Genomic DNA, 72,089 nt, shown 5'->3' on the forward strand with positions numbered 1-72,089 from the left:
ACGTCATTATATGCAATGTATGGTTTTAATTTATTTCATTTGATATTATAATTGTTATAATTAAATGAAATTAAAAATTAAAATCAATAATAAAGAATTTCATGTAAACTTAGGTTAAAATCATTTTTTAAATAGTTTAAAATATGACACATAATCTTAAGTTCACAATATTTCTAATATGATTAGAAATTAGTTTAATCTTTTTAATCAGTTTAATAGGATTAAATTGGTTTTAATAAAAGATTAAAATTGTAGCAAATGTATCTATAAGGGACCTTTGTCTAAGGCTAATTCTATCTAGCCTGGGGTATTTAAGTTTACAGAAACGAAACATCCCTACCTGGGAACTGATCTGGAAGGTGAATTAAATAGATTTGCTACAAGTATGTAATTGTTGATTAAAGTTTATTAAAAAGTTTAATGAACATTAATCAAAATTGTTTGACTATCCAAAGTAAGTTTACTATTGGGAAAACTTAAACAATCACTTAGTAAAAATAAGTAGTCGTACTTTTTCTAACTTAATTAACCCTAGATAAAATACTTAGTGGGAGGAAAATGGGGTATATGATACGTCATTGTTCCTATCACGTTTCTCTTTTATAGTTCATACCGTGAGACCTATACTCGGCCTCGAGGCACCTTTGCTTGTGTCCCCCACAGGTTGGTATTTGTATAGGTCAATACCAAGATAAATGGAGAGAGTGTTTATAGTAAGTGGGAGCGGGACATGTGTCAACACATCCCATGGTCTCTCTCCTTAGTTTTTAGTAAATTTTCATGTTCAGCCTTGAGGCACCTTTGCTTATGTCCCTCTATGGATAACATTTGTATGACTCTTTACTCAAACTCCATAAATGGATACGGTTGCTTTAGTTTTTGCCCCAATCGGTTTTTCCCAACGGTTGACTCATTGAGGCAGAACTCTAGAATTTAAAATGAGGGGTTACCCTTACAAGAAAATGTTAAGCTAGTTAACAATTTCTAGATTGAACAATGGTGACTAATATTTACAAGAACAAAGAGTTGTTCTATATATTGGTTGAGATTGTCTCATTTTTAGTGAAAAGGTATTTGATCACCATAGGTGGCTTTTACCCTGCCTCACTAAGACATCATTGTAAAATAGATGTCACATAAAGTGTATTAAATTATTTTGCTAAATTTGATTGGTTTTGCATGGATTACTAATCTAAATAAATTGTATGTTTCAGCAATATTATCAATATGACTTCTGCAACTCTTAATATGCTCATTTCCAACAAATTAACTGCCGATAATTACATCACATGGAAAAACACAATCAATACTGATCATCAATGACTTACAATTTGTCCTTGTGGAGGAATGTCCTTCAGTCCCAGCTCAAAATGTCACTCGAAACATTCAGAAGGCATATAAGTGCTGAGTACAGGCAAATGAAAAGACCCGAACTTATATCTTGACAAGATTTTTTGAAGTCTTAGCCAAGAAGCATGAACCCATACTCACTGCCCATAAGATCATAAAGTCCTTATAGGGAATGTTTGGATAACCGTGTGCTCAACTCAAGCATGACACTCTTAAATCCACCTTCAATGCCCGTATACAAAAAGGGACCTCTGTTCGAAAACACATTCTGAACATGATGGTCCACTTTAATGTGGCTGAAATGAACAGGTATGTCATTGATGAGACCAATCAGGTTAGCTTCATTCTGGAAACTTTACCTTAAAGTTTCCTATACTTCCGTAGCAATGCTGTTATGAACAGAATTGACTACAATTTGACCACCTTGCTCAACGAGCTACAGACTTTCCAATCCTTGATGAAAGTCAATGAATAGAAAGGTGAGGCAAATGTTGTCTAATCCTCCAAAAATTTCTTAAAAGTTCGATCTCTATAACTAAGTTTGTGTCTTCTTCTTCCAACACCAAAAAGTGGAAGAAGAATAAAGGTGGAAAGGGGAAAGCTAACCCACCAACTGCTGTCCAAAAGAGTAAGAAGGCCAAGGTTAAAAAGGAAATATGTTTCCATTGCAACAAAGAGGAACATTAGAGAGGGAATTGTCCCAAGAACTTGGCGGAAAAGAAGAAGGCCAAGCAAGGTAAATGTGATTTACTTGTATTGGAGACTTGTTTAGTAGAGAATGATTATTTGAATTGGATAATAGATTTAGGTGCCACTAACCACATTTGTTCTTCATATCAGAGAATTGATTCCTAGTGACAGCTGGCACCTGGTGAGATGACGATGCGTGTAGAAACTGGGCACGTTGTCTTTGCAAGGGCAATGGGAGGACTCCGGCTTACTTTACAGAAAAATCATATTTTGTTGGAAAATGTATATATAGTTCCTAACTTGAAAATGAACTTAATTTCTATAAAGTGTTTAATTGAACAACTCTATTGTGTATATTTTTCTTTGAATAAAGCATTTATTTTTAAGAATGGTATAGAACTTTGTTGCTAAGCTGAAAGATAATCTTTATCTTTTAAGACCGTTAGCAACTAAAGCTCTCATAAATATTGAACTATTTAAAACTACGGTAACTCAGAATAAAAGATATAAAATTTTTCCTAAAGAAAATGCCCATCTTTGGCACCTAAGATTAAGACACATAAATCTCAATAGGATTGATAGACTGGTTAAGAATGGGCTTCTAAGCGAGTTAGAAGAAAATTCTTTAACAGTATGTGAGTCACGTCTTGAAAGAAAAATGACTAAAAGATCTTTTACTTGAAAATATTACAGGGCTAAAGAACCCTTTGAACTTGTATATTCAGATCTCTGTGGTTCGATGAATGTTAAAGCAAGATGAGGGTTTGAATATTTCATTACTTTTACTGATGATTATTCACGATATGGGTATGGTTATTTAATGCAACATAAATCTAAAGCCCTTGAAAAGTTGAAGGAGTACAGGGATGATGTTGAAAATGCATTAAATAAAAAAATTAAAACATTTCAATCTGATCGAGGTGAAGAGTATATGGATCTGAAATTCCAAGATTATTTGATAGAACATGGAATTGTATCCCAACTATCAGCACCTAGTGCAACTTAGTAGAATGGTGTATCAGAAAGGATAAATCGAATCCTGTTGGACATGGTTCGACCTATGATGAGTTATGCTTCCTTACCTGACTCGTTTTGGGGATATGCACTGTAGACTGCAGCTTATAGTTTGAACTGCATTCCATCCAAAAGTGTTACTGCAACACCTTTGGAATTATGGAATAGTCGTAAAAGTAGTCTACGCTATTTCAGGATCTGAGGTTGCCTAACGCATGTGCTTGAAGAAAATCCTAAGAAATGGGAATCTTGTTTAAAAATTGTGTCTATTTGTGGGATACCCCAAAGGAATAATAGGTGGTTACTTCTATGATCCTAAAGATAATAAAGTGTTTGTGTCTACTTTTTAGAAGAGGACCACATAAGGGAGCATAAGCCTCGCAATAAGATAATGTTAAATGAATTTTCCAGTAAAACTACTGAACCTTCAACAAGAGTTGTTGAAGAGCCCAATACCTCAACAAGAGTTGTTGAAGTTGGCTCACTAGTAGGTCACATCCATCTGAAACGTTGAGGAAGCCTCGATGTAGTGAAAGGGTTGCGAACCCGTCTATTCATTACATGGGTTTAATAGAAATCCTAGTTATCGTAGCTAACAATGATGTTGACGATCCTATGTCTTACAAGAAGGAAATGCAAGATATTGACAAAGATGAGTGGATCAAGGCTATAGATCTCGAAATGGAGTCTATGTATTTCGATTCAATTTGGGATCTTGTAGATCAACCTGATGGGGTCAAATCTATAGGTTGAAAATGGATCTACAAGAGAAAACGGGTTGTTGATGGGAAGATGCAAACCTTCAAAGCTAGACTTATGGTAAAGGGTTATACTTAAGCTGTGGGAGTCGAGTATGGGGAGACTTTCTCACCTGTTGCCATGTTGAAATCTATCTATATACTCCTGCCCATTACCTTATATTATAACTATGAGATTTGACAAATGGACGTTAAGACTGCTTTTCTAAATGGCAATCTTGAGAAGACCATTTATATGGAACAACCTGGGGGATTCATAACCCAAGGTCAAGAGCAAAAGATTTATAGGCTTAATTGATCCATTTATAGATTAAAACAAGCTTCTCGATCTTGGAATAAGATTTGATACTATGATAAAATCTTATGGCTTTAATCAGAATGTTGATAAGCCTTGTGTTTACAAGAGAATCATCAACACTTCAGTAGCTTTTCTTGTCTTGTATGTAGACGATATCCTACTCATTGGGAATGATGTAGGTCTACTAACTGAAATTAAAAATTGGTTAGCGATCCAATTTCAAAGGAAAGACTTAGGAGTGGCATAGTTTGTTTTGGGTATTCAGATATTTAGAGATCGAACGAACAAAACGTTGGCCCTGTCTCAGGTGTTGTACATTAACAAGATGTTTGTCAAGTTTTCGATGCAGAACCTCAAGAGAGGATTGCTCCCCTCAAGCATGGAGTTATTTTATCTAAGGAATAGTGTCCTAAGACACCTTAAGAGGTTGAAGAAATGAGAAGAATTTCTTATGAATTGGTTGTTGGTAGCCTGATGTATGCAATATTATGTACTAGACCTGACATCTTCTATTTGGTGGGGATAGTCAATAGATATCAGTCTAATCTAGGATATGATCACTGGAACATTGTTAAGAACATCCTGAAGTATCTTCGAAGAACGAGGGACTACATGCTCGTGTATGGTTATAAGGATTTGATCCTTACAAGATACACGGACTCTGGTTTTCAGACTGATAAGGATTCTAGGAAATTCACTTCAGGATCAGTGTTCACTCTTAATAGAGGGGTAATAGTCTGAAGGAGCACCAAGCAGGGGTGCATTGCTGATCCACTATGGAGACTAAGTATGTAGCAGCTTGTGAAGCTGCTAAGGAAGCTGTGTAGCTCACAAAGTTCTTGACTGATCTAGAAGTGATTTATTTATTTAATTAGATCTGAGGTATTTTATTTGACATTTAGTAGTATTAACCCACAAAACCAATAAACTAACATCCAATGTTATCTTTTATAGCTTAAACATGTATGTAGAGACATACAAGTAGATCATGTTTAAGTGATAATCTAAATGGTCTGTAGTAGATAGCTCACATAGGCAAGAGACTTACATATCACCGGGATGACCATAGGTGACATGACTTGAATCCTAAGTGAGTTATGAACTCCTATATGAAAGCGATCCTTTGATTTGTATGGGTGAGAGTGGCTTGATCGCCGACTCAATAAGCCTACCATTTTGAGGATTCGTCTGATTGGGGAATTGGGAACACAGCTACACAAGATGAAATTTACTCCTTCCCTAATGTTGAGGTAAGTAGATAGATTGCTCCCTTAAGGGATGATTCCAGGACTTGAACAATGTGGCACCACACCCTCTCTTTGCCCTATAAGGATTTGGTTATAGTTGGACTATGACTTATTATTCATTAGAGAGATCAATGGTACTTAAGAAGTTAGATATAACTATGGGACAAAATAGTAATTTTGGCTCAACTATACTTACAAGCAATTTGTGGAGGGTCATCGCACTGTTGACTGGTTATATCCAAGAGACAAAAAAATATATCTATAGTGCGAAGAGTGCAGTTTTCGGTCTTTAGTAGAGTAACTGAAAATTAATGGATGTTGATTAATTTAATTAAAGGAGTTTAATTAATTATACAAGTGCCATTGGAGCTTCAATCTACATGTCCATAAGGTCCCCTTTATAGTTCAATAGGGATTATTGAGAATTAATTTTGGATTAATTTGAATTGTTCAAATTAATTGACGAAATTAATTAATATAGTATGTCATTTAAATTAATTACATGTTATATAATTAATATAATGTATTTGATACATTATAATATAATGTTTATTTTGAGAGGAATTAAATATTTGAATATGATTCAAATACTAACTATATGGATTAGATTCATATAATTAAATTTAATATAAATTTGATTTATATTAAATACCATGATTGATTGAGTGAATTCAAACTATAGGTTATATTATATTTGATACAATATAAAAACTGTAGGTTATTTGTTATATTTGATATAACATATAGTTTAATATATAGTATATGATAAGTTGGTTATCATATATATATAATTTAAATGGAGTTATAACTCCCTCCCCTATTTTTCTCTTTGATCAGACGTGTGGAGTGAGGGGAACTTACAGATCTTCTTCTTTGTTTATGACGTAGAGACTGCTCCCTGGCTTTTTCCAAGAACAACACAGTAATTCATCTCTCAGAAAACTCCTTCCTCTCAATTCTTCTCTCCATCTTCCCAAAATATATAGAGCTCACACCTCCTGTAATTCTCACCTTTAAGGAGAATACAGAGGATTACCTCTTGGTGGTGTCCAAAGTTGGGTTGTCGTTTTTGTTTGTGACCATTTGGAGAGGAAATACGTGAAGACTTCTTTGGCTTAAATGATAAGCTATCTTCTAACCCTAATTTCTCCTTCTAGATGCATGTTCTAAATTCTATTTGAATTGCATAATTTTTCTCTGAATTTTGTATTCTGTGTAAATTGAAAATTAGGAATAATCCGTGCTACAAGTGGACCTCACAGTTCCTTCAATTGAAACAAATACTGCACATGAAAGACAAAAAACGAAATACTTTCCAAATGATAGGTGATAGTTTTTAGTTTTTTTTTTTTCTTCTTTTTTTAATTATGTATAACTTCTTTTAATTTCTACATAGTATGTTTTTCACAATTCTTGCAACATAACTTTGTGAATTTCTAGCCAGATTTTTTTAAAAAATAATATTTAATTTTTTTTTTTAGTATTTACATTTTAGCTAACTTTCTGAAAATGTTTTCAAACACAAAAAAAAAACCTAACAAAGTAAAGAACCAAGCTAAAATTTCAAAAGCAGATGACAGAAAAATAAAATTATTATCAAATAGACTATTAATAATCTATTTGATATTTTTAAAGTTCAAGAATATATTAGACACAAGATTTTAGGAAAAGTTGTGATATGTAACTAAAAAAATTAGTATGAAAAATACTAAAAATGTTGGAGTATTTGTAATTTAACATTTATTTTTCACTCTATAGGATAGAACTTATTCAAAAGTTAATGGACTTATTATTACACATTTCTTACCTTTTATGGAGCTATTAAACACAAAAATAAAAACATTTAAGATGATGGAAATTAATAAATAAATATATTAACTAGTTGGATAAATAATTCTTGATCAACAATTTTATTTCCTAAACTTTTATGGTTGCATCTAAAAGACTTTAAACTTCAAAATGTATTTAAAAAGTTTCTTCAACTTTCAGTTCCATATAATAAGTCTTTTAATTTTGAATATAACCTCAAATCTCGAAATTTATAATACGAAATCATGTTACTTGAGTTACCTTCATGTTGATTTTTTAAAGGAATACACTACGAAGATTTTTCAAGTAGTCACCCAACTTAGTACTACTCTTCCGAACATTAGATGTTTGGTTTAACTTTTTAAGTGTGTAATTTTAAAAATAATTTTTTTTGAAAAAAAAAATTGAAGTGTTTGACACACATTCAAGATAGCTTTTAAAACATTTTTAAAGTGTATTTTAAACCTTTTAAAAAAAGTTTAAATAAAATTATTCTTTAAAAAAATATTTTTTTTTTCTAATCAATTCAAATCAGTCATAAATAATCTACTGTAATATCAGTGGTTATGAGATTTGATTAGATTACACAATATGGGTTGTTTCACTTTTTGAAGAAAGTGATTCTGGAAAATGGGCCTGTTGTGTTTGAGAAAGATGGGCCTGAGAATATGTATGGGCCGAATTACACTAAATCTTCAAGGCCCATAATTGGATCTGAATTCAATGTTTTCCAAGCCCAATTATAAATTGTATCGCTTTTATTTTTTCTTTTTGCCAAATGGCAAAAGCCGCCCTTGAAATATGATGGTGGCTGCAATTATATCTCTAAAATTTTAATTATAAAAATTGGACTCTCGAACTTTTATATGTGTTAAAACTAGATCTCAAACTTACAATAGTTGTAGAAATTAAACCTCAAATGATAAAAAAATGAACCCACAAACTTATATAAATGTTACAATTTCTATAATTATGTAAATTTGAGGATCAAATTTTAACACTTATATAAGTTTCAGAATTCAATTTTTGCAATTATAAACTTGAGGGTATAATTGCAACTATCACAATACTTTATGAGTAGTTTTGTAATTAGCCCCATTCTTTAATATTTATATACAAGTAACCTGTATTTAAATAATTACATCAGTTCAAAAAAATATATATAATTATCCCTCTTTTTTGGTTTTTTCTTTTTTTTCAAGAGGGGGGGTAGCTATTATCCCAGTAGAATCTTCTAACTAAATTTGTGCTTTTAAAAAAATATATAATTTGCCAAATATAATTTATAATAGCCAAAGTCAAATTGATTTGAGATATTTATTATAAATTTAAATCTTTTCAATTTATACCTATTCTTGTAAAAGAAAATTTCAGTACACCTAATTATTAGTTTTTTGTCCTTTTCTATTATAGTTTATTACATTATTATTTTTATTATTATTTTTTGAATGGTTGGAAGTTTTTTATTAAAAATAAATAAATAAATAAGAGAAAAATGTTGACATTGAGAGGCACCCTTGAGATTGTTCGCTCCGCTGGAAGGTTGACCTAACCTTCCTAAACTTTTTCATTTAGAAAAAATAATTATGATTATTATTAAATTGACCTTCTAATGCTAAATTAGTACAATATAGAGAGAGTTTAGGACAAGTAGAGGTGTAGTGATTCCGACCTCTAACATCTTGACACGAGTTAATACCCCTAAACAATTTTAGTTGTATTTACTGTAGCGAATTATTAGACTACAAAAGGGTGTTTGAGGTACTGAATTAATTATTATAGTTAGAGGTCATTATAGTCTATAGATTATAATAGTCTGTGTGTTAAAATAATTTGTATTGGGGGTGCAGACTAGTTTAGTTTGGATAGAAAATAGTAGACACGGTAATAAGTAGATATTTGAAATATTAAAAATGTAGTTAATTGTCGGTTATAGTAATTAAAAACATCAACTATTATAATTGGAAACTAAAATATGGAGTGAATATAATCCATACCACTCACTTGAAGTCGAGGGCCCAAACACCCTCTAAAATAAGATTAAGAGTTATGAAATCTAGGAAGTTGTTAATTTCTGGGACCTATTGTGTAAGAAGTTGATAAAATATAAAATTGATACTTTATAGTAGTGGGACCCACCGATTCCTCGGGAGAAAGAAGGTGTATAGAGTTCACAACTCCTACTTCTTATCTCCTACTTTACAACTCATTGCATATAGCAAAAATAATAGCATAGAAAAAAAAGAAAAAAAAAGAAAAGAAAAGAAAAGAAAAGAAGAAAAATAAGGTTTGATAGATTTCAATTTTGAATTAGAAAAAATTGGGTGTTAGGGCAAATTAATACCAAACTTGTGTAATCTAGTTATATGAACCAAAGTATATATATTATTATTTCAATTATATTTCTATTAGTTAATTTATAAATTTATTATAATATATAATTATTTAAAAATGATTAAACTATTGATAAAAGTTTTTAAACATAATTATGATAAAAAAAATGAATTAGATAAATTTTGGAAATAGATGTGACAAAATATATTAAAATAGAATGATAAATTTGAGATCAATAAACGGTTAGAAAATGTAGCAAATTTTGAGTAAAGCAAAAACTTGTATATGATAGTTTTTGCATGCTAGAACTAGATATAAATTGAAAAGTGAATAATTAGTAGACTAATAAATAATTTGTTTTACCTAACAATCTAAGCGTTTAATATTTTTCTATAATCACATTTGCAAAAACAATCTGAAAATAGGCTTAAATATATGTCAACTTTAAGCTTAGGTCAATGAATATAACATATACACTCTTAATTGAATCATCCACCCAAAATTGTTGCACTAAAAAAATAGATTAATTATACATTATAGTCTTAATATTTGTATATTTTTTTGTCATTTGGATCATGTTATTTAGAAAAGTTTCAATCAAGTCCTTTATATTTTTGCTCTTTTTCTATTTTTATTGGTCAATGTTAAAATTGGTTGACAATGAACTTATATAACAACATTTAGATTTGACAAACATTTGAGAACTAGCACACTTAAATAAAAGATTAATGTTTCTAATTGCTCCTTTCAATATTTTAAGCATGAAAAAAAAATCAACTTATGTGGCATAACCTTCCATTTATCAAACCCTTTATATTTATAAGGGGTTAGAGCAAATATTGAAGTTGTTTAGTGATAATTCACAATATAATAATTTTTTTTAGTACTATAATTGTAGGAGAATTGAACCTTTGACTTCTTAAATTGGAATGTATGTCAATACCATTGAGCTAAGCTCACAATATAAGAAATTAATAAGTCATGAAATTGATGTTTTTTAGTTGTGAAGTCTACAAACTCCTTAGCTCGAACATACCATTTTAATATACTTAGTTTTTTCTACGTTTAGCATATCAAATCATTGTCAAAATATTTCCTAAAATACTTAGGTTCTCTAAAATACCTATATAGACTATAAATGAAAAATAATAACTAATATGATCAATTTTCATGTAACTAAAAAATGTTCAACAAAAACCAACTCGCTAATTATGCGAAACTTTAGAACTTACACATCAATTTTTCTTTTATAGAATGTCTTTAAACAAAATTAACAAATACAAGATAAAATAATACAAAGTTAAAAATCATTGTGAGAAGTGATTAGAAAAATCTACCTAATATTAAACATAGTCATGAAAACATGACAAAACAAGTTTTTGAGCTCTCCATTATGGAATCAAAATTGAGGACATTTCATGACACTTTCTCCTTTCTTGTCCAATAATGTTTGTTAGAATTTCAAATGTGGGATATAGGTAAGCAATGGGATGGCTAATCACATGCCCTATGTCTCATGTCTCTACCAATATATATTATTATTATTACAAAACCAAAATCATTGCACACATTTCCATAGTTTTGATCATGTCTATTATTATTATCCTTATTTATGGGGTGTCAAATAATCCTTTTATTTATCTTTGATTTATGGAAATTTTACCCTAAATTGTATGTTTTGTATTTATAGTTTATTTATTCATCTATTGAGTTAACAATACAATGGAATGGTATATATCAAATCGACCTCAAAACTTTTAGGTTAATTAAAAGTCAGAGCAAATATAACGATTAAAATATAATTTTTGTTCCTGTACTTTGAGTTTCATTTCACGTTAATCACTGTATTTTTAATAAGATAAGTTTTTTTTTTTCTTTACAAACACGTCTCATCTTGTTTTATTTTGTTCATTGCTTTCAAAAATATAAAAATTAACATGTAAACTCAACCTAAAAGTCAAAAAGTTAATCTCACACCTCACATATGAACTCAAAAGAGAAAAAGCTAATTGTAAATAGTATGAGTGTTCGTGAGTTCATTTGGCACTTTTCAGATCTAACTCAATTGTTCAAAGTGTAAATTTCTTAAACCCAAATAACTGATATTAAATAATGCACCTGACCCACCTCAACCATGAAACATTTGGGTTTTGTTGATTTGGGTTGCTCGGTTCATTATTTAAATTTTTGTTCTAAAAATAAGTAAAATGTTAATATGTAAAAAATTTATTTAATTATTTTCATATATTGAATTAAGATTGACAACTCAACTTCGATGTATATATGAAAAAAAAATTTCCGAAGTGTTAAAAAATTGTTTTTAGAAGTTGTTGGAGAATAAATTATCCAATAAATAATTTTAAAAAATAGAATTAGAATTTATATATGCATGTATAATTATATATGAGTAAAAATTTTATTTTTAAAAATTAATAATAAGTTTGAGTTGGTTTGAGTTTCTTTGAGTTATTTTGAGCGAATTCACGAATCAACCTAACCCATTAAATTTTCATCTTTTTTTAACCTAAGCCAAAAATTCAAATGAGCTATAATTCAACCCAAAACATAAAGGTTGGATTGGGTTGATCATATTTTCAGGTCATCATATTTTTTTAAATACCCCTAGTAATAAATAGATTCTAAATAAATTAATTTGCCTAAAAAAGTTTATAAAATCTAATCCAACTAATAACCTATTCAAACATATCTAACTCATTTAATTCAACTATTCTCTCGTATGAGTATAGCTCAATAAGTTTTTCTTTGTTACAATATATGAGATGAAAAGTTGAACCTCCAACCTCAGGTTCTATAGTACATAATAAGTTAAAACATCGTTGAATTAAAAGAAAAAAAATCACTTTTTAGAAATAAGACAATAAATTTGTCGAATAATTATTTTAATAAAAAATACATGTTAGAATAAATACATGCTGAAAACACGAGTGCATGCTAAATACATATATTCTCAAGTGTGGTGAGAAGATTTTGTCGATTGGATCTCTCGACTTGTTGAGGCAAATTATAGTCCTTTTAGTTCTCGTTAAGTTTCCATTTATGCTTAAAAATAAAAAAAATTAAAAAAAAAAGAAAAAAAAGTGTGCATGCCAAGTACATATATATACAATGTAACCAAACTTTTATTGGCATCAAGTTTTGAATCCCTTTACATTACAATTTTTTTTCCTTTTTCATTTGTTGAATATTTTATTAAAAAGGAGAAATAAAAAGAAACTAAAGAGTGGAATCAGCCACTCTTTATATGGCTGGCCTGCAAATGCAACCTTTCATACCCAAACTTTTTTTTTTCTAATTTTTTTTAATTTATTATTATTATTTTTTTTAATTTTTTTTTTTTTGTGGAGAAGTCATGCCTAAACTTAAGATGCACCTTTCTAGTTTTCCAATATACCTATAACCTTTTATTTTTCCCAAGATAATAATGAATAACTTATTCCAATGCTAGTATTTATTTATTAACAAAAAAAAAAAAAAACCACTCTTTCTAATTTTTATGTTATAAATCAATTTATATGATTAAGATCTTAAAATCAATTGTTATTTTAAAGTCGTATGTATAATTTTTATACATATATAAGACTTTTTTCAATGCAATGATTTACTTAATATTAATGGGAAATGAGGAAAATAAAATGGATAGTAACCAATTTACATTAATATGAGTGGTTTTTGTAATTCTTGAGTGTTTATATTATTTTGACGTAATTAATTTAAGAAGAATTATGTGATAATTTGGTAGAATTTTGGAAAAGAGTAATTTTATTTGAGTGGTTTTGAGTTTGATTTTATTATTTAAATTGATATGATTTTAGTTTAGGATTTAAATTGATACAATTACTAAAATTTAAAGTATAAATTAAAATTTTTGTCCTACTATTCATTACCAATATAAGGTTAAATACCAAGTTTGCCCATGTGATATATTTGCTTACAATTATTAATTTGACTATGAATTCCTTTATTTAGTTATCTGAAAAGTAATAGAACATTGAAAACCTTATAGAAACAGGGTTTAATATTTCATTTCATGATTTTAAATGTAATATTTTTATACTATTAAAATTGGCTTGGAATGATTAAAAATATATTTAGAAATGATTTTTAAAAAGCTAAAAGTGGTTTTATCCATCTCACAAAACATGACCTTAATAGATTCTAAGCTTCAAAATGTATCTAACATAATACTTGGTCATCAATTTCATGTTCAATAAATTCATAGTTTTTTAGGCCTTTTTTTTATTTAAAGTTTAATGGTTAATTTCTAGTTGTAAGCTTGACGATAGAAACTTTCTCTTTTTGTCCTAGATTGGCAGGCTTTTTATTTAATTTTAAGTTATTTAATGTAAAAATATATATTTATTGAATATAAAATTAATAATCGAGAAACCTTTCCACTAGTTTAAAATTTTAGAAAGTTATTAGATACAAAATTAGAACCTTAAAACTGAATTTCTTTGAGAGAGAAAATATATGTAATAACAAAACACGACGTAACACTCAACGTACCGACAAAAACAAGTATATAAAAAGAATTTCACCTTCCCACAAGAAAAAATAGTTGAGTCAGTAAATACAAACTTCTTGGTATTTTTCTAGGTTGACAAGTAACAACTCGATATGGAAAAAAAGAAACAAACATCGGATATATATTGGTTCATTCCAAATTCGAAATTACGTGTCCAATCTTTTACAAAAGCAAGTTCAACTATCATTAAGATTACAATGCTTCTTAGACTCAAGAAGCCAAAAAGAAAAAGACTATTTAACCTTTTTATTTTTCTTAGTTAAACTCGTGAACATTACTTCCATCTCCAAATTTATGTATTGTTATCTACTTTTCACCACTAGTTTAAAAAATAAGTCAAAGTTTGAGAACTAAAAAAAATAACTTTCAAAATGTTGTTTTTGTTTTTGGAATTTGGTTAAGAACTCAACCATTGTAGTTAAGAAAGATGTAAATCATTGTAAAAAATATAGATGAAAAATGCTTAATTTTCAAAAACCAAAACAAAAAATCAAATAGTTACCGAATGAGACCTTAGTTTTTTGTTTTGAAAATTAAGTCTAGTTATCTATTTTTTATCAATGAATTTAAAAAACCAAGTCAAATTCTGAAAACTAAAAAAATTAGTTTTAAATTTTTTTTTAATTAGATTAAGAATTCAATTATTGTATTTAATAAAGATGCAAATAATTATAAAAAGAAAATGGAGAATAAATAGACTTAATTTTTTAAAAAAAATTAAAAATAAAATAAAATAAAATAATTTTCAAACGGAACTTTGATTTAATTTATCAAAACCAATTTAAAATTAATAGTAGTCGATCACAAAACTAAACAAACAATATTGTACACATTTAAAACATAAAATCATCCCGAAAGTCATAAGTAAATGACAAAATAAAAAATTCTTTTTTCTTTTCCTAGAAAACCCCTTTTTACCAAATCTACCTATTCTGAAAATGTCATAATTATTTTTTCAATACTCAACTAACAAAATATCACTTTCAAAAAAATATAAAAGGATCAAATAGAACTCATCTAATCCTTTGGATGAAAAGACACATAGCTTCTTATTCATTATTCTTGATGATTTATTTAAAATATAACTTAATATAGAAAAACATTTATTTAAATAAAAAATTGTAGCTTTCAAACTTTTATTTTGTTTTTTTTTAAAAAAAAAAATTGTTGCAATAATTTAAGTTTTTTTAGATACGAAGATCAAACTATTAAAACTAACTAATCGAGTTGAGTATAGAGTCGTTAAAGTGTATAGTTTATAGTCTTTTAATAAAAAACAAAAATGTTTTTTTTAAAAAAAATCTTATATGTCTGACGACATATTTTTGTTTTTCAGAAAACAAAAAACCAACTTATTTTACAACTATTTTTTGTTTTAAAGTTTATAAGAAAAAATTAGAGAGAATAAAATATGTTTTAGAAAGACAAAATGTATGGAGAGATGAAAATAAATATTTAGAGACATAAGTATAAATATTTTAGAGTGAAAATTTAAACAAAGTAAAATTAGGGACGTGAAAGAAAAATATTTAGAGAAAGAAAAATTAGAAATATATATATTGGAGAAGGATATTAGTTCAACTTCATAAAAAAATTATTGGTTAAAAAAAAGCTAGAGAGAGAGATAAATCTTGAGGGGGAAAAAAAGTTAAATACAAAGAGAAATTTTGGTAAAAGAGATTAAAGGTTTTTTTTTTTTTTTTTTTTGTGTAAAGAGTAATAGGGTATAAAGTTATGTTAAAAGAAAGAAGTATAAGTGGAGAAAAATAAAGAAAATCTAAATAGAGAATTTTTTTTTTAAGAGAAAAGTTCAACATATATTTATTAAAGAAATAAAATTTACTTAGAAATTTGAAAAATAGACATGCAAAGAAATGTCTAGAGAGAGAAAAGTTTAGAGAAATATTTAAATTTTAGTAAGAAAAATTAGAGAGGCATGCCAAAAGAAAAAAACAAATGAAGTAAATAAAGAAATTTTAGAGAGATTAAAAAAAGTCAGGTAGAAATGAAAATTTGAGAGAAAAGTTGGAAAAAAAATTATGTTAGAAAGATTTGTCAAAGTGGAAAAGAAAAGAGTTCTTGAAAAACAAAAATATGTTTTATGAACTATCTTTTCTATTTTTTTTCAAATAAATAAAATGATTATCAAATAATATTATTAATTATTGAAAAAATCGATTGGATGGAACTAAAATTTGTAAGTCCTAATTAGTTTATTTTTATTATTTGACAATAAATATAAGCATACATACGTACTTTTTATAAGTCAATATTGATCCTTAAGAAAGAAGTAAGACATGATAAATAAGAAATTCGGGTGAAAAATAAACACGCAGTTCGAGTCCCATTATCCTTAACTATTGTACTAAAAAGATTACAAATCAATTTTCTAATGCACATGTTGTTAAATATAGATACATAAATATATCATTTCAAAAATTCTACAAATAGCTTTGTTTTAAAAAAAATTATCAAACAGAAATGTGAGGTCGTCATTTCATGAAATTGATATAGACAATTATGAGATGGTTAGGTGAACATTTAAATCTCTAACATTTTTTTTAATCAATATGTTGATGTTATAATCAATTATATTTTTTTAAAGTTCAACAAATGTATAAAATACGAGAAATGAATTATCATTTTTTTTTAAATCTTTTATTCATAAATTGTGCTCTAATAAATAGAATTATTAGAGTATTAACTAGGTAGGGTGAAATATATAATGATGTTTTATCAAATATATATATATATTATATATAATAACACAAGCATAATAGTTGTATATTTCCAAAAAAAAAAAAAAAGAGAAAAATATATAGTTTTATCCCTTTGGAAAATATTTCATATTGTTTATTATTGTTGTTGTTATTATTATTATTATTATATTTTAATAATATTATTTAGGTAATAAATTAGGTGAAGTGGTGTAGCTAATTGTTTATCATTTTCAAATGTGAAAAAAAAAAATATAAAAACTTGCCCAGATAGTAGAAAGAAATGCTAAACAACAATTTAGGTCAGTGAACGCAAACCCTCGAATGTGAAATAAATGCAACAGCTATATTTCCCTCTTTTCTGTTTTCATTATTATTATTGAGAAATAATTTTTATATTTTTTAATTAAAATTTGAGAAACAGCTAACTTAGCTTTGAATTTGAGTCCTTTGGGTAACGTGATTTCCAATCAATCTTTAGCTATCATACGTTTTTATCCCCACAATTCAAATTATCTAATTCCATACTTTCCATTCATACAATATGAATGTAAGGTTTCAACCATCGATCATAATAATTTGGTATTTACACACAATAACAATACTTTTCCAAATAATAATAATAATAATAATAAATATTGATTTTGTTGGTTTAAAAACACAACAAAAGAAAACAAAATCATTAAGCATTTTAATTCCTTAATTTGGTATCAAGAGGGTTTCATTACATACGTTTGAAGATCATCTTCTTCAAGAAGATTTAGTTGCAATCTTGTCGAAATCTTGTTGTGGACCACCAATAAAGCTTCCCTACTATTCTCTAGAACATAAGTTTGAGTTGTGAGACTCGAAACAAGCTTGAATTTAGGAAAATTGGAGGAGAGGTACAGGTTTATTAGCTGTGAAGAACCTTTTCTTCGACTTGAAAATTCAGCAAAATTTCATTAATTTTTGCATGGCCTGTTTACTTGAAGTTTAGTGTATATTTATGTAGATTCAACATGCAATCACATTACATTTTAAAGCTCCACCACTTACTTGAATTTTGATGAAAAACCATAAATGGAAAGGTGACTAACCTACTTAGAATGAAAGTGAGAAAATCCCACATTTGGGATTTTCCATTTTCATTTTCCTTTTATTTATTTTTTCTAATTTTGAAACTTTTCCAAAATCTAAAAATTACTTTTCAATTTTAATTCTTTTAATTAAAACTGAAATTTTATTAATCTTAAAAAATTAATTCAATAATTATTTTTTTCAATAATTAATAATTAATTAAACAATTTAATTAATCTTATTAATTTAATATCAAATATTAAATTAATTTGTCACAGATTTCATGATCGTGAATCAGGGATTCATGAATTAATATTTAAATTATATTTAAATATTAATCGATTCTCCAATTTCGTTTAATTTCAAAATTAACGTGTAATTATATCACATGTAATTACTAATTCCCTTAATTCAAATATGAACATTTCAACTTAATTTGTCACGCTATTCTAAAGCTTATTCCGTTTTGAGTTAGCAGGGGACGTAATGGATCTACAGATCATGGACTCCAACGATCCGAGATTAATTGACTAAACTCATTACACCGAATTAAGCAATTCAAATTCAATAATAACTTTATTGGATTTCAAAAATAAATTTATTGTTTAACAAATCACGAGTTTTAGGACATAAAACTCAACAGATTTCAACCCTTAAACTTTCGTCAATGTATCAATTTACATCATCCTCTAAATATCGTTCGACTATTGTCGTGGGGATTTTATATTGTGAATCAATTAAACCACTAAATTTTCATAAGTCAATTCATTTAGACTATTCATTACGATTGTTTTTTAAATTATTCATAGAATAATTCTTAAACGTGTGTAGAATTAGATCTAAATCTTAGATCTGAACTCTAACGTCTAATTTACTATAAATGACTTCAAATACACATCCTTGTAGGACATGTATTGATGAGATAAATGAATAAAAAGAAATACAACCCTTTATCTAGTTTAGTTTAACCTAAACTGTTTGTTAATAAATAAATAAAATATAAAACTAAATTTACAGTACAATAAATTTATAAATGAAAGTTCAAATATTCAATCTAAACAAGGAATAGTAAAATTATATATTTTTTAAATGAAGTTTAGGAGTAGATGTTGATGTAACCTATATTGTTTATTGATTGAATTAATCTTTACATTGCATAGTATAAACATATACGTTAAGCTTATAGAAGCATAAGATAAAATTTTAGATTTGGAAAGCCTAAATGTAGCTCTACATACGTGGTAACTATATATATGGTAACACTCTCCCTCAAACTTGAAGTGGTAATGTAGAAACCAACTTGAGTTTTGTGAAGCAGTTGAGTAAAGAGACCAAGTGACAATACCTTTGTGCAGATGTCAGTTAGTTTCTTTATAGTGGAGATAGATCGTAAGAGAACATTGTGCTCTGGAGAAGATGACGAATAAAGTGACAATAATTTTCAATGTTTTGGTACATTAATGGAAAGGATCATTGTGAGCAATATGAATAGCATTGCAATTGTCACAATATAGTGTAGCAGATTATTGAGGAATACCTATATGAACAAGGAGCCAATGAAGCCATAGTAACTCAAAAGTAGCATATGCAAAAGCATGATATTTAGATTCTGTGCTTGAATGAGAAATAACAGTTTGTTTCCTATTTCACCAAGAGATGAGAGAATCACCTAGGTAGAAGCAATATCCATTGGTGAAACGTCAACTAATGGGATTGCATAGTGTAGAATGTGTGGTACAACAATATAATATATAGACTGAGGAGCATCCATAAATCGACTGACAATATAAACAACATATTCCATATTTTGTCTGTTCATAGTGAGATAAATAAGTTGCATCTTTGGAAGAACACCATCAAAATGAGTGAACTGAACATTCGAATCTAGTGTTGTTAATGATATGGCAGAGTTAGTAATACCATAATGAGTCAGAAGATTAGAATCATATTTTGCTTAAGATAAATAGTACCAATGAGAGTAGGATGAAACTTCAATAGACAAGAAAATAGTCGAGCGATCCTAACTCTTTCATCTCAAAATGTTTCCCGAGGTATCATTGTTGGTTCAGTATAGCCTGAGGATCATCATCTGTAATAATCATATCATCAACATATAGGAGGAAAAGAACAATACCTTGAGGAGTCTGATGTGTAAAAAACATTGTATCGTGTGAACTATAAGTAAATCCAAGTGAGGGTGATGGTGGAATTGAATGTGGTAAACCAAGCTTGCGACATTTGTTTAAGACCATATTAGATGCATCAGAGAAGACACACTTTTTGAGGAAGGGAGAAATATCAAATGATGATACACCTCTTTAGATAGAGTGTCATTAATAAAAGCATTTTTAACGTCCATATGAAGAAGGGGTAACTATTTGGCAGCTGCAAAAGCTAGAAGGCTACGAATAGATGTCATTCGAACAACTAGAACAAATGTTTCTTTGTAATCAATGTCATATTTATGAGAATAACCTATTGTAACAAGACGAGTTTTATATCACTTGATGTTGTGAGTCCACTTACAACCAAGATCTATACGTAGTCTCAAATACCGAGTCTTTTCTAAACCTCGTAACTTTTCATTCATTGCTTGTTGTCAAAGAAGGTTAGTACCGGTCTCATGATAATGTAAATTGTTAATTGTGTGGTTGAATTAATCTTTACATTGTATAGTACAAATATACATACTAAGATTATAGAAACAAACAAGAAAATTAAATATGGAAAATCTAAATTGTAGCTCTATATACTTGGTAACAATGGTAACAAATGTCTTGCTTTGGTAGCTACACTTCTACCAACACAATGATTTTTTTATAAATATGATGTTGAAATAGTAGAAAAGGAATATGAGAAAAGTGTAGAGACAAGAGAAAAAGAATTAAACTTAAAAGTGATTAAAGAGAAGAAAAAAAATATACTACATAGTACGGAAAAACAATGAAAATAACAACGTGGGAGGGAATAATAATTCTTAAAGGGGAATAAGATAATTCATAATTATGATTATGATTTATTAGAAGAATTAAGATACAAAGTCAAAATCTCCCAAAGAATTGTGAATTATATATATATAATCTCCATTATCTTTTTCTCATTTAAAAAAAAAAGGAAAAAGAAAAAGAAAAGGAAAAAGTAAAAGACGGGGGCCACTCTCGCCTCGGCCTGCGCGGCGGTGCGACCAAATCATTGCCGAATGAATTCAAAGCATTCCTCCTTCATCAACGCCGCCACGTGGTCTTTGCGGGCCCTCCTTCTCACTTGATATTAAATGCATTTTTTTTAATGGTTTGACATTTGTTTATAAAAAATAAGTAAATAAATACATATGTACATATATGAACTATAATAAGAAAATGAAAATAAATGAATCATATTCTAGGACACAAATGTTTTAATAAAGTTGTACGTTTATAGTTAAATGTGTTAATAGTTAAATATGATTTTTTTTATTATATCTTTTTTTTAAAAAGTATTATAATTAAAATGTAACGTGGAGGAATTGAACCTTATATCTCAAGGTCAATATTATAAACACCATGTTGGTTGAACTACGTTATGTTTTAATTGGAAATTTTGACTGGGAAATTTTGTGTTTTAACTTTAACATTTTAGTTGATGAGAAAATTGGTCGAAGTTAAGAATTGGAGAATTAGGATAAAAATAAAATTATCTATATGAAAAAAATTGAGGATATCTATATAATTTGTTTTCAGATTAGATTTTTCGAAGTTAAGAAAACTTCATATTAAATGTAGGAGCATTTTTAACATTTTTTTTACTTTAAAAATATTTTTGTAATGAGATATGAACGTTTTTTGTTCATGTACTGATGGTGAACGTATTTTTTTTACGTTTCTTAAGTTAAGGGTATTTTGAAACATTTGAAAGTTTATGTTGTTTTTTAAACAATTAACGGTTTCCATCTAAAACTGGATAAGGACATTCTGAATTTTTTGAAACTTCTTAAAGTTTATGAATATTTTTTGACACAAAACACAAAGTTCAAGGATATTTTTTATAATTTAGCCAAATCAAAATATCAACGTACTTATTGATATTAAAACTTTAATTCTATCGATATATCGATAAAATATCGATATTGTAAATATTTTGGTAAATCAAACAATTTAGAAAATTATTTAAATTGATAATGAATGTAACACCCAAGTTTAGGAGAGGTAAATAATAAACTGATATCACATTCGAATGATAGATTCTTAAGATATGAAAGTATGATTAAGAAATATTAAAAATAATTGATAACTAATGCCTATTATAACATGATGTACCTTCTTTTTTATGACTCAATTATAGGAATTCCAATAAAAAGTCTTTAACTTAGAGCGGTTTGCAGGGATGATCTTCACTCTTAGAAATTGTTTAAAACGAAAAATGATAACGATTAGGGCGCAGGAAAATACCAAATTTAATTATATATTTTTAAAGATTAATTAACAAAAATCAATACAAACGATTAAACGTATATTAAAAAAAATTCAAAGATAAAATTATACTCTCAGACCAAACGAAAACTAAATTCAAAATTTAATAAAAAAAATGGTATCATCTTAAAATTTATAGACAATTTTTTTTTTAAAAAAAAATTGAAGCAATTCTCGTAAATTAAGACCTTTTCACCTTCTCTCTCATCCCCTACATCTTCCCTGTTATTATCGCCGTTCTTTTTTTACTAATCGGCGCTTTTTTCAAACGTAAAATGGGAATTAATTAATATTATTAATTTTGGGTGGGTTTTATTTGTCTTATTATTTTTATTATTTAATTACTGATTCATTACTGCAGCTGGATCCTTCGTCATCTTCTTCCTCTTCTTCTTCCTCTTCTGCCGACGGATTCTTGGCCGCTTGAAATCTTCCTTCCTCCTTCTCTTCTTCTAATTTCCCGACGAGGGTTCATCCGAAACGCAAACCCTAGCTCTCACATTTTTTTGTTTCTTTCAACGGAGCGGCTGTTGGGATCGTTTTTTTAGGGTTTTGTTTCTGGACCTGAATGTAAGGGGGGTTTTGATCCTTTCAAAGCTTGCGTGTTTTCATTTTGAGGTTTGAGATAAGATCCATTGGTGGGAGATTCTGTTTGCGTTCTTGATTTTTTGTCTCTGGTAAGCCGAGAATGTCTGGACCATTGGATCGATTCGCTAGACCATGTGAGTTTCTTTTTAATTCCTTTGATTTTTCCTACTTTTCGTCTTGTGGGTTTTTTGTTTTCTTTGCAATTTGGAGGGTTTTTTGTCCTCGCATTTTGAAGATATGTTGGTCTGGTTTTCGTGTTTGCTCTTAAATTGGGTGAAAAGGAAATAGAAGGGTGTTAATTGAGGAAGAGGTCTTTCTTTGGGGGTTGTTCATGAAAAATTCGTACATACACCGGTTGGGAGTGTTTTCTGTTGTCTAATTTTACTTTGTGGTTTTGTTCTTGAAGTGAGATAGCCTTACGGATTATCATATTACCTCCTTCCTAAGATCGTCATTGTTTCGTCAATATCTTTTATTTTGATCTCAGATCAAAGGTAATTTTGCTAGAAAGATAAATTTTTCATGAGCAGGTTTGGTTCATGTGAAATTTGACTTTTTTAAGTCGCAAACATTTTTTTTGTCTACTGCCTTCATTGTGATTTAGAAAATTCCAGACAGATTACATAACAATCTTTCTTGGCTGTTCAGTTTAGAGGGCCGGATTTGATGGTAATTATGTCATCTTGATTGTGGTTTTAACTTCAGTGTGTATATAACTTCGAGGTGATTTTACCATGCTTTTCTCAAATTCTGGAAAGGATCTGGTCATCACCTGCTTGTACCATGCATTTTGGATCATCTTGCAAAGATAATGCTGCTCGCCGCCCCTTCCACTATTGTGCTAATAGAAAAGAACATGTTGAGGGGAGTGACGGAGACAGAGAGGATACTGATATTTTGTGCTCTTGTTTTTGTTTTTGTTTTGTCAATGTTCTAGACAAATGCTTGGTTATATATTACTATTATTGAGTCAATCATCCTTTGGAAAAAAATTATTTTAGGTGTTAGGTTATGTAGTAAGGTCATAGTTGGCATTTGAAGTAGTAAATTGTTCGGAGGTCTTCTTGCTGCATTTCTTCTTGTTTAGTCTTATAATTTTTTTGGTGTTTGTACACGCTCTTATTTATGCATTCTTGTACATGGTAGGTTTTGAAGGGTTCTCTGGTAGTGATGAAAGAAAAGAAAGAAAATCTGATTTTGAAAATTCGGAGGATGAAAGGAGGACTAGAATTGGGTCTATAAAGAAGAAAGCTCTAAATGCATCTTCCAAATTTAAACATTCCCTCAAGAAGAAGAGCAGCAGGAGAAAAAGTGATGGTCGGGTCAGTTCTGTTTCTATTGAGGATGTTAGGGATGTTGAGGAGCTGCAGGCTGTTGATGCATTTCGTCAGGCACTAATAATGGACGAATTACTGCCAGAAAAACATGATGATTATCATATGATGTTGAGGTCTGTTACCTTTCTTTTGTCCTAGTGCATATCATTGTGCTTCATAATTTTACTGGTCCTTTCTTTTCCTTCCTTCACTTTATCACTAATGTATGGTTAGAAAAGAATCCATTACCACTTTAATTGCTTGGAGTTTGGTTTTATTCATATTGGATTATGTATCATTCAATAACTGAAGCAGAAAGCATATGCCCTTCTCAAAGAAAGATTGATATAGTTCAGTTTGACCGTCTAGCCTGATTGAATCTGCTTTCTTCTAGCATAAAACAGCTTCAATCATGCTAGATTATTGGCACCTTTCATTTGCAGTTGAGGCTTTCTATGCATCTTTCAACTCCGTGTTGTGCCACAATTTCTATCAGTTGGCTATTTTTCCACACCTGCTGTAAAAGGTTCATGGAGGCCTATAATGCCCAGACTCGAGCACGGGTCTTACATCCCCTGCACTGCAGTGAAGTCTGTAGTTTCTTTAATCATCCCAGTACTTCTGTTTTTCTTTATTTTCACACAGAAAGTATCATTCCCTCTGTCACTTAGGCTTGCAAGAGCCTTGTACTTAGTATCATCAATGGAGCTTTTGTGCCTTAAGAAAGCACTTTTCCAACTTCACTATAACCCTGACTTGACGAAGTTTAATTCCTCTAGCAAGCTGCACAATTTTATCATATTGTTTCTAGATGACACGACTGTAATATTCCAATTACCAGTTCAGGTTTTTAAAAGCTCGGAAATTTGATATTGAAAAAGCTAAGCATATGTGGGCTGATATGCTTCAGTGGAGGAAGGAGTTTGGTGTTGACACAATAGGTGAAGTAAGTACAGGTTCAACCTTTTCTTAAAAAATATATGTGAAAAATCTTTATCCTTAGACCTTAATATGCCGGCAATTTTCCAACAGGACTTTGAATTCAAAGAGAAAAATGAAGTTCTGAGGTACTATCCTCATGGTTATCATGGGGTGGATAAAGAAGGAAGACCTGTTTACATTGAAAGGTTGGGGAAAGTGGATCCAAACAAACTTATGCAAGTGACGACTATGGATCGATATATAAAGTACCACATTCAGGAGTTCGAGAAAAGTTTTGCCATCAAGTTTCCAGCTTGTTCTATTGCTGCAAAGAGGCACATAGATTCAAGCACCACAATCCTGGATGTCCAAGGCGTGGTATGTTGGTTTTAGATGTTTTTTGTTATTACTCGATTGGTTCATGATCAAGCCATTCAAATTAATTTTAGCTTGTACTTTTTTGTCTTTTCTTTAGGGCCTCAAGAATTTCACAAAGTCTGCTAGGGAACTCATCTTGCGGCTGCAGAAAGTTGATGGTGACAATTACCCAGAAGTAAGCAACTTCACAATTTTGTAATGACAACACGAAAAATTATAAAAATTATATATTATATCTTCAAATACTTCAGCATTGCTGCATTACTCTTGGAAAACACGTACATTATTGCTGGAACATAACTATTAGATAAGCGAAATGATAATATGAATTAATATCATCTAAATTTCTTCGCTTTCTTTATGCATATATATATGCTAATATGCATATTTGACTTTGAGCTTCTTGTTTATAAGAGACTATACAAAGAATTCAATGTCACAAGAGATGTTGGACTTTTGAAGGGCGTAATATACAAAATGATCGTGTTGTAGACATTGGATAACGTATCTATACCTCTTTACACAGTCCTAAGAAGTTATTTACTTTTGTGATTGCTTTTCTTGGGTTTTTAATCCCATTTCCTTTCCTCTTTTTAACATTCTTATTCTGATCTTTATCAAGTAAATGTATGTTTTCTTTAATAATATCAGGTTGTTTATACTTTTTCTATGCTTTTTTTTTTTGTTTGTATGTCGAGTTCAATATAGCTATGTAGGTTGAACATGATATTTATTTATTTACTATTGTACAGACTCTCAGCCAAATGTACATTATCAATGCTGGTCCTGGATTCCGGATGCTCTGGAACACCGTGAAGTCTTTCCTTGACCCCCGAACGACATCTAAAATCCACGTATGTAGTAAATTTCCTTTCTTCTATTCTGTAGCCATTATTCTAGAATTCATTTATGTTGTCAGATTATGACATCTTTTGTTTCTCTATTTATATTTGTGTTAGGTTCTCGGGAACAAGTACCAAAATAAATTACTTGAAATTATTGATTCCAGGTACATGGTGATGATTGATTTTCCAGATACCATCTATTATGTCCTCACTTTTTTCTTTTGTAAATAAAACACACAGTTCACTTATTAAGCGCATGTGTCATGTAGTGAGTTGCCGGAATTCCTTGGTGGAAGTTGTAACTGTGCAGATTTGGGTGGATGTCTTCGTTCAGACAAGGGGCCATGGAGAAACCCGGAAATTTTGAAGGTTGATTGTGCCATTCTAACATGTGATCTTTTATCATTAGTTTTAATTTGGGCGATGGTAGTTGAATGTGCATTTTTGGCAGATGATTCTTAATGGCGAAGCACGACGTGCCCGACAGGTTGTAAAAGTTCTAAATAGTGAAGGGAAGGTTGTTGCGTATGCTAAGCCACATTACCCAATGGTAACCTTCTATTTTTTGAAAAAACTATTCTGATTTGGGGATATTCCTATTCTCTCATTCCTAATCCTATAACAAAGCATTAAAATGTTGCTCTCTTTTTTACTGTCTTATAAAGGTGAAAGGCAGCGATACATCAACTGCTGAATCGGGATCTGAAGCTGAAGACATCGCTTCTCCGAAAGCAATGAAGAGCTATTCTCATCTTCGGCTGACTCCTGTTCGAGAAGAAGTAAGTTTTCACTTGTTCATAAATGTATGTGGTTGCCTGGGAATAAATGTTGTTTTGAGTTGTTTTGGGAGACTATGAGAAGCCTGCTGTGCTATCTCATCTCTTTCTACTTATCAACTCTTTTAAATAAAAAAAAGAGTAGCACTTGTGTTCAAGTTAGTCATCTACGTTTGAACCTCACAATGTTGGAAAGCTTCTTGAGTGCTATCCACTACATTCTAGTTTATGTGACGAGTTATAAGATGGGGTTTTATGTGGACTTGAGGTTATATTATAAGAAATTTTTCTTTGGTTGTCGCAGGCAAGAGTTGGTGGGAAAGGAGGTTTTGCCGCTAGCTTCTCTGGGTATGATGAATATGTTCCCATGGTCGACAAAGCTGTTGATGCTGGATGGAAGAAGCAAGTTTCACTCCAACGACCTAGTGCCTCTAAAGGTTAGCATTAGCAAGGCCATCTGGATCAATCTCAACTCCTGTGGACCATATTTTGGGCCAATAACTTTGGACATATTTTAAGATATTGATTAAATCATGTCGGAGTAGTCAGTTTGTAAAAAGCAATGCTGATGGTTGGATATACTTTACTGGTTAGGACCATGGGATAGTGAAAAAGGGTCTTATGCCAAAGATGACCAATCCCTTTCTTTTTTACTATAAAATGGATGTCAATTTCTGGAATTCGTTTCAGATGTTCTTTTGTAATTTTAGGATTTAGACAATAGTTCCCAGTGAATTTAAAATTTCTTTATTTATTGTAGGGGTTCTTCCACCACCCAACACTCAAAAAGCGCCTGAAGCACTTCATTCTCGAATGTTGGTAGTATTCATGGGCTTCTTCATAGCCATTTATGCTCTTCTCCGTTCACTGGCATTCCAGATAAGTGGGAAGAAATTGTCTGTTGGTAGTCAAAACACTGCAGGATTGTCATCCCTTGATAAAACAGCCACCGAAGAGAATCGCTCCCCTTCGCCAATTGCTAAATTTACAGAAGCAGAACTCCTCTCTAATCTAATGAAGAGGCTGGGTGAGCTGGAGGAGAAGGTTGATACGCTCCAATCAAAACCATCTGAAATGCCATATGAGAAAGAGGAACTGTTGAATGCTGCTGTTTGCCGTGTTGATGCCTTGGAAGCAGAGCTGATTGCTACCAAGAAGGTATACTCCTCTACTCTTTTATCTTTCAGTTTTGGAAGCCTGAACTCTTGAAATGTGAATGTTTTACTTATGGCTTATTTAGTCACTCCTTTGTAAAGTATTGCTCCATTCGCTTCTTTTTATATTCACATATGGGTTGCTTGTTATATTGTATCAATGTGTACTCTAAGTCGCAATTTTACCAAGCAGGCTCTGCACGAAGCTTTGATGAGGCAAGAAGAACTGCTAGCTTACATCGATAGCCAAGAGGAAGCAAAGTTGCGGGTAAGTTGATATATATATATTTCTGCTCATTCTTCCTCCATGTTAGCAATGAAACCTAGTTTCCTGATTGATGTATGTTCCTTTCATTCATTAGAAAAAGAAATTTTGCTGGTAATATGCATCTTGGTCTTGGGAAAGAGAGGAGGATTCGCTAAGCGCAGCTGGCTTGTCGTGTATCGGCTATGACTCGGAGTTGAAAGGTCTGCTGCTCGCCGTTGATCTGACTGACTTTATATTTGAATGATGTGATTATGTCTCCGATGAGGAGGAAAAACGCATGCGCATAGTTTGTGTGAAGAAATTACAATGTGAAGCTTTGAATATATATATGATGTTTATGCAGTAAGAGATTTTCTGTGTTTTTCACCTTCATCGAAATGAATTGGAATGCCACAGTTGATTTAAAGGGTCTCTAAGATTATAAGCATAATAGCAGTCATGGAACTTATAATTAAAACTGTATCTTTATCTATAGGTCCAATAAAACTAATCAGTGTGTTTCTTTTTTGGGTGTGGTAACTCAGCGCCTCTACTATAGTAGACACAAAAAATGAAATAATAATGTAATCAATTTGAGGCAGTTTTATTTATGAGTATTTCCTGTAACAGTAAGCAAATCAAATCAAAAAGCAAGTGTTTTATTACAAAGTCTATGTTGGGAAAATGTCTCAATTTAAATTCTAAATTAATAATTATATTAATCTATCACACATGGGATTTTTACTTTTTTCAATTAAACTCCTAAGAATAAGTAATCAATAATATAAACTCTCAATTAAATTGGCATATAAGAATGTTTTTCAAATTTACTCTTATGACAGATTTAGGGGAGTGATTCTAAGTTTAAAAGTAGTCTAAATCACTTGGAAAATTATTTTAATCATTTAAAATCTGTTTCAAATGATCATAAATATGAATAAATATGAAAAAAAAGTGATTTTAACCACCTAATAAAGGATTTTAATCGATTTACCTATAACAATTTAAAAGTTTAACTGAAATAGTTTTATGTTTTACATGATATTTTTGAATTAAGTTTAACTAGACTTTGCATTCAATTGATTCACTTATAATAATTGGGTTGGTTAGTTCGAATTGGTTGGGTTCTCGAATTTTTTGAACACTCCTAATTATATAACTTACTGCACTTTGAAAAAACTTGAATGTTTTTTTTGGTATTGATTGATGTCCCTTTTCATAAGGTACATAAAATCCAACTAGATTTTAAAAACCATACTTTTTAAATCTTTTGCTTGTATCATCACAAAGTGAATTTACAGAATCAACCACATTATTAATACTCAATTCTTGCTCTCGAGAATAATCGCTCCTTTTTTAAAAAGAAAAATCCCTCCTTTTGTAATTCATTAATATAATTTTTTTTTCATTACTCGTTACTTGGTGCATTGAGAGGAAAAGAAACTAAAAAAATGTAAAGAAAAAGATAGGAAATAAAATTAAGTAGAGCAAGAGTCAAGTATTAGTACACATAGACAATGATTTGATTATAAGTTTTAATACAATAGGTCGATTTTAATTTCTCTTGTGAAATGGGTCATCCTTACACTTCTCTTATTTTTTTTAAAAAAAAAACGAAGAAGAAGATAGAAATGGACCATATGAGTTTTTTTTTTGGGAGTATTAAATTATTAAATTATTTTCTATTTCTTTAATAATTATTTTTAGAAGAGTATTTTTTTAGTACAGTTGGCTTTGTTAGTTAATTCATGGAAAATAATATTTTATTTTGATGATAAAATTTTAAAATTGAAACTTTCTAAACATAAAATGATTAGAATAATTTAAGTGTTATTTTTAAATATAGGAAAATGAATCAAAATATTTATAAATATAATAAAATTTCACTGTTTATTTGCAATATCTGTATGTATTTGTGTCATGATAAACATAGATTGTAGTATATTACATTTTATCGTGGTCCATTATAAATAGACTGTAATATTTTGTTATTATTTGTAAATATTTTCAGTAGTTTTGTTATTTAAAATAATTTTAATTTGGAAACAGAAGGATATCCTTTACCTTGTATTTATATATTTTTAACTCGAAATTCAACATTAGTTGCATGCAAATATATATATACTTTTAATTTTCATGAATTGAGTTCAACAATAATATAGAATAAATAGATATCAAACATTCAATCTTACAGAAGATAATAAATGTCTGATCCACTGAGCATACGCCCGGGATTGACATCATATATAACTTCTTATAAGTCCAAAACAAAAAAAAATAAAAATAAAAATAAAAATTTAATATACAAAAACACATTGATTCATGTGATAATACCAAGTAATCAATGTCTCAAATTACATTCCAAAGATACAACCAATTGGACAGAGAGAAAAGGGGAGAGAGAGAGTAATAGAGATAGAGAGAGAAAGAGGAGGGAGAAACCCTTTCTCTCATTTTATATCTTCCTTTCTTTTTTTTTTTTTTTCTTTTTTTATTATCTTTTTTTGGAGTTATTTCTCCAAGCTCCTATTATATAATGTAACACCAATAATAATAATCACATTCACCAGCGGAAGGGGTTCTGCAAAATCATAATCCAAAAAAAACACAAATTAAATCAGAAAATTAAAAAAAAAAATTAAAAAAAAAAATTAAAAAAAATAAAAAACCATAAAGTTTTTGAAAAGATTAGATGATTAGATAGCTTCATTACCACCATCTTCTTCTTCTTCTTCTTCTTTTCGATGTAGTCGGTCAGTTCTGCCTCTCGAGAAAGAGACTCTTCGAGTGCCTGTAGAAGAATTTCAATAAAGACCATGCGTTTCATCATAATGAAAGGCTTTGTATTGTAATTTATGGTTAGTAGATATCAAAGTATGAGATGTTGTATTCACCTTCTTGGTTGCTTCTAATTCTTGTTCCAAAGTTTCAACTTTGCCCAAAGCAACATTGAGCATTTCCTCCTTATCGGCGGGCATGGCGGCGGGCTTCATGTTGAGGACGTTGACCCTCTCTTCGAGCTCGGCCATGCGTTTCATCATGGTCATGTAGTCGCTTAGAGGCACGGCAGCGGGGGACGGTAGCGCCGGATGTTTCACCATCGAACCGTCGTAGTAGACGGTGCTGCTATAGATGGCTGCCTCAGTGAGCTTCTTTGGCATGGTTCTAGTTAGCCGGACCATAGTCACTATTCCCATTACCAAAGCCATTATTCCTCCAACTATTTGGTTGCTGAACCCTTCTGGGACTTTGTAGTTTTCATGCACTGCAAATGGGTCTGTTCAACCCCATAGAACATTCTATCAATTTACCGTCATTTTGATCGGGTTCGTGTTTCAGGAGTTCCAATTATATTTAAATCATCAACATATATAACTACAATAACAAATCCTAACTGTAATTTTTTAATGAAAACACGTACACAAATTGAATTGTTTTGATAACCTTTTTTCAATAAATATTCACTTGAATTCTTGTACTATATTCGTCCTAATCGTTTCAATCCATATAATGATTTTTTAATTTGATTGCCTATAATTCTCTCGAATTTGAATGATATTTCATTTGCTAAAGATACATATAGAAATGTTATGACTAAATGGATATAATGCATGTCAAACTTTTTATATATACTAAGAACTAATTAAATATCCTACTGTAATTATATCCATCACAGAAACATAAGTTTCCTCATAATTAATGTTTGATCTTCGAGAAAATCTTAGTGCAAGAAGTCGTGATTTACATCTTGTGATCTAATTATGATCGTATTCGTATTTATTGTCCTACATATTTATAAAGCATCTTTTGTATCGTATATCCACTTGTGAAAACAAGAAACGAGAAATAAGAAACAGGGATAGAATTTATATTATATACCTTTGGACAAAGTGTATTTCTCAGTTGAAAGTGCCCAACTTGGATCCACAGCTTTATCCACTACAGGAATGAACTTGTCATATTGATACCCACAACCAAACTTTTGAGCCACATGCATCTGCAAAATATACAATCAAAAACAGCAAAAAGAAACTCAAAAAGCTTTCATTTTTCCATTGAAAAATCTCTTTTTTCTTAAATGGGGTTGTTTTAAATTGTGAAGGAAACTTACTTCTTCCATAACAGGGGACAGTTTTGCTTGCTTTGGTGACATGTTAGACTCTGCTGCAGCTGCTGCCGCCGCCTCAGGAGCTGCTTCTGAGTTGAATGAACCACTTCTCTGCAAATTTTTATTTGACTTAGAGAAAAAAAAAAAATGAAAAAGATGAAGACAAATTTAAAGGATTCAAAGAAGAACAAGAAGAAGAGTTGTATTGCCTTGGTGCTTGCTGTGTTGTCGTCTTCAGAAATGGTCTTCTCTCCAACATTGGACAATGACCTTCTCCTGCATTTCCCTTCCCCATTTTGAACCATCTGTAATTATTTCATCATTTAGTCCTTGCCTCTAAATAAAAAAATTCCGCGAATTGTAAAACCACCCCTAAGATATGGTGGTAGTTGCAATTGCACTTCGAAACTTATAATTGTTGTAGAAATTGGACCTCCGAATAATAAGCTTATACGATTGTTACAATTTCTACAATTATGTAAGTTTGAGAGTCCATTTTAACACTTGCATAAGTATAAAGACTCAATTTTTACAATGGAAAGTTTGAAGGGTGTAATTGCAATTACCGCCATAATTTATTGACAGTTTTTACAATTTACATCTAGTTAATTCCTTTTATTTATTGCCTATGTGATGTACGATGTGATTGAGAGTTTTATACTCTTGAATGTACAAAAGAGAAACTACAAAAGTACTTCGAATGGTTACCTTGGCAATTTCCGGGTCGTTCCATGGTCCCTTGTCGGATCTCATGCAACCACCCTTGTCAGTGCAGGTGCAAGAACCTCCTAAGAACTCTGGAAGTTCACTGATAATAAACAAGAAAACAAAAACAAAATCACAATACAAAACAGAACACACCCATAATTCTTAGTTCTGTCTGTTCATTAATGAGAAAAAATATCTTTTTTCTTTCATTTGACCCCCCCCCAAAAAAAAAAGCAAAAAGAGAAAACCCCACGTGGCATCAATGATCTCAAGCAACTTGCTCTGATACTTATTGCCAAGAACATGGATTTTGGCTGTGGTTTTTGGGTCAAGGAATGATTTTACAGTGTTCCACAGAAGCCTGAATCCAGATCCAGCATTGATGATGAACATTCTGTTCAAAGTCTTTTATAACCAAAACAAAACAAAACAAAGCCCCATTTAGCAAATCAACCTTTCAAAAGGGTATATAGCAAATTTATATCAAATAAGTTGTAAAAGTTTGAAACTTTTTCAAAAGGATACCTCTGGATAGTTGTCACCATCAATCTTTTGTAGTCTCTGGATGAGTTCCCTAGCAGATTTGTTGAAGTTTTTGAGTCCCTGCAAGGAAATTCCACCATTACCATTAAAGCTTTTCAAGAAAAACAAGAAACTGAAATGTTACCAAACACTTTGAAGACATACCACTCCTTGGACATCCAAGATGGTTGTGCTCTGATCAATGTGCTTCTTTGCAGCAATGGAGCAAGCAGGGAACTTCAAAACAAAGGTCCTCTCAAACTCTCTGACATGATATTTGACATATCTATCCATAGTTGTCACTTCTAAGAGCTTGGTGGAATCGACTTGTCCAAGTCTTTCAATGTACACTGGTCGTCCATCTTTGTCAACTCCGTGGTGCCCTTGTGGATAGTACTTCAACACTTCGTCTATCTCCTTGAATTCGAACTCCTGTAATCATTACAAAAAGAAAATTACATTTACCGTAACTTATTTGTTTAACAATATCGACTATAATTAGTACTTAATTTGTTTGATATCCTAGCAAAAAGTTTGGAATCCGAATCTACGAACGGTGTTATTTCCTATCATGTTTCATACCATAGTTCACTTACTTGATTTCGTATCAATTTTCAAGTGCACAAGTGAGGAGGGAAAATTGAATTTACTTAATAGCTTTTTTAAGATTTTGAGTTTAGTTTATAATAAGAGAAAGAGGCATAAAATGTAGATTTTGAGTTGTTAACCTCCATTATTGTGTCAGATCCAAAGTCTTTCCTCCATTGAAGCATGTCAGACCACATCTGCTTAGACTTGTCAACGTCGAACTTCCTAGCTCTCAAGAACCTGAGCATCATGTGATGGTCGTCATGTTTTGAAGGCAGAAGTTCTTCTAATATCAGAGCTTGGCGGAAGGCATCAACTGCCTGTAATTCCTCGGCGTCGATGTCGTCTTCGATAGAAATCGACATCACTCTGCTGCTATTTCTCCTACCTCTCTTCTTCATTGAATGCCTGAATTTGTTCGAGGCATTGATTGCTCTCTGCTTAAGAGACGCAAGTCTTGTCTTCCTCTCTTCCTCCGACATCTCAACTTCGTTGGCACCTATAACGATAACAAAAAAAACTTACACCATAAGTCATAGTAAAATAACGATAGTGCAATGATTAGGTGCAGTTTGTATCCCACTGGTAGATTTTTATTATTGTAGGCTGCATCCAAGTTTTTTCCGTTATGATATATATAGCAAACTGGGATTCATTTTTGTTTCTCTCCTTCCTCGCTTCGGCCTTGATATGGTATTGAAGCATACCTTTGTTCGGTCGGTCGAGAGGGCCGGATGACATGGTGTCAGACATGGTTTGCTATCCTAAGCGAGGTAGCTATCGGTCGAGACAAGGATCAAAAGGGTGGGAGAATCCAGCACGTGTGTATGGCTATATAACTCCAAAAAATAGAGCCCTCTCTCTTTGTGCCTACACCTTCCATGTTAAAACACATTAAGACCACATTAGAAATCTCAAACACAAGCACACACATATGTGGTTTACAATGACAAGAAAGCAGATGGTGCAAGAAGAAAGAAAGACTCATAACTCTAAAAAATCAAAGATGACAAATTAAAAAGAAATCTATAAAATGAGATGATTAGTTGTGTCCTCTCTTCGCTCTATCTTCCCAAAGAAAACTAGGAAGAGAAGCAAAAAGGAAGATATTGTCTCCCTCTCTCTAGTTCTCGCTTTGGCCTCGTCCAGAATGAGATCCAAAAGAGGATGCAAAAGAAGAAGACTACGATGACAACAACGACGATATTGCTCCCTCTCTTCCATTCTCGCTTCGACCTCATCTAGAACGAGACTCGGAAGAGGACAACGTCGATAACGACGAAGTTGCAAAGGGAGGAAGAAAGAAGAAGAAAAGAATAAGAGAGGGGTAGAGAAAATACCTTTTGACAAGAGTGCATGAGGGAATTAGAGGAAGATAAAAGGAAGAAATGTTTACTCAAAATAGGCCTCCAAAAGAGACAGCTAAGATTGGGAGAATCAAGAGAGAGATTTTTGGTTCATCAACCATTGACAAAGTCTTACAAGAAAAATAAACAAAAGTTCCCATTTTTACATCCTCTTTCTGTTGGAGCCAATGGCTAAATCTAATCCAATCCACCCATTTTTTTTCCTTTTCTTTTTCATGGCACCTTATTATTAACTAACTTACCCAACACTTCCCCAAAAAACATATTATTTCAGGAAAGAAAAACATTTTATGTTTATGTTCTTTTAGTTTAAACTTAATAAAGTCAATTGGTTTCAATGTCATCATGGTGCTCCATAAATTCAGCTATGAGCTGTGAGTCCATAAAGAGAGAGAGAAAAAGGTGGAAGATTTGTATTAAACAATATTGTTTATGACAACCATCCCATGATTATTTGAAATACAGAACTACCCTTTATTCTTAAGTATATGATTGTTTTAAAAAATAGTTTCTTTTATTAAGATTGTGGAAGGCAACAACACATGATTGATGATTAGTTCAAACAGAACCAAAAGCTTGAGACATTTGTTTATGACAACCATCCCATGATTATTTTTGTGTCCAAATCTGAATGTGCATGTTCTGTTTGGCATTTTTTTTAGGGGTTTAGATTTTTAAGTAGACTGACAATTATTAGTTAAATTATAAAAATATCTTTGATTGATGTTCCAATTATCACCTAAACTTTTAAAAGGTTTCATTTTGGCATAATAGTTAGATCTGTCAACTATATAGAAGGTTAAGTTCTTGTCACCGTTTATTCATCTTAAAATATATCATTTAAATCATTTTTGTGATAATGTCTTTATAGAGAGAATGACTCGAGTTTACTTTTTTTTTTTTAATCTAAGGATTAGGATGAAATGATTTTTTTTTTTACCCTACACAAGTTAGGATTAAACCTGATTCACTCAATGATTAGTTAGTCCCAGACTTATTTGAGCTTTCATCTTAGACATATTTTCCTAGGTTTTGGCATATTCTGTAACATGCAATTATTTCACCTAAAGAACTCTTCAAGGATATTTTTTTTGGGACAAATGTAACAACATTCAAGAGTAAAATTGTTAGATAAAATTTCTTATAATCTATATTAAAAAGATTTATTCTTATAATCATTCATGCAAAACTGTCAAGAATAAATAATAAACCGGATTCTATTGTAAGAATGATGGTAACTACAAGGTAATTATTGTCTCTTCAACCACAGCTCTGTATGTCTTAAGTGGGATCTCACCTTAGATGAGATTATAAAGAGACTGAGTGTGCATTGTTTTGGTATATTGGAACTATAACCCTAAGGTCGCTTTATATACTAGTTTAATGTTCCCACTAAACCCTAAGACTTCTATCCATTAAATCTATACTCAATTAGGAATCTAGGGTCTTAATTAAGTAGATCACATAATATAGCCCAAAATAAAATAACTCAATATAATAAAATACTAACCTGTATACATAATCCATGTTTTAATTATACGTGTTAAAATAAAACATGTCTAATAAAAATAAAAGTGTACTAAAAAAATATATATATATAATAATAAAACTTTTCAAATTTTAAGGTATATTTGAATCATGCCCTAAGTTTAGGGGTAATTTGTATAAATTAATCCTAATTATTATGTGTTACATATATCCATTACTAGTCCTAAAAGTTGAGACATTCTCATTTCCAGAGTTGTATGTTTGAATTTTACCTTCTATCTTGTGGTGGGATATTAAAAAAGTGGATTGAATTTTGATTTTCATTTCAATTTAATTAATTTCAACTATCAAATAATCAAATATCAATGAATAACAATCATATATCTTATTCATTTATGTTTTTCTTGCATTTTGATGAGAATGAAAATGACAATAATAATGGGAAGGAAAAATAAAATCAAATATGATTTACTTTTCCTTTCTTTATTGCTAATTTGATTCAATTGATTTTGTTTTTGAATTTAAAATAAAAAATTAAAAAAAAATCAATTATGATGAGTAAATAGTTAAACTAATTAAAGATATTGCATTTTGATAAAAATATGTCTTGAAGTTCCTAATCTAGCTCACCCATGTTAAACTCGAATTATTATATATAATATATATATTAAATGTAGAATCTATAATAATAATCATCATCATGATAAAAAAAAAAAAAAAAAGCAATACTAACAAATTCAAGTTATTGAGCATATGAACTTGGTAATGGGTGTTACGAGTGAATTCTAGAATCAAGGCAAAAGCATCATAACAAGGAAAGTGTCAAGAGAACTATAACAAATAGACAAACAACTCGGTTGAGAGGATAAAATAAGTTTGGAAAAGAGCTAATTGGACTTTGAGCCAAAATAGCCTATTGGCCTCGCCTTGGCCAAGGATGAGGGGGAAGTCAACCTTCTATGTTTGATGATCGGAGCACACAATGGCCTATCTGGGTCTTGGGAAGATGATGGTTTGGATCGAAAGCCCAAACCAACCTCCTCGGTCTCAGCCTTGACCATGATAATGTTGAGGGACCTTTTCCAGAGCTTACTATGGCCTGTTTGGGCCTTGAAAAAAATAATGTTTTGGATCAAAATGCCAAACCAACCTCCTCGGCCCATCCTTGTGTTGGACTGGTATGACAACCTTAGAAGGATAAATAGTGTTAATTTAATCTAATGAATTTTTTTTACTAATGTAGGCCCAATTAAATAAATCAATAAACTTTTTGTTAACAATTAATTTAAACAAGAATTTCAACCATCTAATATCCCAAAATAATCAAGAGGTTGACATAAATAAATTCAAGAACGAATTGTACCAATTAACTTTATGCAATGAAATATATTAACAAATTAATTGAAAAAAATTAAATAGGAGAGGGATAAAGAAATTGACACCGAGAATTTTATAGTAGTTCGGCACAACCGGCCTATATCTACTTTCCAAGCTCTTCTTGGATATGTCACTACGAATTTGATTCTTTCTATGACTTAGATTCAAACTGCTACAACATTCTTTTTCCAGGTGTAAGAACAAACTCCGATCATTTTCATGGTTGAGGATTAAACCGTTATAACTTCTCCTTTTCCAGGATCAAGAGCAACCCTTACAATGAATTTAAAAATGAAGAATAAAATGAGAAAAACTCTCTCAAAGAGTATATCAACAAATTTGTAGTACTCAACAAATCAATCCTCATAATGCAATAAATCTTTCTCAAGAATTAAATGAAAAGAGTAAAATTGAAGCTCGGAGAGAGCAACAATGGTGGCTTGCTGAATTATGGAGGATTAAAAAGTAATGAAAGTTATCGTCAAAATTTGGAGAAGAAGATGAGTTTAAAAAGAGAGAAGTAGGTGAAAATTAAATTCAATTTGGATCTTTAAATCTTTGTAAAAGAAAATTGAATGGTTGAGATTAAAAATAAAAATAAACATAACCTTTTTAAAGTTAATTAGCCGTTAGACACAAACATATATAATATTACATTCATTTAATTTAAAGTCAACTAGATGTTAGACATAAACATATATAATATTAAATTCGTTTTATTTTAAAATTCATTTTGTTTTAAAAACCAATCAAAAAATCAAAAGTCTATCATGTGTACTCCTCCATTACTCCAAGTGACACTTTTCAGTTGGTTCACTTTGACGAGAAAAATTTATCCACTTCATCAACTCGGGATTTTCCATTAAGTTTGGTTCGACCATATTTTCTTTGTTTGAACTCCGATTTAAATGATCTAAATTGCTTTGTTGTTCCAAGTTCTACACAATGGACACTTCAAAACACTCAAATTGTTAATAAATAAAAGCAGATTTGCTATCATCAAAATATTAATTAATTAATTAATTAATTAAAATTATTTAAATTTGAAATTAAGGACAAAAAAGCCAACACCTTGGTCGAGGTCGAGTCTCGAAATTTGATGAACAAGGCATACCAAATGCACACCCTGACCCGTTTAGTTTGAAAGACAACCTATCTTATTTAGGATTATGTCCTAATACTAGTTGGTTATATTAAATCCCTTATATAAATACACCATTATGGTTCCATAAGAGGTATCTAAAAACTTGTGACTTCTTCTCTATTATTCAATTCTCTTAGTGACTTAGGCATCAAAATCATTTTTCTTCGTTTTGCAGGTCCTCTCTTCCCCAAATTATAAATTTACCGTTGATGTCACGTGAAAGTCAAATGCATTTTTCCTTTGCCAAAATTTGGCATCAACAATGGGTATGGAATTCTTATTCTTTATTTATTTATTTTTATTGAGTATCGCATAATATATATCAATTTTTTATTATGAAGTTTCAATTTCATCGGATAGCAAATTAAAAAATTTAGAAAAGCAATACAATCTTTACATTAAACTCGAATAATTATGATATGCTTTACTTTTTTTTTTTTTTTTTTCCCTTTGAAGATTTCATTTGAAATTGTTAAGAAGATATTTGGACGTGTATTTAATGAATTTTAAAAACACATGTTAAAGAGGACATTGACGACTTTAAAGAACAATGGCCGTTACATCTACTTAAGTGAGTTAGCGAACATTGAATATTAAGTGAAAATTTGTGTAAGTTTGTACTTTCGTGAGGTGAAATTAATACATTGTCAAATTCATTAGTAAATTTTGAATTATGTGATGAAATAAGAATAATATGAAAAATAAAATAACAATGAATACAAGATAAGAGAGGAAAGTAAAAGTGAAGAAGCAGAAAGTTAATATCAGACTCAAATGTGGTGTACTCTATAAAGGCATCTTACAACCCTATTTATAGGACATAATGGAGTGTTACAAGGTAAAAGTTAATGAGGGAGGTTATGGGATTGGATAACCTATGAAAGTTACGGGTTTGTTGTAATATAAGTAAGTTATGGATATCTACAATACTACATTTATAATACTCTCCATTAGATATCCATAGTATGTAAAATAAATGTCTCATTAAAACCTTACTAGAAAAAATCCAATAGGATAAAAACATAATGAAGGAAAGAGTATATCATTCATACTTCAATAACTACCTCATTAAAAACCTTGCTAGGTAAACCCAATGGGACAAAACCATAGTCAAGGGAAAAAGAGTACAACACACATTTACTCCCCCTCATGAAAACATCACTTGATACCGTTGGTTGTCATATACAAATGTCATGTGTTAACTTTTCAAATGTTGTTGTAGGTAGCACCTTCGTCAATAAGTTTTCCAAGTTGTCTTTTGAAAAAATTCGTTGAATAGTGATATCGATACTTTATGCTTTAGCATCTTCATATATGAACACTATTGGCTAGCCTCTTACATCATTAAGATTTTAACATGATTTAAGTAATTGTTATGATATGTTTCATAACTGCCATAATATAAAAATTTTACTCTATGTATTAAGTAATCTGTTTAAGATCTAGTTCTTATGGGTTTGATAAGAACTTGCATCTTCACAATCAATTAGACCACAGTTAGATTTATGAGAATAAAATAAATCCATGTAAACTAATTCTAAAATAAAAATATAACATATGTTTAATATATATATATAGTTAATACATATATATATATATATGATATATATAAAATAAAATGAATTTGGTATTTCGTTAGAGCGCATATCAGTAGCGGATCACTATATTATTATCAGAGAGGGATAGAAGATGTAGGAGGGAGCGATTTGACTGTAATCACACTCACGCGAGTGAAAGATGTAATGTTAACGAAAGGCGTGTGCTAGTTCCAAATTATCCGAAACATACACGTCAGCGAATAGAATCTCTTGTAATATATTGGTGAACATGCCCACACGCGAAATATGGAGGAAATATGTCTCATTATAATCAATAACCATTCCTGTCTCTCTGTAGAGCGAGAGTGAGGATATAGTATCGTGTATATTAGTCGCTTCTTTAATCCGCATACACAAAATACGTGACCAAGAGAGGAGGATAGCGCGAGGCGCGCACACGGTGTATTGCTTTCATGAGTAGAATATATGGGCCAGCGTGAGGAATGCGCGCGAGCGTATTTGTGACATAAGTCGTATATGTTGAGCGTATTATTAGTCTGCAACGTAGAGAGAAACCTCAAGGTTATATATAAGATGAGAGAACTCGTTTCTATCTCCAGCAGCGATAACTCACGACACCTTGGTAGCTGCAGAGAGCGCGAGTACTTTTATCTATATAAGTCAGTACTGGTGGGAAGAGCGTAGTCTCGAGCGTTGTAGAGATGAAGCCAATTCGTAATCATCTTGTTTAACTGCCATCACACTCACACATATAGAGCCACTTTATATCACCACATGTTTGACATTAATCTATGTTTGAGCTAATTAGTTCTCACGATTTAAAAAATAAATTTATTTCTGTTAGATCGTTTCTTTCCACATAAGTCAATCATTTCTACGTCTCGATATTTTTTTTTCAATATATATGAGTATATAATACTCATTTTCATAAATAATATCACGAGCAACATTGTATGTAAAAATGTACAGATTCATCTTTTCTTGTCATGACATATAATTAATTTATCTAGATCTATTTATTATCCTCTTTTACTTCAAGATTCTCACGAGTACTCATATTTAGGATTTCTTCTGGAATATCCATATTCTTAACTATTGACTATTTTTTACTATTTTTTTTTTCTAAGGATCTTTATCTTTGGAACCCATTTGTCTATCATGCTTCAGGCGTGTTGCAGACTCATTATTATTAACAACTTGTTACATTGGGATATCAATTTTAGATGAGATATATTCTGTAATGCATCTAACATTTGATTTGCAATATTTTGCAAATGAATTATCTTTTGAACTTCTAGTTCAAATTTATCTATATGATCAAAATGAGACAATACATATACATTTCATTCAACTTATTTTTCCAACTTCTTCTTAATTCCTTCCCCTAATGTTGGAAATTTTGTCTCATTAATAACAAATAACAAATTGTGTAGTAAATATAACATTTGTCAGAAGTTCAAAGTATTTATTAATTGATGTGAAATCAATTTCAACATAGATTCATAACCGCTTTTGAGAACTAATTTTAGTTGTTCCATCATCTTAGTTGATGTTGTGGATCAATTTAAACACATGAAATATATAAACATTTACTGAACATAAAATATATTTGGCTTCTGGTCATAAGCTTATAGGCCATTGACTTAGAGCATATACAATAACATGATCTCATATAGATTTAAAAGCTTTGCTATTTGAACATAAATGATAGGATATTCAACATTTATCCCAATTAATTATCAAATATTTGGGATGCAAACTCACTAGCAATATCAAAACAAAATAATAAGCATATATATGTGACTATTAACTAAATGCGCTAACAAAAATCATAAAATATTGAAATAGTTCACTTAGTGGATCAATAAATCCAGATGTATAACCATAAATCTGTTTCAAAAGTAGAAGAGGTTCAATTTCAATTTTAACCAGTGAGAGTTTGATAATTAATCTTTTGAGAACAAGTCGCATGTGACAATTTATAAGAATCTTTTAATTCTTCAATAGATGTCAATGTATATTTTCAATAATTATTTTGATTATTGACCTAAAATGACTCATAATGTCAAAGAAAACGTATATTTGGATCGATGAACTTTAGATTCATTGTTGTATATATTTCAACTACACAAATATGTGTGAGTACAATTTAAAAAGAAAAACATAACTTTTTCATATGCATTGCCCATTGAAGTCAATAGATATAGTATATAAATACCATATATTATTTTTATTATCAATCTTTTTAAGTGATATCTATTACAACATATACCTTCCAAATTTACTAAATTAAAGAAAAATAAAGTATATCAATTGTAAATTTTGCTCATGCGGCAAAATATTATTTTCTTTTCCAAAATCTTTTATTATCATATTTGATTTTTCGCATCAAGCATTGAATTTTTTGGAAAACATGTCTACTTTTAAGTATAATATACATAGATGTACTATATACAATACATAAATATTATTTATTCTTATTCCCTTTAGAAAATTTAAAAGAAATCCAAATGTCTCATATACAAGTGAGTAAAAAACAATAATCATCTCTTTAGTAGATTCAAATAAATTCTCAAAATTTACTTCCACACATCGTTTTTTTTTTCCATTAATAAGGGTTTTAATTTTTTAAAGAGACTGGTATTGTACAACAGATACAAGATTATTGTCTATTTTGTATCATATTTGAAAAGTGAATTTTTCCTTCAAAACATTATATGTGTGGTTTAAATAGAATAATTATTTTCCTTTACTAACATGATTCTGACCCCAATGATTAAACATTGGAATGTTAATTTCAGGGACTGATATATTATTTGGACGAAAATCATTAATTTTCATAGAAACATCTGCTTGTATGTTTTATTCAACCTCAAAAGATATTAGATAAATATTCATCACAATATTTCAAACTTTCTTTCTCAAATTGCTAATACAAGAGCATAACATGTTTGATATATGCTTATTAGTTTATAAGCATTTATTAATTTAAAATATGTGCAACTAGAGGTGCAAGACAAAAGCAATGACCACTAATTGATTTAAGCAACTTTAGGTGTATTAAACCAAAACTAGTTTTAGGAAGAGTAATTAGCTATTATGCATAACTTTCAAACTTTGCCATAAAGGAACTCGATCAATTATATATATATATATATAATCAATATATATAAATTTCAAAAACTCAAAATTTATCAATATGAGAATAATTTAAATATTCAACAATCAAATAAATTTCAATTCTAGTATAGCAAACAAAATAGACTAATTCATCTCCCAGGCTAGTTCCTAGGTAAAGCTGATAACGTGTTATAAAACAGAGAGGAGAAGAGAACAAACATAAGAACATAAGACAGAAACGGTGAGAGGTAGATAACATATTAACATATGTATTATGCTCAATTGAGATGTTTCCTTACGGCTTAAATACTTCAGCCTAACAAAAACAATCATTCCCTTAGTCAATTTTTATTTTTGATTCATTAATCTTTTAGTTAGGAGTTAATTTCTAGGTGAATTTTTAATATTATTAAAACAAATTCACTTTAAGAAATAATCTTTAATATCTTAAATCTTAAACCTTCCAAATTAAATTTAAAGATAATCATGCATATTTATTCTCATATTTCAAAAATAAAAGACAATATTATCTTAAGATAATTTTAACATATAAAAGTTAATATCAATATGAGAGAATCTTATCTTTATTTAAAGAAACTCAATCTTATTAAGAAATATGCAATCCAATTAAAGAAACAAATATCTTAACTTATTTTTTTTCATAAATAACAATTATATTTCAAGATATAGAAAATATAAACTAATTAGAAAAATATCACAAACAAATATTTCAAATATAAGAAAAATAAGATGCATGATTTGCAATCTATGGTAGATTTTACATACATTACAAAAAAATTGGTGAATGCATGATTTATAACCTCTATTGCGGCGTCTATGATATCATAAACATGATAAGAACAAAAAAAAAAGAATCTACCTTCTAGCAAAGGAATAAAGTTATAATAAATTACACACATTGAATGTTACCCCAACAAAAGCATTGATAAAATATTGATATACACTCAATCGATAAAATTATGACATCAAATGCCTAACAAAAACCCTACAAATGCCTCTTGGAGTATTTATTAAAAATCAAATTGAATCTGAAAAGACGGAGATTAAAAATACTATGAGAACGTCAATAATTATATGTATACAAACAGTTGGCAAAGTAACAAATTGAATTGAGGATAAAATTCAGTGTACTTCGGAATGCATTGTATGCATGTGATAGAGACTAGAGAGAGATTTGTACAATAACTCAAAAGTTTTGTTTAATCTCTTACCCATAAAATCAAATCTCCTTTAATTTCCTAATTCAATTGCATAACAAGCAACCAAAGATTAATTATAATCTCAAAGTGGAAATAAGGCTGAAAAACTCACAAGTACTTTAAGACACTAGTTGGACTCATGCCTAAATATTTTAATTTTAATGTTCACATAATATTTAAATCAAGTTTACAATTTGATCTAATTAAATGTAAAATATAATATCAGATATATCTTAACAATCAATTCACAAACACATAAATCACATATGGTTTAAATAGAGTATTCACCTTATTTGAACATTAGTTTTAAATACCTCAATGATATGTAGACCTTTATTGTTCTTGGTATTTCGATGAATCAACTTTATTCTCAACAAATCTCCAAAGTGGTAGAGACTCGGGTTGATAACGTGTGATGAAAAAAGAACAATATGAACAACAAAATAACAATGAAAGCAAGACAAGAGAGAAAAGTAGAAGAGAAGAAGTGGAAGCTAATATCAAACTCAATTGTGATGTCTTCTACAAAGGCACCTTACAACCCTATTTATTAGGCATGGTGGAGGGTATATTATAAGGTAAAAGTCAATCAGGTAAAACTCAATTGTTGGTTGTCATATTACAAGGTTATGAGATTGGGTAACCTATAAAGGTTACGGGTTGTAACATAAGTAAATTATGGATATCTACATTTAAAATAAATTCACTTTTTTTCTCTATCAGTCATGTTCTCTTAAAACTAGGTAGTCAACTAGTGTCAATGTTTGCTCCAGGCAAGGCTCAAAGCCCACGGACAGGTTCAAGCCTAAAAGAAACTGGGAGTCAACATGGAAAAATGAGCGTCCCAAAAGGAAAAAGTCAAAACCTTGGGTTGTGAGTCGACCATCCGAGTCGGTAAATATATACCAATTGAGAAATAACCGAGTTGTGCTTGGTTTGGCGCCCTGTCACCTCGAGCGATGTAAATTATCTGATACTGCTAGAGTTACACGTAACCATAAGTGACTATCAAAGAAATGATATTATAAATAGTCTCATTCGACGACGCCTACAAAGAAGGGTAAGTAATTTATGCACTCCCTATACTAAATTAGGCATCAGAATGTTGTAGGTTGGACATCACACCAGTGTAAGGATCTTTCATGCAAATCAGTTTGGAAAGTGAGATCAGACTAGGAGAAACGAGCTGGAGGCAAGCTTAGAGGGGTCCATATTCAACGACTCCAGCAACTAGCAAATAAAAATTTATCTTATAGCAACTATTTGTTTTTTGGTACAATGTGAAGATAAATTTGAATATCTAATATTTAAAACAAATGTATAATATATTAGTTACTTTTAATGTCATTTCAAGACATGACTTTTGAGTAGAGATATCTTTGGGACCCACCTCTAATAGGGGTGGAGAATCTCCATTTAGATGAAGAAAAAAATTTTCCTACTAGCTAAGTGAAGACGGATAATTTAGATAGATAATTAACCATTTAAAGAGTTTTTTTTTATAAATAATTTAATATGAACTTTTATTTTATTTTATTTAAGAGGTTTTTGAATTTTTCTTAAAAGAATTAACTATTTAAAGAATAGATTCATAAGGAATTAACAATTTAAAATAAGGTTCCTAGTGGAAACTAACTATTTAATTGATTTTTTTTCTTGAAATTTCATTTAATTGATTTTCAGATGTGAAATTTATGTGGAAACCCGATTCTACAAATTCTCCATGATGAATCTCCATTTCGATCCTCACAAAAGTAATTGAATTTTTTTCGAGAATAGAGAATGAAATGAGAGGTAGAGACGAGGACGAAGAAGCCATCTTCGTCCCTTTCCCACCATGTAACATTTAAGATTTCCCAAACTGTTGGTAGGAAGAAGGAATGCTTGCACAACCACCATATCATCCAATTTATTATTTTTCTCATAGATTTTCTTTATTCAACCATATTTATATAAAATAGTTTGAAAACTATAGTCTCCTATGGTAATCATTTGATTTTTAATTTTTCAAAATTAACTATTTGGTTTCTATAATTTTTAATTTATACTTTAGGAATATTTTCAAAATCAAATTCAAAATTTGAAAACTAAAAATTATAATTTTAAAAACTTGTTTTATTTTAAAAAATTGACTAATAAATCAAATGTTTACATTGGAAAACTATGAGCAATAAAATGCTTAGAAAAAAAAAAAAACATAGTTTTCAAAAATAAAAAATAAAAAACAAAATGGTAACCAACACTCTTTTAGTTTTTATAATAAATTTTAAAAACTAACATATTAGAAAGAAAAAAAGGTCCCAATTTTGATTGGACAGCATTCTCACCTTTTTGGCTTGGCGTTTGTCAATGGCATTGGTTAGAGCATTGTTTTTGGAGTAATTCAGGCGTGCGACATTCAAGTTTCCCCTCCATAAACCTAAAATTCAATGCTTACAAATCACTCTCAACAGTGAATCACCGAGAAGAGTCTTAGCTATGGCGGCCGCAAATCTCTACTCTCCTTCACCTTCCCTTCCTAGCACCCTCAAACTCAAACACTCTCTTAATTCAAACCCATTTCCCCGTATTCCATTTCGTCGTCACAAGCCCTTCTCCAAAACTCCTCTCTCCCTAAAAGCTGTTCTTTCTCAAAACCCATCTAAAACCCAGACCCAATTTCACCATTGTTTCTCCAAATCCTCAGATGGGTTTCTTTATTGCGAGGGAGTTAAGGTGCAGGACATCATGGAATCTGTTGATAAGCGCCCTTTCTATCTTTACAGTAAATCCCAGATAACTAGAAATGTTGAAGCTTATAACGAGGCTTTGGAAGGACTGAATTCGATCATTGGTTATGCGATTAAGGCCAATAATAATTTGAAAGTGTTGGAGCATTTGAGGAAGTTGGGTTGTGGAGCTGTGCTTGTTAGTGGAAATGAGCTTCGCTTGGCTCTTCATGCTGGTTATGACCCCACCAGGTGAAACTTCCCTAGTCCTTCAATTTGTTATTCCGTATTCAATTGTTTGTGAACTTTTTTCATTTAAAAAATGAGCTTCCGGCCCATGGTTTTCAATTTTCTTGGACTGATTTTACTTTGATGATCGATTAACAGATGTATTTTTAATGGGAATGGTAAACTTTTGGAGGATTTGGTTCTAGCTGCGGAACAAGGTGTTTTTGTTAATGTGGATAGTGAGTTTGACTTGGATAATATTGTAGCTGCTGCAAGAATCGCTGGAAAAAAAGTCAATGTTTTGCTTCGTATTAATCCGGATGTGGACCCTCAGGTATGGGTTTATAACTCTTTATTTTGGATGTTTGTTGCTTCTTTTACCCTTGAACTTGTCATATCATTTGAAAAATTCAGTATGAAATGAGTTATCTTGCAATACACAAATCTTAGGGAAGGAGAAAGTTAACTTTAGTAAATGTAAGCAAGCATCCTACAATGACAAAAAAAACTCAACATGCTGAGATTTCTCCTAAAGAGTGTATCTCTCACTTCGTCTTGGATTAGGTATTCAATTAGATAAAGGATAAGCCTGCTGGGAGAAAGGGGTTAATATCTCATATTTGACTTCCACATAACTTACCTTTCTACCAAGCACCAAGCATCCTTCATCAATACAAACAGTGTTATCAAGGCGACCCCAGGTTCATGCCTTTAGCAAGAGGCGAGACGACCTGGGTCCACGCACCTTGAAGCCCACCAGAGTGAGCTTCTTCAATCAAGCGCTTGCCTGGTAGCGCCTTGTGTCACCTTCACCATGGGCAATGAGGCTCGCCTGATACATCTACCTTTTTTTTCTTTGGCTTCTTCAACGTCTTCTTCGATAAAAAGGGCAGAGAAGAAAGTATAAATAAGAAGGGTAGGAACTAGATGGGAAAAGAGAAGAACATGAAAAAGGAGATGAGTCAGGAGGAGAAGAAAAAATGGATAGGAGAGTAAAGAAAAAATTGAAGAAGAAGAAAAAATGTATGAAAAGAAGAAGTAAAGAAGGGACGTATGTATAATACAAGTGCTACCTCAACCCCCCTACTCAATAAATTATCCCCCCTGCTATGTTTAAGCAATTGTGTAGGGAAATTGGTCCTGCTACTTAGTCATTTAACTCCTTGCTCTTCTTCTGTGAGTACGTACAGCAGGAAGGCCTAGTCTTATCATTTATCAAGTTTAACCTTCTAACTCAACTCTACTATTTGGATCATCAAAATCGTATTTGATAGATTCCTTGTGAATCACTGTAGGTGCAAGTGCAAGCAAGTTGGTTCAAACACCATAGACTAGTTGTTGGATTGAAAAAAAGCTTTAATATGAACCAGTAGGTCTGTTTATAATTGTTGGAATGCCTTGAATTTGTTTGTTGATGCTTCAAACAATCAAGTACAGCTATATAAACTCTTTAACCCTAGAGGTGCCGTTTGTGTATTCAGAAAAAATTTTCTCTAATAATACTGTTTTCCCTCTGCCCCATGGACGTAGTTAGCACACTGTTAATGAACCACTTATATCTGTGTGTTGGTTCTTTTATGTTTTTTTTTTGTATTCTTTAATTGCCGATTACGTAACAATAAAGCTGGAAATGAGCAAGAACACCTATTGGTGAAGTTAACTAACCAAAAAACTTGTATTTTATCATTTAATTACTGTCAGAGTTCCCTCAAACAATTATCTGTTGTTTTACTCTGACCATTCCCTTTATGAGATTAAAAAAAATAGGATGTTGGTTCCATGTTAAGTTTATGGTTTTTCTTTGGTCTTATAACCAAAGACCATTAAGCACTTGCATCTTTATAATGAAATTTATGCCTTGTGGTTAGAAATGCTTCCTAATCCTCCCTTCCCCTTACCCTCAGTACCCAATGTTTTTTTATCTCTACTGTAAAAAGATTGCTTACTCAATTTTTGCATTAACCAATGATAATGTTCCTTAATTCAGTTTTCACCAGTCAACGGTTTACTCTCTGCACCCAGTAGTTAGAACCTAAACGACAACATCTTGATGATAATGTTTTCTAACCTTCAAAAGGAAAACTAATGCACATCTAATTGCAACTGAAAGCATATATGAAGCTACCTATTTTTGCTAATCGTGGTTATAATTTGCAGCAAGTTAATTGTTATCATTCCATAATTTGATGGTTGTGCATTATGTTTACTTAGGTACATCCTTACGTTGCCACGGGTAATAAAAACTCCAAATTTGGTATTAGGAATGAAAAGTTGCAATGGTTTCTGGATGCTGTTAAGGCACATCCTGACGAGCTTAAGCTTGTTGGGGCCCATTGCCATCTTGGTTCCACCATCACCAAGGTAAGCAATCAACTATTGTGTTCCAACTTCCTCGGTTAGTATAGCTCAAAATCTTACATTTTGAAATAAACTTGTATATGATGTGAGTGTGACTATAACTTTTTAGGTTAAATTGCAGATTTGGTCCTTGGGTTCAAGAAAGTTAGAATTTAGTCCCTATAATTTGATGGACTATTTATGAGGTTTTATCAATTCATAAGGATGAAGTTCTAACTCTTAAAACTACAAGGAATAAATTCTAACTTTCTCCAAATCATAGGGACCAAATTTATAATTTAACTAACCTTTTAACATCTGTACTGTACAGTAACTGCTTAAGTTTATGAATCATGAGATGTTTTAACTGTTTGTGGTTGTCATTTTATGAAGTTAATTATGTTATCTCAATTTATCTCTGGTCATGTACTTTTATCCTAGATTATGCTTGTGCTCATCCGTTTTTGTTTGTAACTTTGTTCTTTTTTTTTTTTAAGACCGATACCATTTTTCTATTTTTATCTATAGTTTATTTGTTTTTATGAATAACCGAACTTTTATTGGGAAGATTGATATCATTTGTCTATATGATAGGTGGACATATTCAGAGATGCTGCTGTACTAATGGTCAACTACATTGACCAGATCAGAGATCAAGGTTTTGAAGTTAATTACCTAAACATTGGAGGTGGATTGGGGATAGATTATTATCATGCCGGTGCCATTCTTCCTACTCCTAGAGATCTCATTAATACGGTAGGTGTTCTTTTCCTTATAATTTATTGCTCTTGGGTTGAGAACAAATAAATTTTCTAGGGGCCATAACTTGCCTGTCGTGGATGGTAATTTGAATGGAATTATTTGCTTTTTTCAAATAAAAGTTTTTGAACATTCTCAATTGTGGCTGCCAATGCAGGTACGGGAGCTGGTCCTTTCACGAGATCTTAATCTAATCATTGAACCCGGGAGATCACTTATTGCCAATACTTGCTGTTTGGTTAATCGAGTGACAGGGGTCAAAACTAATGGAACTAAAAACTTTATCGTAATCGATGGAAGCATGGCTGAACTTATCCGCCCTAGTCTTTATGATGCTTATCAAGTAAGTATTCCACTAGATGATCGTATCTTGTTGTAGACATTGACATACTCATCACATTTGGAGATGAGCAAAGTCTTTTCTACGACCATATGTTTTAATCTTTCCAATAGGATCTTCACTTTATGATCAGTATAACTCTTTCCTAAGTGCGCTCCATCAGAATCTGGGACGCAATGTTGGACATCTTGGCTGTTAAATATATCATAAAGTACTTGTTTGTCGCGATAATTAGATCGACTTGGTGATAAATGCAGCACATAGAGTTGATTGCTCCTTCAGCACCAGATGCCGAGGTCTCGACATTTGATGTGGTTGGCCCTGTCTGTGAGTCTGCAGATTTCTTAGGGAAGCAAAGGGAACTCCCAACTCCAACCAAGGTAGTATCTTATCCTGTTTGGGACTTGTCATGACCATGGTGATACCTTGTAATATCCCAAGAAAATATAAAAATGCGATTAATATTTGCCGTTGGTAAATTTTCTTTGCAGGGGGCTGGCTTGGTTGTCCATGATGCTGGTGCTTACTGCATGAGTATGGCATCTACTTACAATCTCAAGATGCGTCCTCCCGAGTACTGGGTAATTCGCTCCTTCCTTGTTTCTTTTCTGCCATCTTAGCAAATCTTTAGCTATTTCTTCTTTTATTGCATTTGACTCCCTCTTTTGCATTGGAAAAATGCAAATTATTTTTTATTGCTCTTTATGTTGCTGATTTGTTGAGGTTGTCTGATCTTAAACGAACTTGAAAGAAACTGCTTCTTTGAATTTAGGTTGAAGAAGATGGATCAGTGTCCAAAATCAGGCATGGTGAGACGTTTGACGATCACCTCCGGTTCTTCAAAAATCTTTGATTGGAAATTTGAGTCCATTCCTGTTGTCGGAATTATATCTGGTACGGCCTTTCTCCCCATGTATGTTTGGGTGTTCCAACTGATCAGTCAAGATGTTGGCCAATGTTGACTATAGAGTCTTTTAGAAAGACAGTTCTTGAACTTTTGTAAACTTGAAAAGCAAATAAATATGATCATGTTTCTTATCTTATGTTGTGTGAGTAAAGATGAAAAAGAGACATGAGAACTTATTATCTAATTTTGGAGGGATAGCTGTCTCATTGAGGGTAAAGGTAACAGAAAGCAAATGTGAAGTGGATTTGGAGTAATACTCAAAAGTAGAGGGAAAATGGGTTTCTGTCAAATCCATGGTGGTGTTCTCTATTTGCAGATGCAAATAAAGAAACACACATGAAAAGTTGCCAAAGCTAAGGCTTCAAGTTAGAAGCCCTAATTGGATTTTTAAGATGAATACACTATTGGGGGAGGGCAATGACACATATTATTATTATTAATACTTATACAGAACTAAGAGATCATAGGTTCAATTTATAGTGACCACCTATCTATGAATTAATATCTTTTGAGTTTTTTTGACACCTAAATATTGTAGGATTAGGCAGATTGTCATACAAGATTAGTTGATGTGCGCTTAAGCTGGTCGAGACACTCATGTATATGTATATAAAAAGAAAAATGTGCTTGGGTGAATGTCATTTTAATCTTTGAGATTTGATTAATGATTCTGTTTGGTTTCTAATGATAAGTTTAACGACAAGTACCATGGAAACCTACTTTTGNTATATATATATTTTGGATAGATATAAAACCTTTGATGTGTTTGCATAAAATTATTATTTTAGGTTAAAAACTACTTTTGATCTATAACTTTTATCGGAGTAATAATTTAGTCTTTGAACTTTAATTTGTATTAATTTAGTTTATGTACTTTTAAATTTGTAATAAGTTAGTTTTTGTACTTTAATACGTAACGATTTAGTCTATGTATTTTACAATCTGTAATGATTTAGTTTCTGTCGTAAAAATTTTATCAAACCTAAGAGTCAACTTTTATTATGTAACGACTTAATCATTATAGTTTTTAAATAAATTTGATTATTGACTAATTTATCATTTTGCATGTGTAAGAAATCTTATTAAATCATACTAATGTTTTTTTTACGATAGGGGTTGTTACAGATTGGAAAGTACAAAGACTAAATTGTTACTTATTAAAGCTTAGGACTAAATTGTAACGAATTTGCAAGTATAGGGACTAAATCGTTTATTGATTAAAGTTTATAGACTAAATTGTTATTTTTATAAAAGTTAAGAGACCAAAAGTGTATTTTAATCCATTGTAATGTCTTAGTCATGCTTATATTGAATAGTTATCAAAATTTTTGTTGTATTTTGGAATGGTTTGTTAAACATTTGGGATCAAAATGTTATTTATCCTAGAAAAGGAAATTTGATCCAACTATAAACTTTGTTTATTTTTAGAGTAATTTATTGTTGTACCTTTTGAAATTGACAGTAGAACTTTATGTGGATAAAGTATATATATATATATATTAGAAAGTTGCTTGTATTGGTTTAAATAAAGTCAATCCACCTTCTATAAGGTATAGATAATTTGGTTTGGATTTAAAATCAAATCAAATTCAATATTCTTATTGAGTTTCTTCAACAATTGGGATCAATATTATCTTTCTAATACTCTTTTAACTTTAACCAAATTTTAATAAAGTTGAAAGAGAGAAGGCAAAACACTCCAACTTCCTTTATTTTCAAGGCATCAATGATTAGGACTTTCATGCAAATTTTGGCACTCAATCTGTTCAATTGCGATGCAATCGCATTCTTGGAACCAATCCGTAAATGAACTAGTTGTTGTTGCTGTTATTAGCCTTGCTAACATAATCTAAATAGTAGCAGTAATATTTTTTTTTGAAAGCATTCCTATTTGAATGATTTTTTTTCAAAAGCCTTTTTTAATTGATCAATTTCGATGGAAGATGCCACTCAAATGAGTATAAATTTCATCAACCAAACTCTTATCACATATAATTTACCACTCATGTATTATCTAAAAAAAAATTATAAGATTATTCTAAGGGTATTCTGAGAATAAATCGAAGGATAAATTTAGGAAAAATGTGTTCTTATGATTTTTTTTTTTTTTTTTTGTGGGGTTAACTTTTTCATTTCTTTATTGAAGTTAATAGTTTATACTTTGGAAAATTGTACTGATGAAGGGTCCAATTGAAAAATGGCCATCTGCATGAAAATCAATGAAAAATGACCTTCTAGTGTTAACACCATGTGAATTTATCGTTTCGCCCCTGAAATCCACCGCGTGCCTGCGATTACCAAAGAAACTTGATGCTCGATACCCCCTCACATGCTTCTTGCTCCTCACTATTCTAATGCCCTATGATTGCTTCGCTGAGAGGCCACTCGATGCATGATACGCTTCTTACTCGATGTTTGCCATACCAGGCTCGATCCTTGATACACATTCCTTGACACCCTTATGACTTTTTGAATTCTTAAGTGCCCATTTAAAACTCGTTGTCTCACTTCATCACCATCATTTTGAATACTTTCACTAGTTCTCTCTCGTGTATCGAGTAACATGTGTCATGTATCGAGGAACATGAATCGAGCGTCATGGAACAAGTATTGAGTAGTATGTATATTGAAATGAGGAACAAACAAATAGAGGAACAAGGAACGAGGAACGAGTGATATGTATATTGTAACCTGGTTAACATACACCGAGTATACAAAATAGTAGTTCATTAGCATCGAACTTATGGAGAAACGAGGAACGAGGATCAATTAACATGCATCTTGTAACCTGGTTAACATACATCGAGTACACACAAAATAGTACTTCATTAGCATCAAACACATAAAGGAACAAGGAACGAATATCGTGTAACATGCATTGTGTATAGAGTAACGAAGAATTTACAGAATTACACTTCAATTTACAAAAAATTGTGATTCTGTGTACCTGTGGTATGTGGGCGTGGCTCTATGTCTGTGGTCTGTGGCTGTGGCTCTGTATTTGTGGTTTGTGACTGTATATCTGTTTTCTGTGTTCATGCCCATATTTGATTGCGTTTAGACATGTCAAACGGTTCATTGCACCGTTTTCTATTATGTCTTGGATTGCCAACCAGTCGCATTTCTTGCCTGAAGGATGTTCTTTGGTAGAGGTATCCTATTTATCCTTCGTCTGCCACCCTGTACAACTCTTCTTGATGGGAGTATTTTAACCTCAACATACCCCGATGGCGTTTCCCAATCGAATACATGATCAAGTGGATTTATGATGGAGTTGACATTCACCAAACGAAAGCTATTAAGGATTTAAGCACTCTAACTGCATCAATTTTAAAGAAAAAGAATGCATATTCAAGGAAAAACCAAAAATAAGGTTTATTGTATAAAACCTCTATAGATTCCACCAATTTGCTTGATTTTTCTCTAATTTCTTTTTCCCACCCAACAGTAGACCACTACCAAAGTCTTCTATACTATCCTCAGGCCTTAGATTAAGTGGTGGAACACAAATTGAAAGCAATTTTATTTGAGATTTGAGAGTTTGAAGAAGTGAAGAAAAATTTGATTTTTCTGGTTTTTTTATTCTTAGAATTCTAGTTACATGAATGATAAATTGAGTTAAAAACTTCAATTTATAAGAGTTTATCATGCATATCATGTTGGGATTGGTATCCTAATTCTCCCGGAGTCTCGTAGTTTGTAATTTGTACACATTGTTGTGAATAAAATAAGAGTTATTTTATTTGACATTTACTCATATCCAATAAACAAAGTTCCATGGTTATTGTATGTAAACTTAAGTATGTATACGAGATATACAAGTAGATCATACCTTAAGTAATAACTTAAAAAGGTTTGTAGTATAAGGATTAAGGAGGGATACCTGATCCTGGTGACACTTTGTAGAGGTTTACAAGTGTTGTGAACTACTACATATGGTAGATCCTGACCATTCATGTGGAGACATGCGAGTAGGGGTGTCCTATACAAAGAGTTTGTATAAGACCGGACCACGAGATGACTAGTCTCTTTATATAACGCCGTTGATACTTGAGACTTACATCTCACCTAAACGACCATAAGTGACATGACCTCAATCCTGAGTGTTTTGGGAATTCCTGCCTTTGAGGGTAGTCATTTGATTAGTATGGGTGAGAGTGGCCACATTGACAACTTAACATGCCTACCTTTTTGGGAATTTGTCTGATCTGGGAGCTGGGAACTCAGTTACACAAGATGGAATTCACTCCTTCCTCGAAGCAGGGGTAAGTAGATAGATTGCTCCCTTAAGGGTTGATTCCGGGTCTTGAACATAGTGGCTACAGCTTCTCTTTGGAAGAGAGGACTCATTCATAGTAGGACTATGACTTATGTTCATTAGAGGGATCAGTGGTACTTAAGGAGTTAGATGTAACTACAGGGGTATAATGATTATTGGCCTAGCTGTACTTATGAGCGAACTGTGAAGGGTTATCACATTGTTGATTGGTTGATATGGACACAAAATATATTTGTAGTAATGAGAATGCAGCTGTCGATTTTTAGTGGAGCGTTTAGCAGTTAATGGATGGTGGATCCCGTGACTAAAGAGTTTAGTCAGTTATTCACGTACCGTTGGAGCTTCAAGCTATAGGTCCATAAGGTCCCCTTGGTAGCTCAATGGATTCAAGTTGAGAATTAGTTCTTAGTTTTGATTTGAAATGTTCAAATTGACAAGAGGAAATTCGATTATATATTATATGATCGGTGTCATGTATGAGATACATCAAGTGGAAGATTAATGTAAATGAGATTTCATTAAGTACCATGAAATAGAAAAATAACTATGGTTTATATATTTCATGAGATGAAATATTAAAACTATAGGTTATAAATATAATATGGTAAGTTGGTTATCATATATATACATAATAATATTAATTATTGGATAATTATATATTTTTCTCTAATAATCAATTGATGAGAGGTTATTGGTAGTTTCATGGTAATCGTGAGATAAAAAGGAAAAATATTTTCCTAAATTTAGTAGATTTGCAAGAGTTGCTATTCTCGAAAAGTACTCACGGATCGCTGTCAAGTGAATTAGATTTACTAAACAATAGTTGAAAAGAGACTAAATGATCATGGAGCGACACTACACGATAGTTCACTCAACTGGTCATCTTCTAAACGATCTCGGGGCTTTTTCTATACGATAGTTTGTCGTCTTCTAAACGATTGAGCATTCGTCTATACGATAGACTACTGTCATCTCCCACTTGCTCAATTGTTTACACGATTGTTATTCCTCCGGTATCTTCCTCTAACCAAGTCCACATGGAGCCCACACTTATGGATTCTCACACCGAGAATACCAAGATAGCCATTATGGTGGTGTCTTACTCAACTCAACTGGGTTCGAGGTTTTGGAGGCTGTTCGTTGGGTTCATGTTCTTGGAGATTGTTGAGTTTGTGATTGCTGTTGATCGTACTATGTTGCGGTCATAGTGTTCGAGCGTTCATATGTTGCTGTCTTGGAGACTAAACGAGCATTCGTGATCGAGGGAGGTTGAACACGAATCTTCAAAGGTATGATACTTTATCCCTTGATCTCTTATGTAAGCATGCTGTAATTTCGTATTGTGCATGATCTGTAAGTTTTCGTTTCTTGATTGTAATTGTGTATATTCAAATATGAATGGAATTTGGAGCGATCATTCCCCTGCTCATGGAAATCCTCATGTCTAATTTCCTTCAATTAGTATCAAAGCCAAATTGTTCTGATATTCCAAATTTTATTTCTGTTTTAAACTTTTTTTACAGTTGTGGTGGGTTTTCTGCATTTGTGTTAAGTGGTAAATGCATTTGTGGATGGCGTTAATGAATGTCTACGGGTTTCTTTTGATTACAAAGTGTTAATTTGTGAGGGCCCTTGTGTTTTTAGGCATAATTAACCAACAATTGAGTTTGTAATTCAAAGTGTTTGAGTTTTTCGAGTCGTTCGTGATGAAGTTTCGAAGCATGGAGATGCGGTTCTCAGCAAAGAAGAAGACCAAGAGTTGGTCGTATCGTGTAGCCTCAGGTAAACGATCGTTGGGATTTGGCTAAACGATCGTGTAGATTTTTCTGCGTGATCGTGTAGTATTTACTAAACGATGGTTTAGCTAATGCTAAACGATGGGGTAATGGGGTAAAGTGTTTGCTCTGTCGTGTAGCGTTGGTTGCCCGATCGCATAGACGTTGGAGGTAAAAGATCGAATGGGAGCATATGATGCTCATCGTTTAATAAAAGACGCGCGCATTAAAGGATCATATAGTTAGCATGCCTTATCGCATAGTCACTGACTACACGATCACGCGAGATCCATGTTTGGCCTCGTGGTGCCCTAGGAGCATCCCCCTTCAGATTGTGTTTGCATGAGTCAATATCATGGTGGACGGAAAGAGTGTTTATAGTAAGTGGGTGAATGGTGTGTGTCAACACGTCCTACGATCTCTATCATTGGTTCGCACCGTGAGATCATTCTTGCACTCCCTTGTAGTACCCTGGGAGCGTCCCCCTTCAGATGGGTTTTGTGTAGTTGGTCAATATCAAGGTGAAGTCCATAAATGGATAGGATCACATTAGTTTTTGTCCCAATCAGATTTTTTCCCTTTGGATTGGTTGCTTGGGGTGGAACTCTAGGGCCTAAAATGGTGGGTCACACTTACGGGAAATTTTTAAGTAAGTTAATGATTTCTTGACCAAATCAATGATGGCTAGTCGTTATAGAAGCAAGAATTATTCTGGTATTAATGACTAGTTGAGAAAGTCTTAATTTAGAGTAGAGATAAATTGACCTCCCATCTGTGGTTTTTGTCTTAAACCTTTGAAGCGTCATTGCGAAACTAGATGTCACACGGGGTTTATGTTAGTTTTTCTAAACCGTATTGGATATTGTTTATTTTTTCAACGGGTATTTGCTTAAAACCTAATGTAGGTCAATGTGTTTTTGTTTTCAGTAACATGTTTGATTTTCCGTTTAATGCCTCTAGTTTGACCGATTACATACAGTAGAAAGAGTCTTGTAAAACACATTTCATGGTAAATGACCTCGAGTTTGCCATGGTTGAGAAGTATCCTCAAGTCTCGACCCTTGATGCACTGCGAAGTGTTCATAATGCATATGAGGTGTGGATGACAACTAATTCATTGGCTCGACTTCACATATTGGCTAGCATACTTAATGCTTTGGCCAAAAAAAGTTGAGAACATGGTCATTGCACGTGAGATCATGAACTCATTGCAAGAATTGTTTGAACGTTAGTTCTTACTTTTCGAGCACAGAGGGATGGATGACAAAACCAGTAGTGTCAGTTCCCAAGTTAAACTCCAGTAAGAGAAAGTAAGTGTTGCTGACTCTATTAAAGTTCATAGAAGAGAAGTGTTCTTTGAAATGGAACTTAGAGCTTATTTAGGTTATGATACTGATCCCCTACTCTCCAAGAGAGGAGGATGTCTAAAGATAGTAAATATGATTTATTAATATTGGAGACGTGTTTAGTAGAGAATGATGATTCTTCTTGGATCCTTGATTCGGGTGCTACTAATCACGTCAGTTCCTCTTACCAAGGATTTAATTCCTGGAAAAATTTGTCACAAGGAGAGTTGACTCTTCGAGTTGGTACCGGTGAGGTTGTTTCAACTGTTGCTATAGGCAGACTGAAGTTATTTTTAGATAAGAAACATTATCTGTTACTGAATAATGTTTTTGTAGTTCCTCATATCAAGAGGAACTTAATCTCGGTTTCTTGTCTTATTGAACAAGGTTATACTGTCTCTTTCTCTGAGAGTAAAGTGTTTATTTTCAAGAATGGAATGAAGATTGATTTTGGTTCAATGGAAAATAACTTATATGTACTAAGGCCATTAATCATAAAAGCCTTATTTAATACTGAAATGTTTAGTACAATGACAACAACTAAAAGACCAAAGGTTTCTCTTAAAGAAAACGCCCATCTTTGGCATATAAGGTTAGGTCACATCAACCTCAAAGGATTAAGCATTTGGTGAAATGTGGACTTCTAAAGAGTTTAAAAGAAAACTCCTTGCTGGTGTGTGAATCATGCCTTGAAGGCAAGATGACCAAACGACCTTTTACTAGAAAAGGTTATAGAGCCAAGGAAGCCTTGGAGCTTGTACACTAAGACCTCTATGGTCCTATGGGTGTTAGAGCTCGAGGTGGGTATGAATATTTCATCTCTTTCATTCAGACATCTTGCTCCTTAAGTCTCCACTGAACCTCTATTAAACAATTGGTTTATGGTCCAACCAATAAACTGAATCCTTCTCTGCCATAAGAGGGCGAGACCCCATTGTTCAAAACCAAGAGACAATACTTAAGGGAACAACCTATCTGTTGACCCTAAGATGGGTATGGGTGAATTTCATCTTATAAAATTATGTCTCCAACTATCTATCCAGTTTTACCCCTAAAATGGGAGGCTTATTGAGCGGTGATGTTGAATCACTCTCACCTATGTAAATTAAAGAATAATCTTGAATAGAAGAAGCTCATAGTTAGTTCAGGATTAAGATTGAGTTACCTTACGTCATCGAATTTGAAATAGTCAGTTTTAATAGTAAACGGTTGTTATAAAGAAAAGTGACTATTTCGTGGTCCAGTCTTATGCAAACGTCTTTTGCATAGAATGCTCCCATTTGCATGTCTCTACATGAACGATTTTGGGATCACATCGTTGTTGGGATTGGTGTCTTAAATCTCTTGTATTCTCGTAGTTTGTAAACATTGTATAAACAAATTGTTATTAATAAAATAATAATTATTTTATGAGTTTACACTAAATCCAATAAACTAAGATCCTAGGTTATTTTATGTAGTTTAAACATGTAGAGACATACAGGTGATTCTTGTTTAAATAATAACCTAAACGATCTGTAGTAGATGGATAAGACTAGGTACCTTATCCTAGTGACACTACGAATTGAACCCGCTTGGTAGATGTTACAAGTATTGTAAAGTGCTACAAATGATCTGATCCTGATCACTCATGTGGAGACATGTGAGCGGAAGTATTCTATACAAAGAGTTTGTATAAAACCGGACCACGAAATGATTAGTCTCATTATATAACACCGTTAACATAGAGACTCACCGTTAACATAGAGACTTACATTTCACCATGATAACCATAGATGACATGATCTGAATCCTGAGTGAGTTGTGAACTCCTGCTCATGAAGGTGGTTCTTTGATTTGTATGGATGAGAGTGGCCAGATTGCCAACTCAATAAGCCTATCATTTTGGGGATTCGTCTGATTGGGGATAAGTTGGGAACACAACTACACAAGACAGAATTCACTCATTCCCTGATGTCGAGACAAGTAGATAAATTGCTCCCTTAAGGGTTGATTCTGAGACTTGAACAATATGGCCACACCCTCTCTTGACTTGAGAGGGACTTAGTCATAGTTGGATTATGATTTATTGTTCATTAGAGAAATCAGTGATACTTAAAGAGTTACATGTAACTGCAGGGGCAAAACGGTAATTTTGGCCTAGCTGTACTTACGAGCAATTTGTGAAGAGTCATTGCGCTGTTGATTGGTTATATCCAATGAATACAGAAATATATCCGTAGTGCGAAGAGTGCAATTGTCGGTCTTTAGTGGAGTGATCGATAGTTAATGGAAGTTGGTAATTTAATTAAGGATTTTAATTAATTATCCAAGCACCATTGAAGCTTCAATCTATGGATCCATAAGGTCTTCTCTATAGCTAAACATGAATTTAATTGAAAATTAATTTTGGATTGATTTGAAGTGTTCAAATTAATTGAGGGAAATAATTATACATGATACAATTAATTAAATTAACTATATATGTGATATAATTAATATAATGTATTTGATACATTATAATATAATTTTTTTTAGAGAAATTTGAATATGATTCAAATACTAATTATACGAGTGAGATTCATATAATTAAATTTAATATAACCATGATTTATATTAAATATCATAAATAGTTGAAGAGTAATTAAATATTTGAATATGATTCGAACTTAATTATATGGATGAGATTCATATAATTGAATTTAGTATAAATATGATTTATATTAAATGTCATGCATAGTTGAGAGAAAATAAAACTATAGGTTATATTGTATTTGATACAATATAAAACTATAGGTTATATGTTATATTTGATATAACATATAGTATGCATATGTAATAAGATAGTTATTATTATTATTATTATAATATATTAATTTTAACTAAATTAAAATTTATTTTTATTCTTTAATTTAATTAAAGGGAGGGAGTTACAACTCCCATCCCCTAATTTCTGTAAGAAAAAGACGTGCAGTATGTGGAAGTTTAGTGGTTTTCCTCCTCAAATTGAGGATCTAAAAAAAAAATCTATCTGCAGAAAAATCACAGAGAAGATAATTCTTCTTCTCTTCCATTTGTTACTCTCCCCTTTCTTCCAAATCTAGGGCAGAGTCCACAACTCTTGCATTTTCTCAATCCCAAGGAGTATACAAAATGTTCGTTTTGTGGTGGTGTCCTAATCGGAAAATAGATCATGATGAGGAAAACATGAATAAATTGGCTTCAAGGGCATATATGTTTCTTCCCCAATTTCCCTTAAATGCATGCTTTAAAAATTAGGTTTAATAATGTATAGTTTTATTCTGTAATTTTTGAAATTCTGTAAAAAATTAAAAATGGGATCGATCCTCGCTTTTGCTGCGAAATCGTCAATGATTTTCCTTCAATTGTTTGCATCAATATACAAAGAGGACTGCATTTACAGTGTCCCTAGAATAAGGTACCCAACCCTATCTATATACTTATAGACCTTTTTGGCTATATACTAAAACTTGATCCTCTTTTGTGTCTACATAAAGTTTAAGTTTTCATATTATAGTAATGGGTAAGTTTATTGGATTTATAAAAGAATGCAATTCAATAACACGCTTATTTGATAGAAATTTCAATAATAACTTCATTGAGAATAGAATATGTTTAATGTTTACAAACTACAAGTTTTAGGACATTCCCAACAATTTATTGATTCGGTATATGATAGGATTAGTGACTCAACATTGTACAGTCTGCTACAGAGAGTAAATGGATTTATGTTGTGCTCTCTAATTGCAACAATAGCGTGTGAACACGAAATCTCTAAACATTGGAATTGTATGCAATTATATTCTTACGTGTTAAAGCTGACAATACCGTTTAATCCACCATCCTTAACATGAAATCTATAACAATCGATTGGGTTTACTCGAAATTGCTTGTCTATGTCACACTCTTAATTATTTCCTCTGCATATTTTGAATATATTGACGTAGCAGACCAAGTATTTTGTCGTTCATAAAACCACCTTTTGAGCAAACCTCTTATGAATTCTAATAGTGAAGTTATTGGCAACATCCTTACATCTTTGGTAATAGAATTGAAGCATTCAACAATATTACTGGTCATGTTATCGTATCGGTTCCCATACTGATAACATTTTGCCCATCGCTCAACACCAACATCCTTCAAATGTTTTGCAAGGGAACCCTTTTTGTAGTTTACTATTTGTTCTTAATAGCTTTTGAACTCTGAATTTCAAAATACTCTGGCCGCATCATTGTACAATTTCCTTATTGCATCATTCTTGAAATATTTTTCCACAATCCTCTCCAAAATGGTAAGTCTAAAGTCCATGATATATGATGTGGGAAATGCAACATCAATCGCATTGGTTATCGATTGGTGTCGATCTGGAATGAATACAATGTTAAAGCATTTGGCAGTTGTTGCTTTCAGATTTGTCATGAACCACTTCCATGATCGATCATTCTCACTATCAATTATTGCATATGCCAATGGATACATATGGTTATTACTGTCCATTTCAATACCAACCAACATTGTTCCTTTGTACTTCCCCTTTAAATGAGTACCATCTATAATGATAACGAGTCGACAACTCTTAAAATCCCTTAAACTTGGACCTAATGCCATAAACATATACTTGAAAAATTACGAATCTTCAAGCTCAATCTCAAAGAAGCATACATGTGTACATTTATTTACTTGAGGTGTGAAAATGTTACGAGAATCGTACTGGTTGTTTATTGTAATCTGATTGTGTTTAGAACTGTTGATTTTTTTTAAAAAAATGTTTCAAGTGCACTATAATGGATTTTTGGAAGGAACGTGAGTGAGTGAGAGTTTATGTTGTTAGGGTTTTGTGGGAATTGTCTTCAATTTCGTTGTTAAGAGAAAAACGGTTCCGTCTAAAAAAAAAAGAAATTGTGGTAATTGTTAGGAATTTTTCCAAAATTGTTCATGTTCATACATGATCATTAATGACGATGTAGAATAAACGTGGCATGAGGTAGCGAGTACGTTGTAACGATCAAGGTAGCAAGGAGGAAACGAGTATCGAGGAATGTGTATTAGGCATCAAAGTAACGAGCAACGAGTATATAGCATCGAGCGAGGGACGTCGTACATTGAGCACATGAATCAAGGTAGCAAGGAACGAAGAGCGTGTAACGGGTATTGAGAATCAAGTTTCTTTGGCAATCATAGGTGCACGAGTGGATTTTATAGGCGAAACGGTAAACTCACATGGTGCTGATGCAAGCAGAAGGCCATTTTTCATTGATTTTCAAGCATGTGGCAATTTTCGATTGGGTTCCTAAAAATGAGCCATTCGTACAATTTCCTTTATACTTTGGATAGAAAAATTCAACTAAGAAAAAAAATGACCTTCACGTGGCAACAACGGTAAATTTGTTTAGAAGGGGGAAGAACGTAACCTATACAAGAAAAGAAATCTACATATTTATGTGGTACTTACTGTACACATTTCAATACTTAAATATAGTGTGTGTTGGGTTGTATGTCCTAAAACTCCCAGCTTGTAAAGTTAAATATTTTCTATTATTAATAAATGTGTTATTCAACATTTATTCAATAAAGTTGAATTACAATTATAAAGACTAGACTAAATCCAATAAACTAAGATCCATGGCTAATATATAAATACTTGAACTTTATGTGGAGACATAAAGATGGATTAAGTTCGAGTGAATAGCCAAAACGGTCTATAGTATACGAATAAGGTTGGGTGCCTTATTCTGGTTACATTATCGGATGCGACCCACTTTGTAGTTATTATAATTTGTTGTAAGTGCTACAAAAGAAGTGATCTTGATTCGTTCATGCATTGACATGAGGAGTGGGGACGTTCTATGTAATGAGTTTGCGTAAGATCAGATCAAGAAATAAGTCACTCTTACTTTATAACGCTGTTTTCTATTTAAGACTTACTATTTCGAATAGATAAGCTTGGTAACTCGACCTTAGCCCTGGGCTAACTATAAACTCTTGTTTATTTGAGATTATCCTTAGATTTGCATAGGTGAGGGTTGACTCAACAGTGTCAGCCCAATAAGCCTCCCATTTCAAGGGTAAACCGGGTAGATAGCTGGTGACATAGAGTGGAAGACGAAATTCACACCTACCCGATTTAGGGATAGGAGAAAGGTTGTTCTCTTAAGTGCTGAATCCAAGTCTAGAAAAATGTGCCTCACCCTCTCATTGGCCCAGGAGGGATTCAGTTTAGTGATTAGATCACAAACCAATTGTTCATTAGAGGATCAGTGGAACTTAAGGAGCAAGATGTAATTTCGGGGGTAAAACAATATTTGACCCAACCGTTATTACGAATAATTTGTGAAGGGTCGACTTACTAATTATGGTTAAATCAAGTGGACAAAAACATATCTACAGTGAGGAGAGTGCAACTATCGAGCTTTAGTAGTGTGACTCGGTAGTTAACAAATATTGATTAATTCGGTCTAAAGAATTCAACCAATTAATCTTATATCGTTGTAACTCATGATCTGTAGGTCCATTAGATCCATAAGGTCCATCTACTAGCTCATAAAATATGAATACCTTGGATTAGTAAATTGAGTAAACTTGAAATGATTTCAATTTGAAGTGTTCAAATTGAATTTAATTTGAAATGTTCAAATTGAATTTAGGGTTTCAATTTGAAGTGTTCAAATTGCAAATTAGGGTTTGAATCTGAATTGTTCAATTTTAAATCAGGGTTTCTATAATTATACTTGATATAATTAACATTTAATTTATCGAAATCCAACGAAAATATAAGAGTTTATAATATTTAAATATTGATTTAAATATTAATTACATGGATATGATTCATGTTTAAAATTAGGTGTTTGATAAATTTAATATTTGATATTAAATCATTAATTAATTAATTAAAATCAAATTTATTTTCATTTTTTATTCAAATTTTAGAAATTGAAAATTTGAATTTTAAATTTAATTAATTTTGAATTAATTAAATATGAAAATTAATCGTTAGTAGGATTTTCCAATTCATTTTCCAATTTTTGGAAATTTGAAGTGTTTAAACCAAACACAAACACCTAGCCCACTAAACATTTCCAATTGAAGTGTCAATTGGAATTTTATGTCAGTATGGCATACATTGGATCCATAAAAGAACTGAAAATTTTCAGATTAGGGTGAATTTTTTTTACTGGAAATTGAGAAATTTTTTGCAGAAATTTTTCCTCTCTCAAACCCTTTTTAAATCCCTTCACAATTCACTTCAATCTTGAGTTCCACCACTCAAATTCAAGGTTAAAAATAGTAGAGAAGATCTCTTGGTGGTTCATTATGGATTTGAAGCTGAGATTTTGTGAAGAGTAGCTTGGATTTGGAGGATTTTTCAAAGGTTTGTCTTCTAGAAACCCTCTTTGTTAAAAACTGGTTTTGCATGCTTTTAGAACTCAAATTAAATTTAATTAGAGTGCTTATTGATTCTGGTTGCTTCCGTTGCCGACTTATACATTCCATCAATGTGGAAGCTTTAGGATTTGAGAGTGAGAATGGACTTACTTCTCTTGTAGCTATAATGATGTCTTTATAAGAGTAGATGGCCTAGGTTATGCTCCATAAGTTTTATAGAAATTAGGTTAGTCATTTATCTCTCTGGGTTGAGGCATGTGATGCCCATGCCTTATTGACCATTTTGCTAGACTCGGTCAAGGTCAAACACCTTTTCCTATCCCCATTTTCATCATAGGAAAGTGTTCTTAGGCTGGGGCATGCAAGAGCATGCTCGTTAGCCATTTTGGTAGGCTCAACTGAGCACATCGGCTTGGGCCAAGCCCCAAGCTAACCTTCTTTCTAGCCTTGTTTTGGCTTTATGATACTACATTTGGCCTGAAGCTTGTTATTTTCTTGGCCAAGTCATTTATGTTTCTGTTTTATGTCGATTATGCCATGTGGTAAAAAATCACCTATAATATATAATTTTAAAATCTTCTTAAACTCATTTTTCTTCATATACTTATTTTATAATATTATTTGAGATGGAATTTTATTCGTAAAATTTTAATTTTATAATTAAACTTGGTCAAATTAAATAATTTTTATCTTAAAATTTCAACTTTCATCTTATGAAACTTTGCAGTCTAAATATGTTATTGATGAGATTTTTAAATAAAGTACTTTTTTTTACATGAGACTTAGAAAGCCTAAAAACCCAAAGCTTGATGGTGTGACTAAATAATAGTGGGATTACGTGACTCAATCAATTTGCTTAACCCCACAAGTAAGACTATAAGCTTGAGATTAAATTAAACTTAACCAAACCATCTAATATTAAGTATGAGATAACTAGTTAAACTTTAGTTAAAAGTTCGAATTAAGCTTAGATTGACAAATTATCTTAGATTTGAATGTTTTCATTTTGTGAACTTCGATCTAGTCCGTGTTTAGTCGATTGATCGATAATTTACACAATATCATAACATGACATATAATCATTAACTCTACAATTCAATAAATAAAATAGCATGACTTTTACCTTCAATTCAATCCATTAATTTAGGAAAAAAAAAGACACATGTACGTGATCACACAAACATAACAATCATCTAAAACTCACCAATTTCAATGCAAAAGAAAGTAGAACAAATCAATACAAAAAATCAACAATTGTCTTTTTTTCCAAATTCACAAATTCTAGCCAAAAGTTGTATTTAACAAAAGCATACATATATTTTATAACCAATTAGTGAAATTATGAAAATATCACTAAACTTTGTTATTTTTGTCCAAAATATTCGTGTATTATTAAAAGTTGTAATATTGCTTTCAATTTTCATAATTATAAATATTTAATTTTGGAGCAAAAATCCTTAGAATTTCAAACAAAAATTGAAACTTGAAATAATGTGATAGTAACCAAAATGAAAAACTGGATCACCAACAGGTCTTGATCTCTATCTAAAATTAACGAATGTCTACTCCAAAGATAGTTTTAAAACATTTAAGAAAATTCAAGGGTATTGTAACTTTGAAATTACATGGTTATTTTCGAAACAAATGACAAAGAACATATGGACATTTTATGAGGTTTTTTACGAATGACCCAATTCTAAATGCGCCTAATGCGAAATGACCCAAATGTCGAAACCAATAAAAATTAACCTTCTACTCACGTCACATAACACTAAACAACGTGGAATTTCCCTCGCGATTGCAGGTCTCTCTATCGACTATTTGTGGTCATAGGTGTCCAATCACTATGAGATTGTAGCGGATCCCAATCGCAATAATTTTGACATATTTATAGCTTTAAAAGGTATTGTAACTTTTAAATGTATAAAGACGTTTTTTTTAATAAATTAGGGTATTTATATATGAGAATATCTTTTCAAAAGAAAAAAACTTATTAAAATGATCCTTCCATAAGAAAAAGAAAATAAAAAAAAGTGGATTCCATGTTGTGAAGTCTAAGTTTAGAGAGAAAATTTCGTTTGTTTTTGAGGTATTGTTGAAAATAGAAGGAGGAGAAGAGAAATGGTCAGGTAAAGAATAGAAAGAAAGAAAGTAGAGCTACACTTATCAGTTCTCGAATATTCCAATTTGGATCATAGACGGCGGTAATCCGCAGGAAACGCGTCTTTGGATTGGATTTTCCTCTGTTTTCTTCTTCAAACCTTTCTTTCCCATATTTACCCTCTTCCATTGAAGACGAAGAAAAGTTAAAACCACAAAAACAGCGAAACCAGATAAAGAAAAGAAGCGGTTTTTCCATCCAAAAAACCCCCCAGCTGCTGGATTTCCCTCTCTTCTTCCCTGTTCAGAAATGCCCATTTCGTAAAAATCCTTCAAAATCCATAAAACATTCATTAATTTCGCTCCCATTGCCTCTCCTAAACCTAACCCTCTTCCAGTCGAAGGTCAGCCTAAGTTTATCTTAGGCTTTTTCCAGTTGAATATTTTCATCCCCCGTTTAATATCGGTGAGTTGAGACTAAGTCTCTCTTTCCCCTTCGTTTTCTTTCTGATTTTGTTGTCCCATTTTGAAATCGAATTGTTGGGGACTGAGTTTTCTTGTTTTTGTTACCTGGGTTTTAGGTTAAATGCTTTTTCTGTAATTGGGTGATCGTCCAATGTTCTTATTCTTCATGCATTCTGTTGATTGAATTTGCATTTGACCTGTGAGTAGTTTATTGCATGTGCCCTTTTTGATGGTTTGTTTATTTTATTCTGTCTCTCTGTCTTTCGACCTCTTGTTCGTCTCTTTATGACATTATCCGTTATCTCTATTGCCAAGCGAATGTGAGAGCTGAGGATTGCGTTTTTTAATTGATTTTGCTTGCAGTTTGTTAGGTAGGGAAGAATCTGGAGGTAAAGTGAAGGGAAAAAGAAGAATGCATTACAATGCATTATTCAACAATTGTTTAACATATTTATTCTCTTCCTTCTGTTCTTTGCTTTTAAAATTTTTTAATGAGTTCTATTCATGTAAAACTATGAATTTGGAAGTGGGTTTTGTTTTTTAAGTGGATTTCATTTGTTTGGTAGAATAATTAAGATGGATATATTAGGTAATTTTGTTCAGTTCCTTTGAATCAAAAGATAGATCAATTAGAAAAGTAAGCCCCTAGACCGAATGACTTTATTTTATTAACTTTTCTTTGAAGATTTACCTTACTGCTCCTTTGAATGGTGAACTCTCTATATATTTTTATCGAATATCCTTTTGCCTAAAATTAGATTAAACATTACAGATGTAATTTGTTTTGATCTCTTTGAATTAAGGCAACATTTAGGTTATGCATCGACTTGCTGTTTGTGAAAAGCTGAATTAGGAAAATCTATATTTTTAAACCTCTGATCCAGGTGGAAATTGATATAATTTCTTCTTTAGTTGCTTCGGTTGTAATCCTCTGCCTCCAATAATGTGAAGCAACAATTTCATTTGGTTTCAGAATTTTATGGGTTTAATTTGCAAGTTTCATTCTCTGTGCCCTGGCATCTGTCTATGGAGAATTATAAATCTCCATCTACATTAATCTGAGCCAAGAAGTTTTTCAAGTTTATGACAAGTTTAAGATATTTTTATGAAATTGATGTGTTTGTGATTTCAACAAATGAGTCTTGAATGTGTTCATCATTGGATCTTGTTCCAAATAATTTACTTCTGTAGTTTCTCGGGTGTATTGAATTTCAGGTTCTACCGCACTTCCGTGGAAGTTGGGTGTGCGGGGGAAAATCATTGAAGTCACCGCTGTCTAGGTCTGGTAAAGTTTTTAGTTCTAATATGGCCGGTGATCCCTTGACAAGCTCTAATGGCATTGCCAATGTCAATGCACCACCTGATCCACGGAGGACTTATCAAGTTGTTGTAGCTGCTTCTGAAAATATGGGCATCGGTAAGGATGGGAAACTACCATGGAGGTTGCCTTCTGATCTCAAATTTTTTAAAAACATAACCACAACAACATCAGATCATGGGAAAAGGAATGCAATTCTAATGGGTCGTAAAACATGGGAGAGTATTCCTGCTGAGCATCGGCCACTACCTGGTCGTCTGAATGTTGTTCTGACTCGCTCTGGAAGTTTTGACATTGCAACTGTTGAAAATGTTATAATATGTGGTAGTATAACGTCTGCTTTGGAATTATTAGCAGCTTCTCCTTACTGTTTGTCAATAGAGAAAGTGTTTGTTGTAGGTGGTGGTGAGATATTAAGGTGTGCACTTGTTTTCTAGACCTCTTTTAG

The 72,089-nt window shown here is 31.5% G+C and overlaps 4 protein-coding genes across 5 annotated transcripts in view; 3 read left to right on the top strand and 1 right to left on the bottom strand.

Moving 5' to 3' along the window:
* The first annotated feature begins 22,611 nt into the window (after nt 1-22,611).
* LOC120088164 (phosphatidylinositol/phosphatidylcholine transfer protein SFH8) lies at nt 22,612-28,922 on the top strand. Its single transcript, XM_039045275.1, has 14 exons — nt 22,612-22,992; nt 24,005-24,308; nt 25,021-25,120; nt 25,207-25,473; nt 25,571-25,648; nt 26,226-26,327; nt 26,433-26,482; nt 26,588-26,687; nt 26,770-26,868; nt 26,984-27,097; nt 27,399-27,531; nt 27,855-28,252; nt 28,442-28,516; nt 28,611-28,922. The coding sequence occupies exons 1-14, from the start codon at nt 22,959-22,961 to the stop codon at nt 28,629-28,631; spliced, it is 1,875 nt and encodes a 624-aa protein (XP_038901203.1). The 5' UTR covers nt 22,612-22,958; the 3' UTR covers nt 28,632-28,922.
* Nucleotides 28,923-30,820: 1,898 nt separating this feature from the next.
* On the bottom strand, nt 30,821-35,892 carry LOC120088165 (phosphatidylinositol/phosphatidylcholine transfer protein SFH3-like). The gene is made up of 13 exons (XM_039045276.1): nt 35,762-35,892; nt 35,129-35,297; nt 34,562-34,920; nt 33,999-34,265; nt 33,837-33,914; nt 33,565-33,716; nt 33,312-33,411; nt 32,813-32,908; nt 32,607-32,714; nt 32,375-32,492; nt 31,390-31,772; nt 31,209-31,286; nt 30,821-31,076 (listed from the first exon to the last, which is right to left on the bottom strand). Exons 2-13 carry the CDS (start codon nt 35,172-35,174, stop codon nt 31,059-31,061), a joined length of 1,803 nt encoding a protein of 600 aa, XP_038901204.1. The 5' UTR covers nt 35,175-35,297; nt 35,762-35,892; the 3' UTR covers nt 30,821-31,058.
* A 12,144-nt stretch (nt 35,893-48,036) lies between these two features.
* LOC120089388 (diaminopimelate decarboxylase 1, chloroplastic-like) lies at nt 48,037-53,111 on the top strand. Its single transcript, XM_039046840.1, has 8 exons — nt 48,037-48,656; nt 48,792-48,966; nt 50,844-50,993; nt 51,564-51,725; nt 51,886-52,071; nt 52,326-52,448; nt 52,560-52,649; nt 52,841-53,111. Exons 1-8 carry the CDS (start codon nt 48,175-48,177, stop codon nt 52,919-52,921), a joined length of 1,449 nt encoding a protein of 482 aa, XP_038902768.1. The 5' UTR covers nt 48,037-48,174; the 3' UTR covers nt 52,922-53,111.
* Nucleotides 53,112-69,857: 16,746 nt separating this feature from the next.
* Nucleotides 69,858-72,089, top strand: part of LOC120088401 (bifunctional dihydrofolate reductase-thymidylate synthase 1-like) — a 6,879-nt gene continuing 4,647 nt past the window's right edge. The window contains exons 1-3 of one of the 2 annotated variants that reach the window (XM_039045669.1): nt 69,858-70,324; nt 70,687-70,712; nt 71,539-72,059. In XM_039045669.1, coding sequence (XP_038901597.1) covers nt 71,629-72,059 — 431 coding nt within the window. In that variant the 5' untranslated portion in view covers nt 69,858-70,324; nt 70,687-70,712; nt 71,539-71,628. The remainder of the gene's footprint in view (nt 70,325-70,686; nt 70,713-71,538; nt 72,060-72,089) is intronic. The other variant, XM_039045668.1, reaches the window with a different exon arrangement.

Source organism: Benincasa hispida, chromosome 10 (genome assembly GCF_009727055.1).
Source record: "Benincasa hispida cultivar B227 chromosome 10, ASM972705v1, whole genome shotgun sequence".
Lineage (NCBI taxonomy): Eukaryota > Viridiplantae > Streptophyta > Magnoliopsida > Cucurbitales > Cucurbitaceae > Benincasa > Benincasa hispida.

Bases quoted from the DNA above. Each gene is read 5' to 3' on its own strand.
- LOC120088164 (XM_039045275.1), top strand. From the start codon at position 22,959: ATGTCTGGACCATTGGATCGATTCGCTAGACCAT. The intron at 25,121-25,206 runs GTAAGTACAGGT...ATTTTCCAACAG, and splicing joins GTGTTGACACAATAGGTGAA to GACTTTGAATTCAAAGAGAA. The intron at 26,483-26,587 runs GTACATGGTGAT...TGTGTCATGTAG, and splicing joins CTTGAAATTATTGATTCCAG to TGAGTTGCCGGAATTCCTTG.
- LOC120089388 (XM_039046840.1), top strand. From the start codon at position 48,175: ATGGCGGCCGCAAATCTCTACTCTCCTTCACCTTCCCTTCCTAGCACC. The intron at 48,967-50,843 runs GTATGGGTTTAT...ATGTTTACTTAG, and splicing joins ATCCGGATGTGGACCCTCAG to GTACATCCTTACGTTGCCAC. The intron at 50,994-51,563 runs GTAAGCAATCAA...TCTATATGATAG, and splicing joins TTGGTTCCACCATCACCAAG to GTGGACATATTCAGAGATGC.
- LOC120088165 (XM_039045276.1), bottom strand. From the start codon at position 35,174: ATGTCTGACACCATGTCATCCGGCCCTCTCGACCGACCGAACAAAG. The intron at 33,412-33,564 runs GTGGGGTTTTCT...GTTTATTATCAG, and splicing joins CTTGAGATCATTGATGCCAC to TGAACTTCCAGAGTTCTTAG. The intron at 32,909-33,311 runs GTAACCATTCGA...AAATAATTACAG, and splicing joins ACGACCCGGAAATTGCCAAG to ATGGTTCAAAATGGGGAAGG.